This window comes from Gossypium raimondii, chromosome 6, assembly GCF_025698545.1.
Source record: "Gossypium raimondii isolate GPD5lz chromosome 6, ASM2569854v1, whole genome shotgun sequence".
In the NCBI taxonomy this organism is placed as follows: domain Eukaryota; kingdom Viridiplantae; phylum Streptophyta; class Magnoliopsida; order Malvales; family Malvaceae; genus Gossypium; species Gossypium raimondii.
In genome coordinates, this window is record NC_068570.1 from 10,144,077 (window position 1) to 10,216,165 (window position 72,089).

At 32.5% G+C, this 72,089-nt stretch overlaps 5 protein-coding genes and 1 long non-coding RNA gene across 8 annotated transcripts; 4 read left to right on the forward strand and 2 right to left on the reverse strand.

Moving 5' to 3' along the window:
- The first annotated feature begins 19,288 nt into the window (after positions 1 to 19,288).
- Positions 19,289 to 21,134, forward strand: LOC105772690 (60S ribosomal protein L37a). The gene is made up of 2 exons (XM_012594102.2): positions 19,289 to 19,567; positions 20,658 to 21,134. Exons 1-2 carry the CDS (start codon positions 19,342 to 19,344, stop codon positions 20,672 to 20,674), a joined length of 243 nt encoding a protein of 80 aa, XP_012449556.2. The 5' UTR covers positions 19,289 to 19,341; the 3' UTR covers positions 20,675 to 21,134.
- A 327-nt stretch (positions 21,135 to 21,461) lies between these two features.
- LOC105772691 (uncharacterized) lies at positions 21,462 to 22,366 on the forward strand. The gene is made up of 2 exons (XM_012594103.2): positions 21,462 to 21,807; positions 21,949 to 22,366. Exons 1-2 carry the CDS (start codon positions 21,670 to 21,672, stop codon positions 22,090 to 22,092), a joined length of 282 nt encoding a protein of 93 aa, XP_012449557.1. The 5' UTR covers positions 21,462 to 21,669; the 3' UTR covers positions 22,093 to 22,366.
- A 202-nt stretch (positions 22,367 to 22,568) lies between these two features.
- Positions 22,569 to 27,386, reverse strand: LOC105772686 (uncharacterized). 3 transcript variants are annotated; one of them, XM_012594097.2, is made up of 5 exons: positions 27,013 to 27,385; positions 26,462 to 26,528; positions 24,612 to 26,357; positions 24,162 to 24,432; positions 22,569 to 23,550 (listed from the first exon to the last, which is right to left on the reverse strand). In XM_012594097.2, the coding sequence occupies exons 3-5, from the start codon at positions 26,352 to 26,354 to the stop codon at positions 22,919 to 22,921; spliced, it is 2,646 nt and encodes an 881-aa protein (XP_012449551.1). In that variant the 5' UTR covers positions 26,355 to 26,357; positions 26,462 to 26,528; positions 27,013 to 27,385; the 3' UTR covers positions 22,569 to 22,918. The 3 variants fall into 3 exon arrangements, with proteins under 3 accessions (XP_012449551.1, XP_052488747.1, XP_052488746.1); XM_052632787.1 differs by lacking the exon at positions 27,013 to 27,385 and adding an exon at positions 26,660 to 26,929; XM_052632786.1 differs by lacking the exon at positions 26,462 to 26,528 and having other exon boundaries at positions 27,013 to 27,386.
- Positions 23,438 to 24,160, forward strand: LOC105772692 (uncharacterized). The gene is made up of 2 exons (XR_001126855.2): positions 23,438 to 23,583; positions 23,863 to 24,160. It is a non-coding gene; the product is annotated as an uncharacterized LOC105772692 (long non-coding RNA).
- Positions 27,387 to 31,546: 4,160 nt separating the features above from the next.
- LOC105772688 (rop guanine nucleotide exchange factor 9) lies at positions 31,547 to 34,047 on the forward strand. The gene is made up of 6 exons (XM_012594099.2): positions 31,547 to 32,009; positions 32,110 to 32,264; positions 32,361 to 32,435; positions 32,526 to 32,795; positions 32,877 to 33,197; positions 33,278 to 34,047. The coding sequence occupies exons 1-6, from the start codon at positions 31,679 to 31,681 to the stop codon at positions 33,443 to 33,445; spliced, it is 1,320 nt and encodes a 439-aa protein (XP_012449553.1). The 5' UTR covers positions 31,547 to 31,678; the 3' UTR covers positions 33,446 to 34,047.
- Positions 34,048 to 34,137: 90 nt separating this feature from the next.
- Positions 34,138 to 38,190, reverse strand: LOC105772689 (aspartate aminotransferase, cytoplasmic). Its single transcript, XM_012594100.2, has 12 exons — positions 37,974 to 38,190; positions 37,564 to 37,635; positions 37,397 to 37,458; positions 37,238 to 37,321; positions 37,000 to 37,099; positions 36,784 to 36,904; positions 36,297 to 36,460; positions 36,052 to 36,189; positions 35,841 to 35,962; positions 35,406 to 35,500; positions 35,063 to 35,183; positions 34,138 to 34,406 (listed from the first exon to the last, which is right to left on the reverse strand). Exons 1-12 carry the CDS (start codon positions 38,025 to 38,027, stop codon positions 34,322 to 34,324), a joined length of 1,218 nt encoding a protein of 405 aa, XP_012449554.1. The 5' UTR covers positions 38,028 to 38,190; the 3' UTR covers positions 34,138 to 34,321.
- Between the last annotated feature and the right edge of the window lie 33,899 nt (positions 38,191 to 72,089).

The following is a 72,089-nucleotide window of genomic DNA, read 5'->3' on the forward strand; positions in this document are numbered from 1 at the left end:
AAAATATTGGTCATTTGGCTATCATCATCTTTCATCTGAATGTTAAGGGTTCGGCGAACTACAATGCATTGAAAATTAGCAAAGTCCCCTTCTTTTGGTGGTTCGACCAACTCTTTGCCATTATCATTGTCATCCACAAGTTCTGGCATATCTGGATCTGTTTTATCAGAGTTGGAAGTGTATTCACCATTATCTTTCAGAAGAAGTAATCTCGTGTTAGGGCATTCCGTACTATAATGACCTCGCCCTTTGCACTTAAAGCATTCAACCTCACGAGTCCTCTTCACATTCGAATCACCTAAATTGGGCTGCTTAGAAGGTGTATGCGTTTTAACAGAAGCCCCTTTTTTCCAATCTGATTGCTTACTTCCATTACTCAAAGAAGACTTGTTAGTAACAAAAGGGGATTTTGAACTCTTAAAATCAGAATTGGAATTGTTACCTCGGTAATATTGTGAAGTCGAGAAGGAACCAAACCTTTGTTCATTTAGTTGTTGCTCGATCTCAATGGCTTTATGAACTGCTTCTTCCAAATCAATGTAAGTTTGTAGCCTCAATGTATTAGCTATCGGCTTGTTCAAACCATCAATAAATCGAACCATAGTTGTTTCTTTATCCTCCTCAACATTAGCTCTCTGAATGAGCATCTCCATCTCTTTAAAATATTCATCCACCGTCTTACTACCCTGAATAAATCTTCGGAGCTTTGTTTTAATCTCTCTATAGTAGTGAGGTGGAATAAACCTTTTTCGCATAATCTGTTTCAACTCATCCCATGTCGAAATCTCACCTTCATAATTCCGATGACGATTTACCCCAAGTTGAGTCCACCAACTTAATGCATAATCTGAAAATTCCAGCGTTGCTAATGCAACCTTTTCATCATCCGGACATTTATAATACCTAAACATAAGTTCAATCTTAGATTCCCATTCACAATAAGCTTCTGGATCATTCTTACCACAAAATTGGGGAATTGTGAACTTCGATTTTGCCAAAGAAGGTTGTCCACGATCATGAAAATCATCATCCATTCTAGGGACACGTCGAGGGCCGCGCCTATGGGGCTGATTATCCCTATCTTCATTGATTGGATCTCGATATTGAGGTTCTTGATTCACTCTTACCTCATTCAAAGTAGTATTCAATGCTTGAAGTGTAGCATTTATTTGTGAGATTGCAGCAGCGTGTCCGTCTAATTGTTGTTGGACTTTCATAAGTGTATCATTATGGTCATCTTTAGACATTTTCCAAAAAGCTGCAAAAATAAACACTCAACACTCAAAAATAAAAGTTAGCAAACCTCACCGTTAATCACTCAAAAAGAAAAATTCAAACTCTCAATGAGGTAGAATTCAATCTTGTGAGTTCTTTATCAGAGTTTATATCAACCAATTAGAGTGTATGAACCAAACTACCAAAGAATCCTAATTTGTACTAGGATGCCAAAAACTGACGAGACACCAATTGATTCGTGTTGCACCGAGGAAGGATTGCGCACACGTTTAAATCCTACTAACACAAGAAACAAGAAGGTGTTAGATATTGTAAAGGGAGAATAAAAAGCAAACAAATGAAAACCTACAGCTAAGAATCAATAAAAATTGCTGAAAACAGAAAACCTGAAAAACTGCGGAGTAACTTGACAACTTCGTTCGAGGTGTTCCTGATCTCAAAAAATCATGAAAATAAATATGGAATGTCCTTAAATATTGAATTTTTTATCTGGAAAGTTTGGGCACCAAACTCAACCCGCTGAATATTTTTTAAAATTTTTATTGGATTTCGTCTTTTTTCGATTTTTTGACTTTTTTGACTGATTTTTTTGCGGGAATAATTTTTTTATATTCAATCACAGTGCCACAAATATTTATGTAAAATTTCAGATCAATTGGATAACGTTTACCCACTCAAATGAATTTTTTTGAAAGATTTTTCTGGGTAAAACTGCTGTTTTTGCTTAAAAATTTGAGATCGGTTTAGAAATCAACCAAGAACACCCAAAAAACCCAAAATCTGCTACCAAATGATACGGGGGTTGTGCGCGGACCAAGATCGAGTTACCAAGTCACGAGAAACTCCTACAAAAACCCTAAACAATCAAATCTGAAACGAAATAGAAAATTAAAAGATTAGAACTTTGAATTTCCAGATCTGAAATAAAATCCCCAAATCAGCAAAGAATCAAATTGAGAATAGAAATAAGTGTTAATAAGGGTTCTTGAAACCCTAAAGGAGATTGCGATTCTGCCCAATTGAACACCAAAATAGTTTTCCCCAAATTTCGACAATCTAATTTCACCCAAAAAGAGTTTGGAAGAACCCTAGAAATTGGGGATTTTTGGGCTGATTCCTTAAGATAGAAAAATGCTGAAAACACAATAAAAACAGAAAATAAATTAGATAAAGATTCAACAGAAGCAGAAATAAAGAAAGAATTGACAACAAGAAATTAAAAGATAAGTCCTAAGAAGCCTTGAAATCCCGAAAGATCTCACAACTCCCTTCAAACGGCTCTAATCTCCCCTCCAAAGAATATCAATGGCAAGAAGAAGGCTAAAGATGGCTCCCACAGTCAAAAGATTGTTAAAACAACTTCTAAAGAAAACTCAAGAGAGAATTCTTGGAGAAAAACTCAAAGAGAATTCTGCACTTAAACAAATATGATATTTTTGATATAATTGAGAAGTTGTTTACAAGGTGGCCAGCCATGTCTTTAAATAGGCATTATAACTAGTCCTAATCTAATTAGAAAACTAAAATAAAAAAAAACTCCTAATTATTTTAATATGGAAATTCGGTCAAAGGTCTTTATTTGGGACTCTTGGACTGAATATTTACATAAAAAGTTAAACTAAATAAATAAATAAAAATAAAAATAAAACTTTACAACTTGGGCCACTTTAACAATTTGGCCTGATTTTCGACTAAGTATGGGTAGATTTCTTGATTGGGCTTAGAATCTTTTTATTGGGCATTGCCTTCAAGAATTTGGGATTGTGATCCATCTCCTACCGAAATTGAATCGTTGATGCTCGTAACGGAGATCCAATGCCCTTTTGCAAGATTTGGTTTCTTGGACCAAGATTCCCAAGATTTGAAATCTTGATTTTCCCGTTCTTTCGTGTACGCATCTAAGGCCTTGCTAACAAACTCCTGAATGGTCTCATTTAGTTTGGAACGCATTTGTCGGGCCTTTGATCTCATATCAACTAGGGTTGGACTCGACATTCGAAGGTTTTATCTCGGATTTTCACATAATACATTATTTCAAATTTTACTTAATTCATTTTGGTTTATTTTAAGGATTGTAATTTTTATTAAGTATGGACTATGGTAAGGGTGATTTTTATTTGGGATTTTTGCATGCATGAGATATTTGAATGGAAACTGAACAAATTAAATAATTGGCCTAACATGACTTAAAATATGGATTTCATACAAATTCGAATGCAACATTTTTTTCCCGCTGCATAATAGTAAAACAAGGTTTTTAAAAAGTTTGTTGACAAAGCCAACTGAGTTTTTTTTTCAAACGACACGAATTTTTAATAAATTGGACTTAAATTATAGATGACCTAATAAACTGGTGTTGTTAACAAATCTAATGAAATCGCACTAAATTTTCCAAAAAATTGTTCAAGATAGTGATTTTTAAGCCGGACGTTTTTACTTGGCCATTTCGGTGGCTAATGTAACCTTTAGGATTCGACCATAACGTCTAGGCCAGATTTGGGAGGTTACAATTTTGGTTTTTATGTTTTCCTTCTCCTAATTTTGTATGCCCATGCAGCTTCATTCCATAGATTTCCTGGTCAAAGTTATCAGCAGCTTTAACCATTACAGAATAGTAAACTATAAAACACCTTCTATGCTCAAACCTTGATCACCAACCTTCCAAATTTCAGTGAAACAACCTTGACCAAATTAGGATGAAAGTGACTTCCTTATCCTTCATTAGAATGCAACATCAGCCTGGGGGTAGTTTGGGAGTGCGACTGCCTAAGGCCCAGGGCTGAAAAGGGCCCCTTATAAAAAAATTTTCTTTAGCTTTTAACGTGGGGAAAAAATCTTCAACCTTTTAAGTTTTCTAATCGACACTTCATTGTAGGCAGGAAAAAAAAAGAAAATAAAATAAAAAGGGCCTTCAATTCTTTGCCATAAATGCTTCATCTCCAAGGGCTTCTCCAAGCCTCCTCTAGTTCCCAAATTCCAACTCCTACCATTAAAGCTAATGGAGAATTTCAATTTCCCCCTAAAAAAATCAGCAGTTACTAGCATTCAACCTTCTCTATTTTCCTATAACCATGGCAACATGAGAAATTTTCTACAAGTTAAATAGGGTCAAATTTCATTTGAGTAATACACTATTCATCAGTCATCAGAATCAATCAATTGAAGTTATTAATTTTTACTTTATATCTGAGAGATTGAGAGTTTGAGATTTAAAAAAAAAGGGCGATCAACTGCGGCTTTGGCGCGATTGTCCTTTTCTCTCTTGCCATCCTGTATGGCTGTGCCAGATTGCTAATATTCAACTGACCGTTGCACCTGCTTATTGCCCATGGTGCCTCCTATCTACGGTCTGTCGAATCTACCATTGTTGCAGGTATAATTCTCCCTTCCTCTTTTTTCTTGTAATATTTTCATTCTTAATTTGATGACATCTTTGGGTTTTAACTAATAAAGTCATTAAGTAAGCCTTATATTTAGCTTCTCTCCCTAATTTTTTTTATTGAACCATAGTACAATATACTACTGCATACCCTTTCTTAGTGACTTTATGCAATTGAATTTTTAATTGTTTTTGTTACTCATTTAATTTTTTAGTTGTATTTCCTTCACAAATAATTGGATATTTTAATTATTATTTCTATTTGTAATTGATTATTATAATTATATTTACTGTAATTCCAATAATTCGATTTGACTTTTGGAATTAGCAAATGTAAAAGCAAATGTTCAATTTGGAATTCTTCTATCAAGTGCTATTATTTTATTTTCTTATGTTACTTGAGTATCGATTTATCTTTTATATACAATGTTACCTAAAAGCATTTATCTAGAAGTGAAAAAGGAAAAGGAGAAAATTGCTAAAAGTTAAAAAATCACAACAATGTGCTATTGATAAATTTGTTTTTAAAAAAGTAGTTTTTGATTAAAATTTGGATCAATCAAATGAAAGTTTGTATAATAATGTCAACGAGAATGATGAAATTTGTAACAACTCGATCTTGACCCTATCAGACAAAGTAGTTTCGGGACCAAAAATCCAAGTCAAAAAAATATTTTAAAATTATTTTTGATATTTGCAGTATGTGAATTACTATGTGTAAAAATTTTGTATAAAAATTTGATCGTTTGAGTGCACAATTTGATAAAAAAAGGGCTTAATCGCATAAAATAAAAATTTAAGGGTTAAATTTAAAAGCACCCAATTGTTGTTGTCTTTTAAAAATAAGGGTTATTAATGGAAATTAGGCCATTTAATAGTTAGTGGGCTGCAATGGTCTAAATTACCCTTAAGTTATATGTTTTATAATTAATTAAACTAAGGTTAAAGTAGTCATTAAGTAATTAAAATATATATTAGTTAAAATAACTTAAGAAAAAGTGATTTTATCATCTTCTCCAAGCTGAATGTTAAGCAAAAAGAAGCTCAACTATGGCTTTCTAAAGTTCGGCCATATCCTTGCTTAATTAAAGGTTCGTTTTTGTTCGGTTTTTTGAAAATTTTTACGTTTTTGAGATCGTTGCTTTGTGTACTACAAGACCCATGCTTTAATTTTAAAATTTGGTGTTGATTTTGTGATATGCCATTGATGAATGCTTGAGCTTTGTGATAGTTGATGATGAAATATGAAAGATATGTGAAAGATTAACGTGTTTTGTCTTTGAATTTTTGGTGAAATTGAGTAATTAAGGCTAAATTATGAAATTAAAATTTTGAGGGACTAGAATGTGAAATAAATGAAATTTGTGGACTTGTATGAGAACTAGGGACATTCGGCCCTTGTATAGTATGGGCAAATTTTGTGTATTCTGTGTTTTATGTAATAGGGACTAAATTGCAAAAAATGTAAATATTAGGGGTAAAATGGTAATTTTCCCATTTATGTGTTTTTGGACTAAATTGAATGTAATAATATTTAATTTATCTCATTTTGAATATATTTAGATCAAGAACCAAAGAAATCGGAGTTAGATCGATGAAAAGTTAAAGTCGTCGACTAATCGTCGGGTTTCGATTTTACACTGTCCGAGGTAAGTCTATTAGCTATTTAATGTCATAAAAATCGGTATATAGGTATGTATATGTGCTGTATTTTGATGAATTATAATTTAAAATATGTTGGTTGAAATAATTAAAAGTATGAGTGAATTATATGCATTATTGTTACATGTTCGAATCATAGGTATATACTTATATGGTCATTTGAATTTAGTTAAAGTATGAAGGTATATAAGGATATACAATTATTAATGTTATCAAATTTAGTTGGAGTATAAAAGTTTTATATTTTTATATGTACAAGTTTTGAATTTATACATGTATAGACAAGTATAAAGTATTGGTTTAATAAAAGGTATATATATGTGTGTGTGTGTGTACTTAAGATTGAGAAATAAACATAGGTTTATATTGGTATAAAACTTTGTATTGGATCTATAATATGCAAATATACATGTATATGTCCTTGTATTGAATTCAGGTATGCCATTTATACAAGTTTATATGAGGTTCAATTATGCAAATATGCATATATATATATGTTCAGTAATGAGTTTAAGTATGAAATTTATATACGTATAAGGGAGGTTCGATTGTGTATGTATATTCAAGTAAAAATTCTTGAATGGAATTGAAGATATGAAATTATTAGTTTGGAATATCATAAGGTGTTGAATGCATGATATTAGGTAGTAGGCTTTAATGTATTAAGTTATATATATATATATATATATATATATATATATATATACATATGTTCGGATGTATAATTAAGTTATTGAGCTGAATTTGATGTCTGAACTTTATATACCTATGTGGATTAAAGATATAGTTTATAAATTATTGAGTTGAATTTTTATGTGGATAATATATACAAATATGATATATAACTTCTGTGAATTGAGATTTTAGGCTCATTGCCTATCAGGTTTATTGCCAGTGAAACATTTCAGACTTTACGTCTAGCAGGCTTAATGCCGATGAAATAATTTCAGACTTTACGCCTAGCAGGCTTAATGCCGGTGAAATAATATCAGACTTTACGTCTAGCAGGCTTAATGCCGGTGAAACATTTCAGACTATATGTCTAGCAGGCTAAGTGCCGGTGTACTGAATCAGGCTTTAAGTCTAGCAGGCTAAGTGCCAGTGAATCTGTTTAAAGAATGTGATTAAGTGTACAGTTTTATGATTTTGGTTATCTTTAATTGATGAGCATATATACCTTCGGTTAAGTGTGTTTAATGAATATGTACATATTCGGTCTATGCATTTGTAAAAATATACATACATGCTTTCGATTTATGCAGTCGATAAATGTATACGTATAAATATTCGGTATATGTATTTGATAAGTATCTACATATGCATTTGAAATGTATACACCTCTATTTATAATTATTTGATGAAGATGAATGCATTTGGTCACATGTATTAGATTTGTATTTGGTTATAAGTTTATTATGAGTATACATACAGTTGGATATGATATGTGTATAACATACATATATGCTCGGTTATATTCATTTTGTTGTAATGTTGTTTGGTATAAATATATATATTCAATTAAACGCATTTATTGTGTACATATATTTGACTATAAATAAAATGGTGCGAGTACAATAAATGTATAAATATTAATTATATGTGTTAATTGCAATCTCAAGAAATTAAATTAAAAGTTATATTATTTCTATATATATATATATATATTTCATTATGCAATAGACTTACTAAGCTATAAAAGCTTACTTTGTTTGTTTATGTCTTTGCTTTTATATACTTAAAGATCAAGCTTCAAGCTCGGGGATCGTCAACAAGATCATCACTCTATCTCTTGTCTCGGTATTAAACTGTTTAAATTTTAATTATGGCATGTACAAGCTAGATAAATGTTTTGGAAAGTCGTACTTTGATATATTGTATATGAAATTAATAGTCATACGAAAATTACTTATATTCTTATGCTTTAACTGGATTGTAATTTTAAAGAGAAATTTAAAATTTTACATGTTTAATATTAGACTAGCAATTTATATGTAACCGTTAAAATTATTGAACTATGCTGAATGTCTGTTCTAAGTTCTGTTTTGATTAGTAATGCCTCTTAACCCTAATTCGATGACGGATACGGGTTAGGGGTGTTACAAAATTAATTATCCAAATAAGCCTAATGACGTGCCTAATGCATCCAATATTGAAAATCTTTGTCTTAATGAAGAACAAACAATTCCTCTTGATATTAGCATTGGTGAAGAATAAACAATTCCTTCTTTGGATATTTATGATCCTAGAAATTAGACTATCTTAATAACAAAACAATGGGCATTTTAGATGAAAAGGGGCCTATATTAAGAGAAATGAATCTTGGTTTTCCTCTCAATAATAATAATAGGCATTTTTCATACACTTATTTTTCTAAGAAGTTGAGCAATGGTGAGATTAGAGATGGAAAATAGTTGGTTTATTCCAAACATGTTGACAAAGTCTTTTGTTTTTGTTGTAAGTTGTTTAAATCTATTAGTAATAAAAGTTTGTTAGCAAATGAGGGTTTAAGTGATTTGAGACATTTGTGATAGGCTCACACAACATGAAAACAGTGTTGAGCATATGACTAATATGAATACTTGGAATGAAATGAGAGTAAGGTTGGATAAAAATGAAATAATTGATAAAAGTTTGCAAGAATAGATTATGAAAGAGAAAGAGCGGTAGAGGTAAGTTTTATTTAGAATATTTTCAGTTGTGAAATGTCTTGCTGCTCATAATTTCGAGGATCCAATAAAAAACTCTATCAAGATAGCAACGATAATTTCCTGGGATTAATTGAAATGATTGCAAAATTCAATGTGATAATGCAAGATCATGTTAGACGCATTCAAAACCGTGAAATTCATTATCATTATCTTCGGCATAAAATTCAAAATGAGTTGGTTTCCTTTTTGGCCAATAGTGTTAAAAGTTCTATAGTAAGACCAACAAAGAGGCAAAATATTTTTCTATAATTCTTTCTTGTACCCCTGATATTGGTCATTAAGAACAAATGAATCTAATAGTACGATGTGTGAATATGTCAACTAATAAAATAAAAATTGAGAAGTACTTTTTAGAGTTTTTGAAGGTGGATGATACATCTAGATTGAGACTTTTTAATGAATTACAAGATGTTTTGAAGTCTCTTGATCTTAATGTTGATGACATAAGTAGGGTTGAGCATTCGATTGAGTCGAGTCAAATCAAGTCAAACAAATTTTGAGTTAGTCAAGTTGATGAATCATATTTTAGCAACCAAAGTCAATTTGAATTTTTTTTCAAATTGAATAAAAAAATTTCGAGTCAAGTTAATAGATCTTGTTATTTATACTCAATGTTGTGTTTACATTGACTAATTATTTAACTAGTAGACGAAATACAAGATTATTTAACTACAAAAGTAAGGCTGATGGGCAAACATTTATCAAAATGACGTAGTTTTGCCTTTTAACTTAATGATTTTGACTTTTAACTTTAGAAAAGGTAAATATTTATCAAAACGACGTAGTTTTGCCTTTTCTTATTCGGATTTTCAGATAACTTGAATTGTGTAATTCATATTCGAGTTAAATTGAAAATTTTGATTTTTTTTATTTGAGTTTATCTGAATAACTCGATTAACTCAAATAACTCAAACTATTTAATTCAAAATTTAAATTTTTTATCGAGTTTTTTAAATCAAATTGGATTTTGCTCACCCTTAGATGTAAGGGGTCAGGGTTATGATAATGGTTCCAATATGAAAACGAAGCACCAAGGTGTTCAAAAGCGATTTCTTGAAATAAACTCAAGAACATTATATATTCCTTGTAACACCCCAAACCCAGCCTAGACGTTATGGTCGAGCCTGGGAATGTTACGAAGTAGGGTTTTGAAATCAATCTTAAGTTGAAATTTCTCGTGTTAATTGTTACTAAGGGAGTCCACGTTTTAGGAAAACATATTATTTAACTCCTTTATAAAACTGTCAATTGTTTGTCTTTTTAAGTAAAACGTAGCATTTGCAGCGGAAGTTTGAAACTCATCGTTTTTGAAATCCAAACTTGTATTTTCAAAAACATTTGTTGCGTAAAACCGTTGTTTGCCAAACGTAGCAATTTAAAAGTCAAAACGCATCCAAAACCAAAATTATAAACAAACAGTCCAGAGAGCCCCAAAATTACAAAACTCTTAGAAAATCCCAATAATTAAATAATTTACTAGTTAAAAATAATTTTCGGACTAGTGGTCACCTTTGAGCCTCCGTTGCACCAACCCCCCATGCCTGAAGATTACCTGAACAAAACAGACAAACAGATGTAAGTTTTCAAAAACTCAGTGTGTAACTTAACAGAGACATGCATGTACATAAACTTAGATTTCTCAATATATCAGAATAGAAGCAGACATAAGTCCTTAACAGAATTAGATCATATCAGACTTGGGTTATCAGAACATACAGATATGCAAAATCCTACCCCATTTTCTACACACCATCTTCGACCATCCCAACACACCATGTGGGGTTTAAAATATCCACCTATCTCAACACACCACATAGTGTCTTTACGACACTTATCAGAATAGTTGCAGTCAAGCTGCCAGTATATCAGCGGAATGTTGCCTCACAGATCACTTCCTCCACATATACTAATCCCACCCCATACATAGATATGAATAACAGATAACAAATATAATAGAACTAACATATCCCGCATGCTTATATACAAATAACATACATGATATTACGAATCAGTCAAATCATACATATCAATTTCTAAATGCTCAAATCAGTCTATCAGAATTACAGATATCTTGGATTAGGGTTTGTTTTGCCCTTACCGAACCTATGGAAGGCCCACAATCGATCAAAACAACATATGTGACCCTAGGGAAAATTTTAGAATTTTGGGTCCACACGCCCAAATTGGCATTGCCCGTGTGGCCCACACGGCCTGGCCCACAACCCACACGCCCAAATCGACCTAGCCTGTGTGACCCATATAGCCACACACTTGTCTAATACACAGTCGTCTGTCGCACAAGGCTAGGCACACGCCCATGTGGAGTCAACATACCACTTTTTCAACTTTTGCCAAATCTCGTTTCCTCGTGTTTTCGTTACACACTTGGTTCGTTTTCGATACTACAGCAATCCCGAAACCACCAGAACCTAGAAACAGCAACCCAAACGCTATATTAGCAATAAATTTACGAACTCAACCAAGAATTTAATTTTGATTAAAGCCTCTCAAAACCCTATTATGTGCAACACTTACCACCAACGAGCAAAACACTCAACACTCAAAGCGATGGAGGAGCACCAGCCACTTCTTGTCTTTCCCCTAAACGAGAAATAACGAACACCATCAATGGATTCCATAAAACAAAATTGAAATCCCCCACAACGTAATACTGAAAAGAACTACTAAAAAACTTACCTAATCAGCACGAATCGAGGAACCCCTAAAAGCATGATGACGACAATTAGAATCGAAGAAGGGAGCAACAATAAAAATTTGTAAAAGAAGCAAAGGAAAGAGAGAACGTTAGAAAAGGATTGGGAAACAGAAAAAAAATAAACGTGAAAAGAAAAATGGAGAGGGAAATTTTGAGGAAAGGAAAAATAAAAAAAATAAAAAAAAATTTAAGATAACCAGAATCCCAACTCCCCACTAACCCACTGAAACCGATATCAGATTCTCATCCAACAACTTCAGAGTTTCAGTTCCATCAAATCTCTGTCACACCATCGAAACAAAAATTATCATCCACGCTCATACAAAAATTTGAACACGAAACCTCAAAGCAAGCTAACAATAGGATATAAGTCAAATCGTCAAGGGATATGCTAGGATCAAAATAGCAAAAATTTTCAACAATGGGGCTTAAACCCAATACCTCAAACACAAACCCATAACATTTAACCACTAAAACAAATACTCAATTATGATATATTTCACAGAAACAAAGTTAAATAACCAGGGTGTTACATTCATTGTGCTTATCATGGTTTGAATCTTACTCTTAGTGATATGTCACATTCTTGCATTAGAGCTATTTCTTTTCTTTTTTTTTGGAATTTTTTCAAAGCATATATTCATTATTTTCAGGTTCTACAAAAAGATGGAAAATTTTGCTCAACAATGTCATTGAATTAACTGTGAAATTTTTATCTAATACTCGTTGGGCTAGTCAAATTAAAAGTGTTAAAGCTATTAGATTTCAAATTCCCCAAAGAAGATTGGTTTTGTTGAAATTATATGAATCTTATGATGATGCAAAGTCAAAGAGTGAAGGATGGTCAATGCACTTGAGAGTCTTGAGTTTTTACTTGGTATGGTAATTTGGTATGAAATTTTATTTGCTATAAATATGGTGAGCAAGAAATTACAATCTAAGTCTATGTGCGTTGACACCACCATAAAACAATTAGAAGGTGTATTGTCGTATTTTGAAAAGTATAGAAATGAATATTTTACTTCTAGTATAAATATTGCTAAAAGTATTGCACTTGATATGTATGTAGAGCCTACCCTTCCAACAAAGCGTCATGTTATTAGAAAAAAAACAATTCGATGAGAATAACCAAGAGGATGAAGAAATTTAGTCGGTTGATGAATTATTTAAAGTTGATTATTTTTTAGTTATTGTAGACATGGAAATTACTTCTTTGAAGAGCATATTTGAGCAACTAAAAACATTTGAAAGCATTTTTGGGTTTTTCTTTGATTCAAACAAGTTAAGGTCATTGGATCAAAAGGAATTGAGAGAATGTTGTGCTACTTTTCACTCTACCTTTTCTCATGGTGATTCATCAGATGTTGATTCAAATGATCTTTTCTCTTAATTGAAAGTTTGTAATTTATTTTACCAAATGAATTAATGTTAGCCATTGAAATTCTTGAGTTTGTTGAATATGCATATTGCTATCTGAATGCTTCAATCACTTATAGAATTTTTTTTAACGGTACCTATGATTATGGCATCATCTGAAAGAAGTTTTTCAAAGCTAAAGTTAATTAAAACTTACTTAAGGTCGTCAATGTCACAAGAAAGATTGAATCGTTTGACAATTTTATTAGTCGAGAAGGATTTTCTGGAAAACATTGATGTTGATGTTATCATTAATGATTTTGCATCTCGGAATGCTCGTAAAGTCATCCAACTTCCCGTACCATTTTTTATGATCAAGCTAGTGTGATGGTGGAAGCACTTTCCCCAGTCTAACTGGCAACGTTGAGCTGGATTAAATTCTACCACCAGTTGAAATTGTGCGAACTATGCACGCCAACAATGACCTTTCATCAAGCAGAATGATCCCTGAAGTTTTGGCCGATATCAAGATATTAGTCTGCCTAGTGGAAACTGACTTTTCAGGTGAAGTAACATTAACACCATTGTTGATTGTTGTTCCACTGAAATTAATAGAGTGCTCATGATTGCTCATGTTCAGAATAGTTAGCTTTACATTTAAGGTAGCTATTACAGCAGCTACATGTTGTTTTGCAATGCCAAGTTCTCTACTTGCCTCAGTCATGATCCGCCTAAATATGTTTGGAGTTTCTAGGCCATATATAGTCTTAAAAGTTGTCTCAGAAAAAAAAAAAACAAACTAGACCAAGAGGTTCAAACAAATAATTGTTGTTCAGATGCCAAGGAAAACAATCATGTGAAATTATCAACAAAAAATCTTTGTTTATACTTCTTTCACCAAGACTCTCTCCTAATGTAGCAACGCCTATTTCACCTGAGATTATTGGAACCAAATTTTCAGTAACATCTTTCACAAACTTACTTTTCAAATCAAGTGCAAGTAATTTTCCTCTAAAAGGCTGCATCACCTTTACGATGTTACTTGCCTTCAAGCTGTCTTGCTTTTTCTTGAGTTCAACATTGAATTCTCTCTCGGAAGAATCTGTTTAATTGTAGAAATTGAATCAGCCCTTTTTATTCAGAATTAACACCCGGCATGGTTTCCCTTAAGATGTCCAAGAGACTTTCAACTTGCCTCCAATCCTTCCCTTCTTCTAAAGATGTGTTTATGATTGTATGAACAACCAAAGACTCTCCATGAACCGTATGAACATCAATTGCTCCACTTTCTTTAGGATATTCATTATAAATAGATTCTAACATATCATAATCTTCCTATTCTACATGCATCTTGCAAAGAGAATCAACAACTTCCACGTTGATTCCTCCCTTGTTTGATTGAAGGGCATGCATCGACCGCTCCTTCAATTCACCTCCTACCACATGATCTACGAGTCCAACATCATGAAAGGGGTTTTCTTACTCGCCAAAATCAAATTTATCAGTGACATGGCCTTCCGGAATGTCAAACTGGTTGTGGGCACCTTTTGGAATTTCCATCAAGGTTCCCTTTTGTTCTTGTCACAACCAAGCATAAACTACACGCAACAATTCTTCAGTCGTACGTCGTAGCGCAGCTAATTCTGTTTCTTGACATTGATTTCATCTTCCTTGACCACTAATGCGTCCAACCATAGGTTAATAACAAATCCTAATATAACCCTTAGGATCTAATTAGGCTCTGATTACTAAAGTTGATGTAGATTGGGGAAGAAAACAACAGTAAATTAACGAATTAGGGCTAAGCAAATGAACTATAGAAAACGTTAGGTTATAGAAAAACTTTAGGTTTCTTTATTAAATTCAAAGAAATACTAATAAAAGTCTGCTGTTGAAAAAGCTGTTACAATATATATAGGAGACTTCCTTGCAAGCAAAGTTTCTAGTCTTCCTTGCAAATAAAATAAACTGAAATAATAAAATATATTTATTTTTTAATTTTAAGCTCCTGCATAACAGTTACACCCAAATTTGAATATTATGTGGCTTTTCAAATGCATCCTTAAAACAAAATAAAGCTAGAGATAATCTATTCATGATTTAGATAAAATGAGTTGAATCTAAAACATCTAACTCTTAGAGCTTTGATCTTGACCAGCACCATCAAGATCTGATTGAATTTTTTTATCAAGTATTTAAACCCTATTAATAGTTAATATTCACATTTGAGAAAAAAAAAGGATGTAATTGTGAATCAATAAGACTTAGCAATCTTTTTAAAAGAAATACTCAACAAATAATGGTAGTCATTTGCATATTCCTGGCAAGGTGTGTGCATGGACTATTGTTCCTGACATCCATGAAAACTGGATGGTTGATTTTATCAGTTTTATATCTAATGTGATTAGTATTGGAATTGAAACGTGGGCATTTGGAGATGGGTTAAATTTTGCTTTATAATTTAATTTCAAAAAGTTTCTAATGGAAATCAATGTTCAAATTGTTATAAATTATGTTATATCTTGATCCGGTCAGAACATGTGGCAATGTGAGAAGTGACTTGAGAAGTACTCATAGATGACCTTTCGTCTTACACCACCTGGGTTTGACTAGCCACTTGGGTGCTTCACACCTCCATCAGGCCATCCGTTAATAGCAGACTCCTTTTTAGGCCACCCGTTATTAGTAGGTATACACTTATCCCCAAGAGGGGACTATTAAAGGACTACTGAGGTATAATAATCTCGTATTACCTCAACAAAGGAATGTCAAAGCAGTACCATGCTTGACAGCAACCAATGTGTAACGGACAATCACCATCTATATTTTTGGTGACATGGTACCTGTAGAGGCCCAATTTAGCCCAGGCCCGAAACAAAACCAAAATAATAAAGTTAAATGACCTATGTACAACAGGCCCAAACGGCCCGAATTCTAAACGGCCCAAAGGGGCCCAAAGACTAGGCAAGCACAAGGAACCCTAGGGTTCCCTCTCCTTTGCGCCGCTCCTCCTCGGGCGCAACGCCCACGCCTCGTCCCGAGGCCTGCTCAGCCTCCATTGGCACCAAAATGGCAATCCTCTTCGTTGACCCCCGACACCTGCAAAAAAGACCAAAAGAAGCAGAACAGAAACAGCAAAGAGAAGACAGAAACAAAAGCAAAACATAGAAAAAATAGCAAACAGTAACATGGACTAACAGTGTAATCGTGGCTATAAAAGCCACTAAAATAACCTTGTAAAAAAAAGACAACAGAGAACAAAAATCAATCTAGAAAAATCCAAGGTTGATATTTTTATTTCTAACTTTTGCTTCTTTTTTGATTTTATCTTTTTTCTTTTTTGTGCGTACTATTACAGGAATAAAACGAAAAAGGGTTTTGAAACGTACCTGAGGTTTGACCATGAACCACCGTCAGAGATCTTCTCCGTTCGTCAAGGTCACGGAAGCCTTTAGGGCTTCGATCGGATCGCGACCGGAAAGACGGTGAGGCCGAAGGGTTGCCTTTTGTTTAGGTTCCAAAAACACCCGAATAGGGTTTATTTACATTTTTTTTAAAAAAGGGAAAAGAAAAGGGGACCCCCCCTAAAAAATGATTTTGGGCCTTCTGGCACGGTGGAGCTACGGCAGTGAGTGGCGGAGCCATCGTGCGAGCTCGCCGGCGGCATAGGCCGGGTTTGAGGGCCTAGAGAGAAGGGGGAGAGAAAAAGGGGAGAGTTTGATTCTTTTTTTTTTTAGAAATGAGGCTGAAATGGGAGTAAAAAAAAATTTTAGTTTAAATAATAAAAATGAAACGGCGCCGTTTTAGCCTTTAAGATCCGCGCGCGACCCGACCCGCTCCAGGGGGGATCCGCACGTTTCTGTAAAATGGGATATTTGCGCCCTTGGTCCTTCCTTTTTCGCGAACTGCTGCAATTTGGTTCTTTTCTGTTTTTTTTCTTTTAATTTGACCCCATATTTTGCGCTTGTCTCAATCTGGACCTGTACAAAGTGATCCGTATAAGGAATGGGGATATTGCGCGATAAGTCCCTTCTCCTTGACGCGCGTTTCACCTTAGTCCTTTGCCATAATTTTTATTTCATTTTAAAATCTGTCATTTAATTTAGTTTTAATTTCAGTTTGGTTCTGGGTCTGTTATTTTATTATTATTATTATTATTATTATTATTATTCTTAAACTGTTTATCTATTTAATTCCATATGTCTTATTAGAATTATTCTATTATTAAATTAATTATTTTAATCACTATTATATCATTATTGTCATGACCTACTTATTTGTGCCATTTTTAGTTTCAATATTTTGTTGTATATCTACATGCTTACATTTTGTCAGATATACACACGTACATTTTAATTTGTTTTATATATACATTCATACTTATATATTATTTTTATGCCTCATATGTACATATATGTACACACTTCTATACATACATTTTTATAATACATGTATATACATGCATACACTTTACAACACATACATTCCCACTTTTTGTTATTTTAAATATACATATATACATTATATTTTAGACATATTTTACCATACATCAAAAGAAAATTTTTCTAAATAAGGCAATATTTTGCGTTTAGAAATTCGAGAAAACGTGCCCTAACGTGCTCGGTTTCGATTACTCGTTTGGCCAAATAGCCAAATATCCTTTTTAAACTTTTAAAATAAGGTAATATTTCGCGTTTGGAAAATCGAGGAAACGTGCCCTAACGTGTTGGGTTTCGATTCCTCGTTCGACCAAATAGCCAAATATCATTTTTAAACTTTCAAAATGAGGCAATGTTTTGCGTTTGGAAATTCGAGAGAATTTGCCCTAACGTGCTGGGTTTCGATTTCTCGTTCGACCAAATAGCTAAATATCTTCTTAATTTTCAATCAATATTATTCGACTTTTCTTTAAGGATCGTATTTTTAAAATCTCTTTAAAATTTTCAATCCTCGACATTAAGACATTAATTAATCAACTTAGGTACCAATTTTTGGGCGTTACGAGGGTGCTAACCCTTCCTCGTACGTAACCAACTCCCGAACCTATTTTTCTGAATTTCGTAGACCAAAATCGTTGTTTTAATAAAATTAAATTGCTTATTAAAAACAACCCATTTTACGAGGTGCCCCGATCACACCTCATCAAAAAAAGATTGGTGGCGACTCCCGTTTTGTTTTCATTTTTCAAAACCCAAATTGACTCCGTTTTCATCCGAAAAATGGTGTCAACAGTACCGTTAAGCATAGGGACCTTCACCGTATACATACCTCAAGACACATGATGATAAGATTATTTTTTTCTCCCTTTCACCAACCTTAAGCATTTTATCCTAGCACAGTCTCCCCAACCTCTCCTTTCTTCTTTCTCCTTTGATACTTCAACTCTTCCTATGTCACAGGTGAATCTACTTTTTTATCTTCACCACCATCTCCTCCATTGTTGAACAATAGTATCAACAAAATACGTTTGGAATTCTGATTTGGATATTTGCTCTCTTGGGGGCTACTCCCGTTTAAGCTGGACTAGTTTCGATTGCAGTATACCTACAAGGAAGGAAATCATGTAGGCGATATGTTGGAGTAGTGATTTAAATAGTGAATATTGTAACATCAATGAACTTTTGTGTGTTTTGGACTCCTGATTGTTGTATACCCAACAATGCTCTCAAGTTTAATGAAATGTTCTGTTTTTAGATTAAAGACAATTCAAGTTGAAGACCAGTACAAACACTTCTTGTCAATAGCTAGTCATGCCTGCGCAATTTTAAACTAATAAGGGTCCATTTTTTATACAAAATTCTTTTAATATAGTGTATTTTGAAGAAAAAAATGTTAAATTTAATCTGAACTAATTCAAAGTTTGTATCATTATTTAAAAATTATTTTATACTGATATTTTATATACTTTAGAATTAAATTTAAATAAAATGTTTTTATATATAATTAATTTTATTAAATTAAAAATTTGTTCAAATTAGATTTAATATGGACCGAACAAATAACTTAAAGTTTGGAGAGATCTTATTATTATTCATGGAGTAAATAACACATTTTTGAATTTTAGAAACTTTTATATTTTCATATTTTTAAATTATATACATTTTAGTTTTAAAGAGTTTTTAATTTTCACATTTTATGATTTTTATATTTTTATTAGAAATAAAAAACTTTTAATTTTTAAAACATTTTTTGAACTATTTATATGTTTTTAAAAAGTAAGGACCAAAGATGGAGGAAAATATGGTAGCCGTTATGGTGCCAGTTTGAGGAAGCAAATTAAGAAGATGGAGGTGAGTCAACACAGCAAGTACTTCTGCGAGTTGGGTGGAAAGTATGCAGTGAAGAGAAAGGCTGTAGGAATGTGGGGCTGCAAGGATTGCGGGAAAGATAAAGCTGGTGGTGCTTATACTTTGAACATTGCCAGCGCTGTGACGGTGAAGAGTACTATGAGGAGGTTGAGGGAGCAAACCGAGAGCCGAGCTGCTGCTGACTACGTTATGTTCAACTTTGGTATGATGTTTTTGTATGTGTCGACTACAAACCAGTTGAGTCATTTTGTTCACAATTATGATGCTTAGTTCTTAATTTTATATCTTAACTCTGGTGTTGAAATATTTGAGTATTGTTATTTCAAAAAAAAAAAACCGGAGAGTAGAGATTAAATTGATAAAAAATTGTAAGTAATGAAAGCTAAAAAGTTATTACATGTCTCTATAATTTAACTTAAATATCAAAGAATAATGAAAGTGTCAACTCCGACACCTCCTTAACTTATTTTCTTTTACTAGTTACATTCCTCTATACCTCATCTTCCATCTAAAGCTTTACCAATTCAAACCTGTATTAACATCTATTTTAAGGTAATTAAAAACAATAAGAGTTTTGAAAAAATACATACCATATTTTTTTATTTGATTTTAATTAGTTTCTAGTATTTTTTTTCCTTTCCTTTTCCTTACATCCAAACAATTAAAGTTTACATTAAAAAAAAATCCTTTTATATCCAAACAAAGAAAAATGATATCCTTATATTTCTTTCCTACCTTTCACTTTCCGTCCATCCAATTTAAGGAAATGAATAACACTGTAATAAGATACAATGGAAATGTCACTTCCACTACAATCCAACAGGATAAAGGAAATGACGTTATTTATATATTTATTTATTTATATTTTAGAACAAAATAAACTTTGTTCAATGATTTTTAATATTGTTTGACAAAGTTTCAAAATTCTTCATAAATATTTTTAAAAACAATAAATTTTAAGTAAATAATCAATAACTTTTATATGGTATTTTAAAAAATATATTTTTACATAGAAAATTTAAAGTTATTTTTACTATTTTAAATATAAAATATTGATTTTATCATTAAAATAAAAATAATTATAAAATAAATAAAAATAAAATTTGACGTTCTTCATAAATCATTTAAACACTTTGATTTTTGATATTTTAATCTCAATCCTATTAGATGTTAATTAAAAGTTTATATTTTACTACAACGATAACTTAATTGATTATTTTATATCTACCAATGGAAAAGTTGAAATAATTTCATTTCCAATAATAGCCATGGTAATGTTGATGTTGTTGTAGGTACATGTTTTGTCTAGGTTGGGAGCTTTCTAAACTCAAAATCAAGTGAGCTCCATCGCCTTCAGAAGGTGCTGGGAGTTCATTGGAGGTCGCCGAAAAAAGGATGGGTAAAGTTGAACACAAATGGTGCATTGTCGGAAAACAGTAATAATGCTACTATTGAATGAGCATTTAGAGACCATGATGTCAATTGAATGTGCAGTTCTACTATGTGGATTGGAAAGGTCTCAATTTATAATGGGAGTTTAGTTTTAGACAATTGGAATTGGAGTGTGACAATATTTTTGTTGTGGAAACTATCTTAGCTGGTGGTGCGGGTAATTGTATGATATCAGAGTTACGTTTGATTAGTCAACTTCTATGCCGAAATTAAAAAGTTTATTTTCAACATATCCCTAAGGAACACAACAGAGTAACTGAATGGATGGCTAAGTTTGTAAACGGGAATTATGATGAGATGCAGGTAAATGAAGATACTTCAACCTTATTATGGGAACTTCTCAAGGTTAATCTTAATTCAATAGTTGTTATTTTTAACTAATTTGTTGTCATTACATTTCGCTTCCTAATGGTTTTTAAAAAAAAATGAAAAACTTTTATGTTTATATTAAACAATAAATTATAAATCTAGCAAAAAGATATTTATATTACTTTTTTTATTATTTTTTTAAAGAAAAAGAGTGAATAAGAGAGAAAAGGAAAGGATGAAAGGAAATTCCCCACAGCCAGTAGAGTCCAACAGTAATTATCATATCTGCGTCATCTTGGGTTTTTTGGATTAGAATCTTAGATATCCAAACAAAACCCCAATGAAAAGTGGTGAAGATGCTGACAAATTAAAAAGGTTGGAGTACGTGCCCCCATCTCTAAAGTTGTATACTTCCTACGCAATAATGTTCCTTCCCCCCTTCTTCTATATAATTCTGCCAACACTACAGCCTTCTGGTTGTTTGAACGCCGAATGATACTTTAATTTCATCCAAAAGAATCCTTTTCTGCAGAAGCTGAAGCGATGTTGGAAGGCAAAGCTATGATAAAAGAAACTGATATGCCTGAGAAGATGCAAACCCAAGCCATGGATTCTGCTTCTCAGGCACTTGATCTTTATGATGTTTCTGACTGCATCTCTATTGCTGCTCACATCAAGAAGGTTCAAACTTGCAACACCCTTTTCTCCTCGTTTGTTTTTTATGTCTAAGAATTTAGTATTACAAGGTTCAAACTTGGTTCTGGGGCATCTTCATGTTTGTGTGTGTATTTGTTTGGGTTTGGATTTTTTTTTTTTTTGCAGGAATTTGACAAGGAATATGGAGGTGGATGGCAATGTGTGGTGGGTTCAAACTTTGGGTGTTTCTTCACTCATACAAAAGGGACTTTTGTTTATTTTGCTTTGGGGACCCTCAATTTCCTTATATTCAAGGGGGCAGCTTCTTAATTTTCTTGTACTTACGAAGACAAGCAGAGTGTGAGAGAAGGCCAAAAGGGCACTTCACCCCACATCTAAAACAGCTTTATTGGTCAGCAGAGATATGTAAAGAATAATATGCTTGCTGTTGCCAAGATTTCTGTTTAAATGATATCCTTCTTGTTAAAAAGTCTCCTATGCTTGTTTGCAATATTCTTGATTTCAACTGCATTTGATACTGTGGTGGGGATAGAATAGTGTAAATTATTTTTTTATTGAGAAATCCTTTGTTTGCATTTTGTTATATGGTGGTTGTCTTTTTCAGTAGGCAAGCTGCTGCTTATAGATTAATGGCAGTTGGCAAACTCCAACGCCAGAAATGATGAATGATTGAGCCTCGATTATTTTTCAAAGGGAATGAGTCAGTCAAGCTGCCGTGCCCTTTTTGAAATCTAAGCTTGACACATGGTGGTGTAATGGTTGATTGAGTATTGATTGGGTCCGAATGAGCAAATGGGCAACTATTCTTTGTTGACCTGAAAGACTTAATACAGCTCACATGATGTTATTTCAAGTGTTCACTACATATATGATGATATATTTTGATTCACACTGTAAAAATAAAACTTGGGTTATTTACATATTTTAAGTGGCTGAAGCCTAAATATACATTTTGTCAATTACAGCAATGAAAATATGATTTTTCAATGGGAGAAATGGGCAAGCACTTTCAACTCTGCCCCCTTTATTCAACCAAAGTAAAGCTTATTTACCATTGCTGCATCACCGACCTCTTGAAGCTATGAATGTGCAGATCTGCAGAACCAATATTCAAGAAGTTGGTAAAACCACACACTTATGCACAAATCTCAGCGATTAATCCACTTAATAGTTGCTTTTCAATGTCCTCCACTACTTGTATTGTGTCATCCACTGAAAATCCTTTCCTCCAACCCAAGTCCCATATTCCACTCAAAACTTCACTGTAGTTTATATCTCTTTCCAGCATTGAATAAAGACTATCAGCAGGGTAGTTTTTACCAGCAACTTCACTGTAGCTTCTCAGAGCTTCGACCCTGTCACAAGTTTCCTTTAACAAATGATCTAGAGAGATATGCCTTTTGGCATTTCCAACCAGGCTAAACCAAGGAGGGTGAATCATTTGAGAATCAGGATTGCTTCTTCGTCGGACAATTTCGTTAGCACAGTCCAAGGAAAGTCGTGTGTCAGCATCTGAGAAACCACTGATGCCAATTTTTTGCAAAGTTGTAGGAACATTTTCACGAAGATCGAAAAGTTCCTCCACATTATTGATAAAAGCTGGACTGCTCAATAGCAATGCCTTTAGACTGGTCCCAGTCATGAAGCTTTCACAGTCAGTTCCGATGGAAGTGATGAGGTCATCATCAACTTCAATAGATTTTCTGCTATTCTGATCCCCAAAGGTAACCAGGGTAACATCAAAAACAGAACTCTCACTGCAGTGCTCTACAAGAAAAACAAGGCAAAAGTAAAGAAATGGTAAGAATCTTCATTTTGCACATAAGGTACAGGAGTTCACTTTTCTAAACTGAAATTTTAGAATTTATTTTTCCAATTCCATTATATGGTTACCTAAAAGGCAGTTATACTTATGTGAATAAATGGTGACAAACTCCACCCATTATTTGGAGGTCCTAGAATGTTTTCTCAATCATTTCTCCTTAAATTTCTCTTTAACTTACTACAATATGAAAGCATATCTGTTTATATATCAAATTAAGTTCCTTCTCAAGCTACATGCTTTTCTTTCAAGGTTAGATGGTCTGACTATCCGAGTTAAAAGTCAAGAATCTCAGCATGATGAACACAGTGGCTTCCGAATAGTATGTTATTGACTCCAGAAGCTCGGGTTGGGAGAGGAAGGTGTCAGCACTAGAAGAGAGAATCAGCAAAATATAACATGAAATTATTTTTAAACATAAGACATTGTACATGCAATTACATCAGAAATGCTGGTCTATATGTATCTACATCTGTAATGTGAGAAAATGGCATCTGGGTAATAATCTCACACCTAGAACACTGATATAATAAATTTTCAGTTTAAAGGGTGTTACCTCCAATCTGAATATCAATGTGTTCTGCTCCCTCCTCTCTAGGAAGTTGATCTGAAGTTGCAGAGCTATACTCTTCAAGATCAATCCTCTTTTCTTCCAAAAGAGTATCATTATTTGATGTAAGATCAATTCTCCTTTCTTCCAAAAGAGTATTGTCAATGGATGCAAGATCAATCCTCTTTTCTTCCAAAATAGTATCAGTTTCAGATGTAAGATTAATATTGTTTCCTTCCAAAACAACTTGATCTGCTTTGCATTCTATCTTCTCAGTCTGCAAAGAAGATGAACTGCATTTAAGAACTCTCAATCTTATTTTCATAGCTTAATACATGTTGCACAGGCATTTCAAATCGTAGATGTCAACATTGCTATTTAATGAAATTAGATTTATAACAGCAGAATGTAAACTTAAAAGAACTCAGTTATTTTAACTACGGTAGACTTGCTCACCGCCTTTTTTGTTGAACTCTTTTTCAGACCAACAGGGCCACGAACTATAGTTTGTGGTTTGCGAGCAGAGTTGGAGTTTGCAGTTGCACTTGGTTGATGGGAAACTTTACTTTTCATAACATTTGAAGCATTTTCAGGCTTACTGGACTTTTGAGGGGCAACCTTGGCTTGAACTTTAGACCTCAATAAATTCTTTGGTTTAGGAACCTCCTTCTCAAATGGTTTCCTGCTGCTTATCATAGGCTTTGGTATCATGTCAATGTTCTTCTCAGTTGCCACTTTCTTCAGCGATGACTGAGTTATAGAACCTGAACTTTTCACCCTAGTAGAAAGGCTTTGCTTAGTCTTTACTTCCTTTCTTGCTGGTCTGGTCTTGTTTTCTCGGCTGTCTTTTGCACCTTCCTGCTGGATATGTCTCTTCACCGGAGTTTCTTTTGTTTCCAATCTTCTGCTTGTTTTACTGAAGTTCAAACCTCTATTATTGGAGTCAATTATTTTTGAAGGCGAATCCTCTTTTGCTTTTGGTTTTTTGAGCATAGTTTCTCTGTTTGAGCTTCCCTCCTCCTGAAGCACCTGTGCAAACTTCTCTTCTGGTTGCAAGTACGGATCATGTCGAGGTTTTATGAGTACAATAGGTGGACTATTGTTAATTAACCTGCTTCCTGAAAAGAAATCACTTGATTGATAGGAATCAGGCTTAATCTCTTTGATGGAGTTGCTTTTGAGAAGCACTTTAAAATGCATGGTTTCCAGGACGTCCTTTAGCGGCTTCTCTGGATCTTCTGTCCGGAGAGCATATTGAGGCTTTCTCACTTTCGGTGTATCAATTTCAAAAGCAGGTCGCTGTTGACTGAAAATCTTCTTATTCTCTGTATCTTTCTGGGAATTTGTCTTCCATGACTTTGAAGGCATTTCTTCTAGGCCCATAAGCTTTGCGATCAAACTCGGGCCTCTTGCCTTCTTCTCTTCAGCTGCTGACCAGATAGATGACTCCATGGAAGTAAAGTTGTCGGTTTGAACAGATGAAGATCGGCTTGAGCTAGTGGATGGGATATCTGAAGCTGAGTCCAGCGGATATCTTGAACTGAAGCATCTTTTTTCCTCAGCATTTATGTTTGGCAATAGATTTTGCCTAGCTAAGCTATCTCTAATCACTTCCCTAAGCTCCTCAATGCAATCTCTGGAAGAAACACCAGCTGAAAGGTGTGGATTCTGGATTGCCTTTCGGTAATTTCGCTCTTCAACTGAACTCAAATGCATTCCCTGAATCACTTGATCATTTCGCACCTTATCAGATTTTTCCTTTTCTTTCTTCTTCAACCTAGCCAAATGAGATGCTTCTTGTAACTTCCCCAGCATGTGTAAAGAATCCTGTAATTCCAGAGCTCCTTTCAACAGATCCTTTGCTAGATCTTTTGAATGCCGGTCACACCAAATCCCCCCGGACCATGAGTTGGTCACCTGATTCAGCTTGTGAGCTCCTCTTGAAACCTCCAAGAGCTGACAGGAAGATGAGCTATGAAGTTCTTCCATGGGACCCTTAGACACTGTCTCTTCTCTTCCTGCCTTACTTGCAACACAAACATCCAATCTGTTCTGTGCTTTTCGGCCTTCATTCTTATGCTCCATCTTCCTTGAATCACTTTCAGACCTTCTAATCATTCCGGACTCTACGACTCCCTTCGGATCATCACACACAACAAATGATCTGTAAACAATTGATCTTAGGCTGTCTTGAGGCATATTCTGTTTATATCCAAAGCATTTTATAATGTGAGTCAGAAGCTTACAAATACTAAAATATCAAATCTACCAGTACCAAAATATTTCTCATGAGATGATATTCTTACAGGCTTTTGATATTTTAATCAGATTCAAAGATTGGCCGAAACAGACAACAGCAACACTTGTTCAGCTCTGGTTCATTGAAAACAACATAAGCAAAAATCCTTAAATCAGTTGCTGCCGCCCCATTAAACAAAACCAAATGCCATTAAAAAATGGGGAAAAAACAATGAAATTACATTTCCCTTTGGAATGTTTCAAACCTTAGCTACTATCTTCCAGAGATTTGTTAATCCAGATAGATCCTTAAATCTAGATTCGACCATAAATAAAGATGAAAGACATAACTTATATGATACAATTACATAATTGAAAAAAGTATATAAATTTAACAAAGTAAAAGCAAAAGTGTCATCTTTATATAAAGAGTAAAGAATCAGTTTTCCCCCCCAAAACTTAATGGACAAAAACCTGAATTTAACAATTTCCTCTCATTTTCACCATTTTAAACCATCCCAGAAGAAGGCAAAAGGAAGATGACCCAGATAAGAAAAATGCATGCAAAAAGGGGAAAAAAAAAAAACAGGAGGCAAGAATTTAAGAAGGGAATGCTGACCTTGTAGAAAGCTGAAAGTGAAAGTGCAGAGACTCAGATCCAAAGAGAAAACCAAAGCAGTGAGGAGCATTGACTTTGTTGTTAAAGCAATGAAGAAGGGAGTGTGTGTGAAACAAGAAGCGCCTTCAGTTTTTCTTACAAAACAAAGAAAAAAAAACAGCTTAATAGATTAGTTTAATCGGGGGAAATGAGATGGTTAAGGAGGAAGCTTAGCAAGCGGCGTGATTTCATGGCGGTGGGACTTATAGTTATAATTTGTCGTACGCGTGTTGCAGGAATAAAGGCAAAAAAAAAAAAAAAAAAGAGTAAAAAGGAAGGGAAAATCTGTTGGAAAGCACGACGAGGGAAAGCACGGTAAACGCAAGTTTTGGCAACTACCCCTCTGCTCTTCTTTAACATCATCTTTGTGTAACTGCTCTTCCCTTTTTTTTAATTTCCTTTTGGTTAAATGATGCTATTAATCCTTATACTTTGTAAAAGTTATGAATTTAATCATTATATTTTTCGAATTGATCAATTTTAGTCTTAACCCAAAAGGTAGTAATTAAATTTGTTTGGTTAAATTCAATTACTAGTCTTGTACTATGTGTACAATTGTAGATTTAGTTTATATTTTTCAAGTTTTAGAATTTCAGTCTTGGTGCAAATGATATGGGTTAATTCATTAATTACAGCTTTTATGGGGTAATATGTGAAAATAACAAATTAATATTGTATTACACATGATAATATGTTGCATTCAATTTTAGAAATACCAGAGCTTAACTGAATAAATTGAACAAGTCTTGTTTCGTAAGAACTAATATTTTAAAATTTAAAAAGTAAATAGATTAAATACACAAAATGTTCAAAGTAGAAGGAGTAATAGAAGGATTTAACCTTTCTTTTTATATTGCGATATGGGTGAAAATAAAATATTTGTACATGTGAAAAAGTTAATTCGTGATATATGAATCGCTTTATAAAAATATGGATTATTTCAGTTTTTAGTAATTTTTAATTAGGGTTTTTGTTTAATGGATGCATTTAGAAGATTATTTAATATATAATTAGTTAAAATAGGGAAAAATAGAAATGCATCGGCTAAGTAAATTATGGTAAGATTATTTAAGAGAAATGAAAGAATTGAATATGGGTAATAGGTTAGTGTAACAGAAGTTCAATTTAAAGAGACAAGGTTTGAAAAAACAAAACGTATGATGCTCGTGATGGATAGAAAAGACAACCACCTGACTGTATTTGATTGTTTATAATTCAAATTCTAATCAATTAAAATGAAGAGTTTATTGGTATCAAAAATATGAACAATAAGCCAAAAAAGAAGTTAAAAAGTAATATTTAGAGCTGAGAAGTTGAAATCCTAGTCCCACCAATCAACTATGGTTTACTTGTAGCTAAGAGCTAACATTATATTATATTCTATACCAAACGCCACCTTTTTTATTTCTCTTAGTTGAGTTGTGAGAAAAAACAAAACCAAAGCAAATGGACCGTATTTCAACATTTTGAAAGCACCCTCTTTTCTTTTGAAAATGAATATTTCAAACTTAAAATGTTTTCTTTAAAACGCCCAATTGACCCAAGCCTCTATTGAAATGTTTGGGAGCAGCGGAATCCATTTACCTCATTTTACTCCTCCAGGATTACAATCAAGTTTAATGCATTCACAAGAGTCATGCTATGACTATACATATATGAAGGTATGGTGTTAATACTACTTTTGGTGGTGCCTATCATTAATGCAATTCAATCCTCACCATCGTTTTTGCTGCTGCTAACTGTATGTATGGTTATTCACCATGCTTGGCTAAGCTTACAAAGTTTCCTTCAACCCTCTTTTGCCCATTTGCAGACATAAAGTTAGCAAAATATAATTTTATCATTTTTAGGAGAACTAAAGTGCAATTTTACTATTACGAATTTAAATTTTTATAAATTATGGGGGGGCGGGGTCATTGGATCTTGTTGGTTCCAAAAGGCAAACCTAAAATTGAATTAGCAGAAAAAGTCTTCATTGGAGTGATATGGGTAGAAAGAAAGATTGGAAGCAAGCAGGGGGTTTACCTGTGAGAGTCAAAGTTGGTATTAAAAATAGTAAAATGATAGTAGGTCTCTTAGAAAATGAAATTGAATGTTGATAGTGTAAAGTAAATGAATGGGTTTATATATTATATGAGAGCAGCTTTGAAGTAGAAAAAATAAAAAATGGAAATGCTGCTATACATTCCCCCCCAATAATTCAAAAGCAGTTTAATTAAGGACAAAAATAGAGTAGTGTTGGGAATCACATCACATGCACGTGCCATTTATTTTCACATTTTTGGTCATGTAATTGTTCTCCCAAAATTAGTACCAAAAACAATCACTAACATTCAACATGTATTTGTACTTAGTATGGCTCAGTTTAACTTCACATTATCTCAATATTTTTTTAAAGTCAAAAGTGTCTCTTTATTTTATAAAAATTTAAAAGGACTAAATTTCAAAATCTTGCAAAGTAGAGGAATTTATGGAAATTTTAACCTATTTGTAAATATCTATAATAAAGATGCGGACATTAATAAAAGGTGATTGGGCGAAAGTCTTATCACAAAAACATAAGAGAGAGGGGGAGGGAATGTCTCACTATTGAAATATACGTTGTTTTATTCGCTTTTCTTTCTAAATTTTAAATTTAAATTTACTATGCCCCACCTAATCACAATATACTCCTTCTGCTTCCAATTTATATTAATTACATATTATTAATATCTTTTCAATTTTATTTTTATTTTTATTAAATTTGGTCTTTAATTTTAAACAAATTTGAATTTTGAAAAAAAGTCAAATTGTTGTTTTTCTTTAACGAAAATACTAACTAAAATGTCGAAGATTTAAACATAGCACTCGCTTAACAATCCACGTGTACTTCATATTATTTTTTATTTTTATTTTAAATATTTTTATAAATTTTAAATTATTTGTTGATGTGATATATAAGACAAATTGTACTATGTCAAGATGAAGTTCATATACATTGCCACACAGGTTGTCATGCTAATATTACTAAAAAGTTAATGTTTTTGTCAACATTTTTATAAAAAAAGCGATTACACTTGTTTTAAAAAGCTAATAATCAAATTTAGGTAAAAAAGGATCAAATTGAAAAATATGTAAACATTAAGAGTTAAATGTAATAAATTTAGTCTATTATCGTGGCATGCCATATATTAATTATTTGGTACAAGTTAGAGTCAAAATCAAATTAGTGTGATAAATTATAAAAAATGAATGAATGAAGACATGATGCAAATACAACATAGTAAAATAATTAATATATAACATGCGGGCAAAAAATCAAAATCTATACATAATAAATATGAATTTGTCATACATCTATTTCGTAGGAGTTTAAAATGTGTCACTTCCATCTTAATATTGTATTGAACACAAACAGCTGAGATAAATTATTTAAATATATGATATAAATACATATTTTCTTAAATTAAATTATAGAAAATATAAACAAACAATACTAACCCAACATAAAAAGAGCTGTAATGATAATCTAATAATCAAATTTTAATTAATTGAATACTTTAAAACCACTCACTAAGACAATTGGATATAAAAAATAATTTGAAGAAACAAATGACTTAATAACCGATACCCATAAATCAAAACTGAGCAATTAGGGTAAATAAATGAGATATTGGTTGTTGAATGGTATTATAATTTATTGGAATGATTTATGAAGGGTCATCTTCATAGGCAAATGTTCGAGAGTCATTGGTTAAGTTATGAAAAGTCTTATTTGAATGTGATAATGCTGACGTGACTTGATGATGGTTCACGTATTATGTTTTAAATCTTCTTATAGGTGACACATCCTAAATGATTCACTTAATGAAGTATATTAAAGTTAAATGTATATAGATTTTGAGATGGATGTAATATTACGGAATATAAAGAATAAACAAAATATGAGTTAGAAAAGAAGGAAAATATTGAAATTTGTTTGAATGATTAATTGCTTTCTCTTGAGCCATTTTTGGGGGCATTTTAAATTTGTGGTAATTAATTCACAATCTTGTTAGGTTGAAACATTAATTTTGAGCAGATTTGTTCATTTGACACACATAAAAGTGGGTCGTCCATATCTTCACCGAAAGTCCCTCGTCAAATAATGCATTCAAACTGTACCTTTGAAAGCTAATATGTATAAAATACTTTAATCAACGGAAATGCCTATGGAATGAAAAAGTTGGTCGTGGTGCCTCCATTTTCATGCAAATTTTAGCTTATGAAAAGGGAGTTAAGTTAGTTAAATCAGTTAAAAAAGTTGTATGTTTTCCCGAACATTTTGCACCATTCATCCATCTTAACATTTTTATTTATTGTTTTTAGACAAAAACCGTTGTTTAGAATTTAAGTTTAATTTGTTAGAACCGACCCTCAAATTTATGTTTTCTGAAAATATGCACCGTACATTCTCTTGTTGTAAATACAGTAAACGCCATTAAACCACTTCAGCCTCTATTTATTCAACCCTCACATAAACCCTCTTTTTTTAGTTCATCTTTTTTTTCTTTTCTTTTTTTTTGGCTTTTGTTTTCTTCTTCTTTTGTTTTTTTTGTTGTTTAAACAACACAAAGAGAAGAAGAAGAAGAAGCTTTGGATTGACAATATGATTCGAACATTAACACGTAGGTACACCCTTCGAACCTCCTCATCTTGCAACCGTACGAGAATGTCGTCTGATAATTCAGGAAAGTACCACCAGAATCTGATCCCAGATGCCAATGATGATGATGATGATGGTATGGACATAAGAAATGAAGAACAATCAATGGTGCATCAAAATGTAGGAGCAGGAACTCCCCATCACGATCTGCAATCTGATATGGAAATGATGAAGGAAAGGTTTGCAAAGTTGCTCTTGGGTGAAGATATGTCTGGAGGGGGGAAAGGTGTTTATTCAGCTTTGGCTTTGTCAAATGCTGTCACTAATCTAGCAGGTAATATTCCTGTATGAATGAATGAATGAGTGAATGTATGTATGTATGCATGCATGTGTATGTATGTATGTATGTATAATGGTGGCCAATTATATTGCAGCATCGATATTTGGAGAGAAAGGGAAATTAGAACCCTTGGCTCCGGAAAGGAAAGCAAGGTGGAGAAAAGAAATGGATTGGCTTTTATCTGTAACTGATCACATTGTTGAATTTGTTCCTTCACAACAGATATCTAAGGATGGTACCAATATGGAGGTATATACCATCATCATCTCTCAAAGAAATTGGGATCTTTGATTACAATTTCACCATTGCTTATTAACTCCCAACCATTTTGTTTCAACTCAACAGGTTATGGTCACGAGACAACGGAGCGATCTGCTGGCGAATATACCCGGCCTGCTCAAACTCGACGCGATTCTTATCGTGGGTATCTCTAATCCTTGCTAACCTGATGATGATAAAGAATAACAGTATATGATATGCTGCTGATCAAAAAGTATGTAATGAAAACAGGAGACTCTTGACAACTTTGGACAAGAACAAGAGTTTTGGTACGTGTCCAAAAATGAAAATCAAGACATGGACAACAGCAGCCAAAGGGATGACAAATGGTGGCATCCTATCGTTAAGGTTCCCGAAAATGGACTGTCGGAAACATCACGAAAACGGCTGCAATATCAAAAGGAGTCTGTAAACCAAGTGCTAAAAGCTGCAATGAACATCAATGCTCAAGTCTTATCTGAAATACAAATCCCAGAAAGTTACATTGATTCCCTCCCCAAGGTAAATAAATCAATGGAACTCTACATAATAGACTAGAATGTTAATCTGTACTAAAGCAACAAATATTCACTTTTGACTTAGAATGGAAGAGAAAGCCTTGGAGATTCAATCTATAAAAGCATCACAGTGGATAGCTTTGATCCCTTACAATTTCTGTCAGCTATGGATTTCTCGACCGAACACAAAGTACTCGACTTCAAGAACAGGATTGAAGCCTCCATTTTGATTTGGAAAAGGAAGATGAACCAGAAAGATGGATGGAATCCATGGGGTTCGGGTATCAGTTCTGGGAAAAGGGAGCTGTTTGAAGTGAGGGCTGAGACTATCTTACTCTTACTCAAACAGCAATTCCCTGGAGTTGCACAATCTTCACTTGATATTTCAAAGATCCAAGAAAATAGGGTACAATAGCTTAACCTTCTCCTCAATTGTATTCCAGGTTTGATAAACTTAGTTTTAACTAGTGTGTGAACTTTCAATAGGATGTAGGACTGGCTATCCAGGAGAGCTATTCTAGGGTACTGGAGAGCTTGGCTTTCTCAGTGATGTCAAGAATTGAGGATGTTCTTCATGCTGACTCCCTTACTCGAACACTAAGGTGCAGCGAGATTGATTGCTCCGGAGATACTGATACTCTCGGGATCAAGTGATCCAGACATCTGCATTAAGGTTGATAATGAGGAGAGTAACACGTCCAAACCATCATCACATGGTTCCACCCCCAACAAAGGTTCCTACCTAAAGAGGATTAAAAACTTAAACGGGCTAAGAAGTTGTGGAATGATCCAGATTGATTGATAAAAATGGTAAATTTGGAAGGAAGGTAACAAGAGGAATTACAAGGATAACGAAGAAGAGGGAGAGAAATATGTAGAGTTAAACCAATGTATATATGAGTCAGCCCCATGTTGCAGGATTCCTTTGGGGCACTCACCTTTCTACACCTTACATCGTTCTTGCTTCACAACTTGGACAGGGAAGCCTTAAGATTGATGCTTTTTGAGATTGCATTCCGGCTCTAGGATTATAACTTTTTTTTTTTTTTATAATCCGGACTGCAGCCATTAGTTCAACTTCATTTTCTTATTTCTTTACATTTTTAACTACAAATATATCAACATTGATATCAAATGGAAAAATTGTTCAATCCATTGTCATCGGGCCTATAGATACAATATTTTAAAAAATTAAAAATAAATAAAAACAGTCACGTCACATTCCTTTTTCTCAAAGACCAGGAAATGAACAGTAACCCCTTCAGAAAAATAACCCTGCCCAACCAAAATCAAATTAAACTTCTTCACAAAAATATTGATACCAATTGCAAGCATGCCATTTACGATGAAGTTTAAAAGGACGTGTAAAGTATAACATTGAAATCGAAATATCAAAAATCTGGTTCCAATCCAGACCCAACAATTATTATGGAAAATAATATGTGCTTGAAAAGTTAAGAAGACAACAGTCATGACATGGATGGGGCTAAAACCCAAAAGTACTTGCTACATAACTTTGAAATTTGCTTTCTAACAGCAACGGGTCACTGCAGCATGTATAGCATCAGCAAGATGAGGCACAGTCTTGGAGCTAAGACCTGCCATACTAATCCTCCTACATGCAATATAAAGAAGAAATTCTCATTTAATTTAGCATCTCAATTAAAGTAGGCATTTACAGATGGATACCAGTAGGTAAGACAGTCTTCAGAAATATCATCAACTATGCAAATGCAAATGAAGTTCAGGTTTAAGGGATACAGTAAATGAAACAGAAGAAGAGACTGCTACAACTCTAACTGTAAGCCATTAACACGGTGCCTGGGGTATGTGTGGGAGTAGGGGAGATGGAGAGTCGCTAAATTTGGAGGAAGAGATTACCAATCGATAACTAGAATAAGTGCTAAACTCGTTTTAGTAAGGTGCGTAAATCTATTCCTTTGCAATGCAGAAACAACTTCATTATAGCAGTAAAGAAACTCTCTTAATGTTGAATGAAAACTTTTAATCATACAAAACATTCATTGCATCCACGTCAGATGATCTTATTATGACTCATGTAAGAGTACTGAGAGCTGGAGGGGAAACCTCAAGGTGTGCTTTTCTAGCCTGGCACTGATTTTTCAGGGCAAAATGCGGATTTTTGGTTAGACAAAACAAAAGCCTTTCTTACAAAACCATCTAGAAACCCCCAACCTTCCTCTCTCATCCCCAAAGTGTTGGGGGGGGGGGGGGAGTCAATACAAAAGGTTAAAAGAAAGATCTTTTTACCCATCAGATGTCATGTAGATGTGGTACTCCTTAGTCATGAAAGCAACTTGATCACTGTTCAATCCTGTGAAAGTAAACATTCCAATCTGCTTTATAATGTGACTCCAGTTACCTGGAGTACCTGTAAGAAAGAAGATAGAAACATGTTTAGTTTCTGCTTGATGGAGTACACCAAAGATCCATACAATAGTATAGAAAATTCAAGAAAAGAATATGCAAATTTCTTTTATACAACATATTTTGACTGACTCTTACCTATCAAACTTACAGCTCAAACCTACCGGTTAACAAAAAAAGGGGCACATATATGCAAATACCATTAGAAGAAAGGATTAAGCAAAACCTTTAGCACTTAAAGCATCAAATAGTTGTTTCCGCATACTAATAATTCGGTCTGCCATGGCTTTCAGTTCAATCTTCCACTCGTTATACATATCACTGTAAAAATAAAGAACAAGATTATAAATATATATATAAAAGAACAATTTTAAAAGAGAAACTATATGCAATCCACAAGTGAATTTACTTGATTTGAGTAATGATCTTATTCAAAGTCCAACAAAACATTCATAGATGAAAAATTAAATTGAAACAGAAGAATACATGTTTTCCTCCTCTAATTAATATCACATGACATGGGCAAGGATTACCAGTAATGAGATAAATTTAACACCAAGATAAATTTGTTGCAATCGTTTCATTTCTAAAAATTTACCAATCCTACTCGTTTCTCTGTCATCTAACAAGTTCAGGTAGTTTGGTCTGACAAAGAACCCACCTATTTTTGAGGATAGTCATTGCAATTGAGGCACCATGAATTGGTGGATTGGAATACATAGGCCTAATCACAAGCTTCAACTGGCTCTCAACCCTGCTTGCAACATCAGCCGCCTTACAGACCTGTAAAATTATTATCATTATTATATGAAAGAGGCCTTAGGCATATAACGAAAGAAATCTACTCAGAATTTATAAGTCCAGCATCTTACAATGCTGAGAGCACCAACACGCTCCCCATAAAGTCCCATGTTTTTTGCATAACTTTGAGCTATAAAGCATTCCCCGCCATCTGCAACAAACGTGCGAACAGGTTGTGCATCTACATCTAAGCTACCACTTGCAAATCCCTGGATGTCAAAATTCAAGTGTTTGTAAAATAACATATCAAAACTATAACAAAACATAAATGGAGGTCGTTGAACAGCACTAAGTTTATTCAACAACAGTCGATTACCTGGTAAGCACTGTCAAAGAAAGGCAATAACCCTTTAGATCTCATCGACTGTCTGATCTGTTCCCATTGCTCAACAGTTGGATCAACACCAGTTGGATTATGAGCACAGGCATGAAGAAGCACTATAGCTCCAGCTGGTGCTGCGCCAAGATCTTCTAGCAAACCTGTTTCCCAAAAATTTTGCCGTTACTTTTATTAGCTTACCACAACCAAGATATTGGTTCCATAAACCATACAGAACTTGTTTAAAGGAACTTGAAACCAAAAGCAGGCAATAAAAAGGCAATGACATTTTTGCAGGAAGATTTATGGACGGTAGCCAAGATCTTATATTGAATATGCTTTTTTTTTTTTTTTTTTAAAAACTCTCCCTGAAATAAATGAATGCATCAATTGTTTCTCCAAAAATTTCTTAAACTAATCAACTTATTAACAGCAGCAACGCATTCACTGCATGGCCTATTTACAGAAAACCATTATCTCAGACCTTGGAAATTAAGCCCACGAGTTGTTGGATCATAGTAGCGGTAATTCTTCACCGACAACCCTGCCATCGTGAAAACTTTCACATGGTTTCCCCATGATGGCTGTGGAATGTATATAGTACGCTGGAAAACAAAAAGATGGGCAAAATAAATATCACTTGCTCTTCAAAATGATAACAGCTTACTAAAGCAAAAATTAAAAAACCAGTCAAATTTACTTGGTGGTAATGCTTTGCTAAAAACTCAGCTCCAACCCTCAAGGAACCAGTACCAGACAAGCACTGAGCAGTAGCCACTCTGTTCTCTTGAATAGCAGGACTACCCAAAAGCAACAAACAAAAAGCATCCATTAAGAAATCAATAAAATACAACAGAAATGGGCAAGTAGACAAAAAGAATGGTTTCAACTAAACTAAAAGAAGGCACTTTCATTTTTTCTTCAATTTCTTCCTTTACCTGTCATCACCAAGAATGAGCTTAGCACTCAATTTATTGAACTCTGCGAGACCAAGAATAGGAAGATACTCCTTGACTCTCGACCTGAAAGTACATAAAATATGATCAATGAAACAACGCTAGCAAGGCATGAAGAATAGAACGGTTTGAACAACTTACTGGTCATTAACAAGAAGCTGTTCTGCTTTTCGAACAACATTTAGAACCAGAGGTTTTCCTTCCTGTTGTTGTCACAAACAGATCAACTGAATCAACATTAAGTAGTAGAAGAAGAAGACTGATCAACTTTATTATTAAGATGATTCTTAAAGAAAACTTAAAAATACCTCAGTTCTGTAAGCACCAACACCTAAATTCAACTTGTTCGGGCTTGGATCCTTGTTATAAGCAGCTGTCACCTGTTTGTTCAAATAAAATATTAAGAATAAAAAAATAAAAGAATGAACGAATGAAACACCTATCAATCAATCAATCAATCAACCAAACGAAGCTTCCTCTATTTATTTTCTAAAGAAAAAAAAAACGGGAAAGCGAATCTAAAATGAAACTTCAAATATTCAATATTACAGCAAGAGGCAAATAAGAAAATAAAAAGAAATTCCTCGGTTACATTTGATCATAAAGCTCATGGTTAGCCGCGATCGAACACGTAATGATCCGATCAACGAAGATGATTGAATCAAACTTAAAATAAAGTATGAGTTACTGATTCAAAGAAAGGAGGATGATGAGTTACCCCAAGAATGGGATCTTCAGGAGCTTGAACAATGGAGGCAAACACAGAATCCATTGGGTTTGGAAAGACTCGTTTGGCTGGGGTTTTAGAGAGTGATCAAATAATCAGGGGGGGTTTCAGATTCTGTTTTATAAGGCGAGAAAGGGGTAGGCTGATTTGTTGAAGCAGCGGGCGTCTTAAACACCGTGAACTATGGGCGCTTCTGCTTTTCCAAGTGCCTTTCACTACTTTCCACGGTTTTTTAATTTTGGACTACTCTTTTCTACCGTTACTTTTTTATGGTTTTTTTTTTATAAAAATACTAATTACGAAAATGTAACATATTTACGAAAATAATATATTTTCTATTACAAAATTAGGTGTCATCAATATGATTTCATACCGGGGCCATTTCCCAATAAAAGCTTAATTTTTTATAAATTTACCGAAATGGGTCCGGTATTTTATTATTTACCGGAATGAACCATTTTCAGGCAAATTGCGTCCACGTCAGTGCGATGTCAGGGGACGTGCCAGGAAATCGCCGCCACGTCAGCGCGCTTTGCTAACGTGGCAACAAATCGCGTCCTTGAGGGGGAGATTTGTTGCCACGTTAGCAAAGCGCGCTGACGTGGCCGCGATTTCTTGACTTGTAGGTTTTTGGATTTTAGGGTTTAGGATTTTAGAATTTTTAGGGTTTTGGAGAAAAAAGTAAATAGATAAGTCGCGCCCACGTGTAGCGCTTCTTTATGGAAACATCTACCCTTGAATCTACAAATGTTGAGCATGCATTCACTGAAATACTAACTCAAATACATCATGTGATCAGTCGAAAAGCACTCGAAGGAGGGAATGATCAAACAACATTGCCCAAGGGACAAACCATCAATGTCGGCTCTCGGGATGATGTTTCAGCTATGAAGAAAGACGGCTGTTGTTCTGCATAATTGTTAGATGATTCCGAGTGGCCAAATTTGCTTCCTCATTAAGCACAAGCTTTCCTCACCGTGATCTTTCTCGAGATCTTTCGTTGAAGACGAAGAAATCACAGCATTCCAGGGATTTTCTTATAGTTTGTTCAGACAGATCTAGTTTTAGCATTTTAAATGATTTTCATTAGTTGTCGAGAATAAATTTTAAATTAGCTATCATAATGTTTTGTATTTTCAAAGGAGTATTTTATGTAATATAACAAATAAATAGGGATAATTTAGGTATTATAAATAATTTAAATAATTTAGTGCAACTATATACATGAAATTTCATTAGATAGGCAAGTCGCTGCCACATCAGCGCGCTTTGCTGACGTGGCAACAAATTGCCCCCTCGAGGACGCGATTTATTGCCACGTCAGCAAAGCACGCTAACGTGGCCGTGATTTCCTGGCACGTCTCCTGACATCGCGCTGACGTGGACGCGATTTACCGGAAAAGACCCATTCTGATAAATAATAAAATACTAGGCCCATTTCGGTAATTTAAAAAAAAAGCTTTTTTTGGTAAATTGCCCTTCATACCGCACCTTTTTTTTCATCCTGATTTTTATTTTTACTTATTTTTTTAATTGGGTGGTTGTGGTATAATTTTTAAACTTTATCTCTATTTTATGAAGATTAGAAGTTGTCCATTTATTTTAATTTATCATAATTTAATCTTTATATGTTTCAATTTAAAAGTTAGTCAAATTATTTAATACTATTAAATTCGATCATCAAATTACTTACCTCAAGATCAAACGTAATTAATAAAATCATCAATTCAACAATTTATATGTGGCAAATTAGATAAGAATTAATAGTTCAAGTTTATATGACAAATTAATTGTTGAATTGATGATTTAATTAACTTTTTCACATGAATTTGATGAGCAGTTGATCTTAAAGTAAGTAATTAGATGATCGAGTTTAATAGTATTAAATAATTTAATTAACTTTTAAATCCAAACATACAAAGATTAAATTATGATAAATTAAAATAAATGGACTAACTTCTAATTTTCATAAAATAGAAGTATGAAATTTAAAATTATACCATAATTACCCCAATTTTAAAAATAAGAGTGAGGATGAAAAAGGGTGCCAACATTTTAATATCCCTTTTAAAATTAAAATATTTCTAATTTTTTATTATTTTATTCATTTTATTAAATTATTTTTTATAAGTGGTTTCACTTGATGCATTAGCGATACTTAATTTTACTATAAAAATATTATTCTTGTAAATAATTTACAACATGCCTCATTTTCGTAATTAACATTTTATATTATCTAGATAAAAATCCATTTTATTTTTAATTTATTTTTATCTATGTATTTATACTATTATAATAATTTTATAAAGCAATGAATTTTTAATTTGTAAAATAATTAAAGACTCACCTATTTTGTGAAGTAAGAAAATCATGGATTTGATTTTAAAAGATAATAATTTTTATCATTTTAAATTTATCATTTCAATTAAAATCGTATTTAATTTTACATAAATTTTTAAAATTATTTTTTATCGTATTTATTTACTTTCTTTTAAAATGTTTTAGTCACCTTCAAAAAAAAATGTTTCAATTGGTCTACGAAATGCTGATGCGGCGACAGGCGTGCGGTTTTACGTGGATACATAACTGAAAACTGAATATTTAAATACTAAGGTTAATTTCTGCTATTAGGTCCTGTACTTTACAAACATTGTGAATTTAGTCTATATACTTTAATTTGACCAATTTTAGTTTTTATACTTTTTGAATTGGTCAATTTCAGTCCTTATCATTTTTTAAAAAAATTTGAAATTTTAATCCTAACCCAAACAGTAGTAGTTAAATTTGTTCAGTTAAATTCAATTACCAACCCTGTACTACGCTTACAGTTATAGATTTAGTTCCTATTCTCTAATTGAATCAACTAAATTTTTAGTGAGTATTGTGGAAATAACAACTAATGTAGCATCACACATATGTTTGCTACATCGATTTTAGAAATAATAAAACTTAACTTGGTGATTTAATTGTTATTGTCGGTGAGGATTAAAATTTTAAAAGTACTGGGATGAAAATTGATCAACTTAAGATATAAAACTAAATTCACAACTTTTGCAAAGTATAAATATTAATAACAGAATTTAACGAAATGATAATAAAATAATAAATGTCATAGTAACTAATAATAATAGTAGTAGTAGTAGGTATTAGTCATTTTAAATTGAGTGTTTTCTCCCCGAAGAAGGGTATTGTAAAAACAATATTTTAAAATTGGGTATTTTATGCCATGTCATGCTTTACATTGCACACGTAGTTATAGTGTCTACGTGGCACCCGGTATATCTTGATTTTCCTTTACAAATTTTCAATTTTCACCCAAACAACTTTTATTGGCATTTTATCAAACATCAAATCAAAATGCTATTTCCAAAAAAAAAAAGAAAAAAGAATTCGGTCAAATTAATTCAATCTATTACAAGTTTATTATAAAAACCCATGCATATTTGTTTAGTAAAATAAAAGCCATGCACCTTCTGATAGCAAAAGAAAAGCTACAATAATTCTTTTCGTGTTTATTTATTTATTGAGAAGCCATAAATGCTATTAGATCAAGAATTAGAGATGATAATAATCGGGTTGAGTTGAAAAATAGACTTAAAATTTTGTCTAAATCTGACATTAATAAAAATTTTAAAATTCGAGTTCGGTCCAAATTTACTGTATTAAATTTTTTATATTATTATTTTTATATAAAAATAAATTTGAAAGATATAATACATTAAATACACAAATTGAAAATAAATTAAAAAATTTATATATACTTAAATAACTCTAAGATGGTGCAACTTAGTAAACAAATACCTCTAAAATAGTAGCAAAATTAACAATAAAACAAATGTTATATAATATCCAAACAAAAATAACAAAATAATAGCAATATAATAGCAAACGACATCAAAACAACAACAACAAAAAACATGTTTTTTCTTTTGCAAATTCGAGCTGAGTCAAGCTGGGTTCAAGCCAAAAAAGTTTATCTTTTTTTTGTCCAAATCTATTTTTCGGGCCTATATTTTTACCCAAATCTTTTTACTTTTTGAATGAACCTTCGGGTCGGACCAAGTAACCCGATCCATGATCAGATCTATCAAGAACACATGAAGTTATTAATAAATTAAATTAAAAAAATAAACAAAATATTTATATCTAATAGGAAAGGTTTTAAATCCGTTATTGTACACACGAGTAGGTAGATACAATTGGTAAACAAAATGTTGATAGAAAATAAAATTTTTAATTAAAATAAATTCAACTGCCAATTTGATGAGAAAGAGGAAAAAACTTAAGTGTTGTTTGGAGTGTTATATTTAGGGGATTGGAGTAAACAAAATTGAAAAAGATAAAAAGTAATACTGAATGCATGAATGGCAACTTGCCACTTAGGCAATGATATAATGTCCACATAGATACAACACTTTTTTTTTTTTTTATTAAGACCCAATTTAAGGCAAAAAGATTAAAACTACTCTCATTTGAGAATAAAAATTAAATGTGTATCCTGTTCTTTTACACATTTTTAAGTATACTTAATATATATATATATACTAATCTTAATTTATTATCGATACTAATAATTTTATCACGCATACGTAGGAATTATATATTTAAAACATAAATGTGACTATTAATATATCTAAATTTGTTATAAAATTATCTAACAATATATATATATATTAAAATTTCACATAAAACTAAAAATTACTTTAGTTGAAGTTGTAAATAAAAAATTTATATGCATGATGTTATTTGTTTAAATCGGACAAGTTTCAATTTTTTTATAAAAATATAAAAAGTTAAAAACATTCATATAATCATATAATTTATTTTACAAATTTTTTTGAAAATTCTCTAACTCAATAAAAGACTTTATAAATAATATAAATATAAAAAATTTAAAATAAAGGGCAGTATACTTGTCATGTATCTCTTTTATATTAATATTATACTATGCTTCTATGGGATACTTGTCAACCTCTTAACCCTACTTGTGAAGCATAAAACTCTACGATAATATACCAAATATTATTCCAATAATAAAATGTATGACTTGAAACTAATTAATAATAACGCATGAAATAAATACGATATTAAAATGAAAAAATAGATTAAATTATGAGTAAAATTAAATTTAAACACATAAATAGTATTAAGAATACTAAATCCACTACAATTATTTATCTTGATATTGTCATCAATCTTGAATTAATGTTGAGTTGACCTGTGACATCAAGCCAATTAACAATATTATCAATATATACAATTGACGGAAGTAATAAAGTATGCATAATACAATTAAAATGAAACATAATTTCAAAATGTTGAAAAAGATAACATTATTATTTGCCACGGAAAAGATTAGATGGGATGTGTCAATTTTATCCCAAGATTCTCAAGCTTCTGATTTTTTATCCCAAGATTCTCGAATGTAGGGTTAGGAATTAGGTTTTTTAAGGTTAGTTTTAAAATATGCGCCGTGAGGAACGTGCTTAACTGGGACGAAAACACCTCCTATATGTAGGATGTGTCCAAATATTTTACATTTTCAATACATTTTAAAATAAAATAAAAGTTATATTTTTAAACAATTTTTGAAACAAAATATTGTTTAATAGTGGCCCAGATATTTTACTAATAATAGAAAGAGGATGTGTTCGATCAAATAAGTTATCTAGTTATCAAAATTTTATGCTTACACATAATATTGTTTCATAATTTGCTAGTATATCTTATTTATACTATTATTTAAACTCTTAATTAAGTTAGTGTCATGAGTCAATCGGTATTAACTCGGTTAAAGGAATTACGAAAATATCTTTCGGTAATAAAAAGATTCGAACCTACATCAAGTACATTAATAAAAATTTTAATTTACAATTCAACTAAAATTTTAATTTTATATTTATAAAATTTATATTTTAATATATAAATTTATTACTTCCATCAATTATACATATCTATACTATTTATAATAAAAAATTTAAATTTATATAATTGGTTTCGTCAAAGACATCTAATATAAGTAGCAGAAAAATATGAATTATTTATTCAAATCAATGCTAAAAGATGATTTTGACATTTTGATGGAGTGATATTATTTCTCTTGTTTTGTGTGGGCATGAATCTATTGGATGCATTTATTATTTGTCTAAATGATTTCATCAATTGTTTTAATTAATATTAGGCCTATATGACCGTCAAAAGAAAGTTAGGCCTACACCCAAAATTTACCTTCAAGCTCTATTACTTTTATTATTATTATTAAAAGTGGTATTTAAATTTTAGTTGGAATAACTTTTTCTATTTTAAAAAATTTGAAAGCCAATTAAAATGTAATAAGTGGAAATAAATAAAATAAAATTTTCTTTTTTCTTCCTTCACCCTCCCCACGTTTCATCTTCTTCCTCGCCAAAAAGAAAATTTTTTAATTAATGCCTTTTGTTTTATAAAACTTAATCCCCAAAAAAAGATGACTGGTTTTATAAAACCTCGAACGCAACCTCCATCACTATCATCGCTATTGCTTTATGATATGAATGAAGATAAATAATGGTCATATTTTTCAATCTCTGTTACATTTTTGTTTACTTTTGGTTTAATTGTTATTAGAACGATGTGTTTTGGTAGCCACGATGTTTAGTTTAAACGGTGCGAATTGGACAGCTGTTATTAACAACAACATCCTGTCATTTCTAAATCGTTTTCTGCATGAGGAGTAGATGGTTACGAAAATACGTATATTGTTTTTCTTCTTCATCCTTCTTCTCTGAACTCTCTCTTTCTTTGCACTTTTTTTGCTTGAATATTCGATCGTATCAAAGGTATCAGAGACAACCAATCCTCATGGCCACCGATGGAGTTACCACATGTCAACAAAAGGAAATAGGGTTGCTACAGCAAGACCTGTCTTAGCTCAGGAAAGAGTTCACTCAGTTGGATGCCAAACTCGACTCTCGCTTTAAAGATTTTCGTGATGAGTTCAAAGGTGAGCTTCGATCGGAGCTTCACTCTTTTTTTGCTCAATATTTGAATCAAGTGCCAGACCCAAATGGTAGTGGATCGTCAGCACGTGGTAAGGGAATTTTGGAGACACCACCTTCTGGTTTTCCGCCTAAAGAGAGTTTGGTTATGTCCCCTGTTACTGATTTAGCGCATTTGGGTCTTCATTCTCAGACCACTTCAATAGAGCTTGCGAGTCGTCATATTCAGTGGGGTTGTCCTCGATTCGATGGGGAAAATTTACGGGGGTGGTGTTTTAAACTCAAACAATTCTTCGAGGCTAAGGATGTGGGGGACCATGCCAAAGTTAAGATAGTCATGTTGAACTTAGAAGGTAAAGCACTTGATTGGCATTACTTCTTCGCTCAAAGGCACGGGGGCTTCCACCAACTTACTTGGGATCTGTACTCGCGGGGCTTGAAAGACTGTTTCGGTGTTACCAAGTGTTTGGATCTTATGACAGAATTGGTGGCTCTTAAATAGGTTAGTACAGTGGGGCTTTATCATGATACTTTTGTGAGTCTCCTTAATTGACCGCGTTTACCTAAGAGTTACGCCTTAAGCATCTTCATTTATAATCTTAAGCTTGAGATTGGGCAGTACTTACGATTATTTAAGCCTACTACTATAGTACAAGGGTACATACTTTCTCTTAAAATGGAAGATATTGTTGGTAGCAATCTTAAAAAATTAACTCTTGCGGGAGGCACTTCTGGATATGCAAGGTCACTATTTTCTGCTCACAAATGACAAGATTCTAGTACTGTTGGTAGTTTTTCGCCCTCAGGAGCTCGTCCTGCTACGTCCCAGGGTCATAAGCTTCCTACCAAAGCCCTCTCCGAAGCTGAGATGGACGAGAAGAGAAGAACATGACTGTGTTTTTTGTGTGCTGCCAAACATACACCAGGGTACAAATGCAATCGGTCTCAGTTGTACCAACTTGTGATAGTTGCTCACTAGGAACACAAGAATGATAACCAGAGTCCAACCTTTGAGGAATTTCAAGATTGTCTTGATAAACTAGACACAGTGGAAGTTGAAGGTGATATCGTCGCACCAATTTTATCCTTACACACTTTGCATGGATCTCAGGGTCACAATACCATGTGTTTGTCTGCCACGATTGGTTTCGCTACAATCATCATTTTAGTGGATTCCGGTAGCACCTATAAATTCGTGGATTCTAGCTTAGTCAAAAAGTTAAACTTTCCAATTGACCAATTCTGTCATTTGAGGGTGAAGGTAGCTAATGGGGCTCAACTATCAACACAAGGGCTATGTCGAGCTGTAACATGATAGGCACAAGGGTGTACCTTCTCTACTGACTTCTTGATCCTTTTAGTCAGAAGGTGTAACTTGGTTCTTGGCGTTCAGTGTTTGTTATCTCTCAGCTCAATTATTTGGAATTTTTCATCTTTGCACATGCAGTTTGATTATTTAGGCAAATCTTTCACTCTTCAAGGCATACTCCCTGACAGTTTTAATATCTTGACTACACCACATATATTGAAGTGTGTTACAATGATAGAATATGGACCTTGGCCTATGTTATTCACAACCAGTCATCAAACAACTTTAGCAATGCCTTCATCATCCCTTCATCAGGATATAGAGTTGCTCTTTGCAAAATTTGATGATGTCTTTCAACTCCCAAAAAGGTTGCCCCATTCCAGAATGCAAGATAATTGTATTCCGTTGTAGGACGAGGCTCAAGTAATTAAAGTTAGGCTTTACTAGTACCTTGTTGTCCAAAAATCTAATATTGAAAAGTTGGTCATCGAAATGTTACAAACCGGGATCATTCGCAACAGTAACAGTCCTTTCTCATCTGCCATTGTCATGGTCAAGAAGAAAGACGGTAGTTAGCGACTATGTGTGGACTATCGACAACTTAATCAATTAACCATAAAAGATAAGTTTCTAATTTCAGTTATTAAGGAGCTTTTGAACGAGTTGGGGCAAGCTACTTACTTCTCAAAACTGGATCTGCATTTTAGGTATCATCAAATTAGAATGTTAGAAATAGATGTCCACAAAATAACTTTTAGGACTCATGAGGGCCACTATGAATTCCTTGTCATGCCCTTTGGGCTGACAGACGCTCCCTCCAACTTTCAATCGTTGATAAACCGAGTCTTTAAACATATTTTGAGGAATCTGTACTTGTCTTCTTTGACAATATACTCGTATAATCCACTACTTGGTCTCAACACATAGTTCATCTAAAAGAAGTCTTGGAACTCTTACAGCAACATCAACTTTTTTTCCAAAAAAGGGAAATGCAGCTTTGGCACCACCCAAGTCGAATACCTGGGACATATCATTTCAGCTGGTTCAATTTATATGGATCCTACCAAGGTTGATGGGGTGCGTAGTTGGCTAACTCCTCATTTGGTTAAAGGCTTGAGAGGATTTTTGGGACTCTCAGGTTATTATTGAATATTCATTCGATAGTGTGGTGTGATAACCAAGCCTTTCACTGCTCTTCTAAAGAAAGAAGTTCCCTGGAATTGGTCTCATGATGCTCAGGTTGCATTTAAGCAACTCAAACAGGCTGTTTACCAAGGTCCTTTCCTTATACTTCCAGATTTTTAGGAGGAATTTACTATTGAGACTGATGTATGTGGCCAAGGATTGGGAGTTGTCCTACAGCAAAAAGGGATACCTATTACCTCTTTCAGTAAAGGTCTAGGAATTCGCCATCAAGCCTTGTCGATCTATGACAAGGAAATGTTTGTGGTTTTATTGGTCGTAAAAAAAATGGCATTCTTATCTCGTTGGTCGCCATTTTCATATTAAGATAGACCACCAAAGCCTTCATTTTTTAGTTGACAGACAAGCTATCACTCCCTACCAACAGAAGTGGTTGGCAAAGATGTTGGGGTATGATTACTTCATCACCTACAGGAAGGGGCACTTAAATACAATTGTCGATACATTATCGAGAATAGATCACTCACAAGAAGGACAATTATTGCAATGCGTGGGAAGTATTTCATGGTTTGAGGTTTGGGGGCAAATTTTAGATTCCTATTTCACCGATCCAGCTCTAAAGAAGATAAGTTTGAACTACAACAGCAACCTCAACTTCATCCAAAATATTCGTGGGATGGAAAAGTCTTACATCGAAAGGGGAAGGCAATGGTGGGACAAATATTGAGCTAAGGAAAAAACTCTTTGAATTATTTTATGGGGGTGCCTTGGGTGGCCATTTGGAGATACATGCTACTTGACGCAAACTCTCCAGTTTGCTATATTGGAGGGGACTGTCGACTGATGTAAAAAAATGGGTCACCGAATGTGAGACTTACCAAAGATGTAAACACGATACCACTGTAAATCCGCGGCTGCTGCAACTTTTACCTATCCTTACTCGAGCATGGGCAACTGTCAGTATGGATTTGATTGAGAGATTGCCTTTATCCAAGAGAAAATAAACAATTTTTGTGGTCATTGACAGACTTACTACGTACGGTCATTTTTTAACCTTATCACATCCCTTTACTGCCTTTACAGTAAAAAAATTTTTACTATAAAAAACTTTTTGAATTATTTCATAGGCATGCCTTGGGTGGCCATTCGGGGATACATGCTACTTGACACAGACTCTCCAGTTTGCTATATTGGAGGGAACTCTTGACTGATGCAAAAAAAATAGGTCGCCGAATGTGAGACTTGCCAAATATGTAAACACAATACCACTATAAATCCGTGGCTGCTGCAACTTTTACCTATCCCTACTCGAGCAAGGGCAGCTGTCAGTATGGATTTTATTGAGGGATTGCCTTTATCCAAGGGAAAAGACATGATTTTTGTGGTCATTGACAAACTAAGTACGATCATTTTTTAACCTTATCCCATCCCTTTATTGCCCTTACAGTGGCTCAACAGTACTTGAACAATGTGTACAAGCTCCATGGAGTTCTTGAGAGTATCGTGTCGGATAGAGATAAGATTTTTATCAGTGTATTTTGGCAGTCATTGTTCAAATAAATGGGAAAACTGAGGTCTTAAACTATAGTTTGGAAAGTTATTTACAATGCATGTCAATGGAACAACCTCGTGAGTAGGTTCGGTGGCTACCTTTTGCCGAGTGGTGGTAGAATACCACCTTTCATACTGCCATACAAACAACTCCTTATGAAGCCTTTTATGGCCAGGCACCCTGCACCTTATGCCTTATCTTGTCGAATCTTCTCAAGTGAAGAGTGTTGATAGTGAACTGCAAAACATAGAGGCAGCTAGAAATATGTTACACTTTCATTTGAAACGAGCCCAAGAACATATGAAACAGATAGCTGACAAACACAGATCAGACAGAGAGTTCTAGATCGGTGACATGGTTTATCTTAAACTTCACCTATATCGGCAACATTCTCACAGGAAGAAAACCAATCAGAAATTGGTCCAAGATTTTTTGGTCCATATCTAGTGGAGGCTCGAAGGGGTAAGGTCGCGTACAAGTTTACTCTACCAGTGGGTGTTCGTATTCACCCTATCTTTCACGTTTCACAACTCAAAAAGCACATTGGTTTAGTTGTGAGTACTACAACACTTCCTCCTACAAGTGTTCATAGTGCTCTGAGTAAGACACCAATACGAATCCTTGAGAGAAGAATGGCGAAACAGGGGAATCATGCAGCAATCGAAGTTTTGGTGGAATGTACCAATACTTTCCCTGAAGACTTTACTTGGGAGAAACTGACTGAGCTACAAGAACAATATCCAGAGTTTGATCCTTAAGGACAAGGATCGTATTCCTAGGGAGGAATAGTTGATATAGAATGAAGATAAATAATGGTCATATTTTTCAATCTCTGTTACATTTCTGTTTACCTTTTGTTTAATTGTCATTAAAACGATATGTTTTGGTAGTCATGACGTTTAGTTTAAACGGTGCGAATTGGGCAGCTGTTACTGACAACGACAACCTGTCATTTCTAAACCATTTTCTACTTTTAATTACACCCATCAACAGGAGGAGTAGATGGTTATGAAAATATGTATATTTTTTTTCTTCTTCATCCTTCTTCTCTGAACTCTCTCTTTCTCTGCACTTTTTCTGCTTAAATATTCGATCGTATCACTTTATTGTTTCTTCGAAACCTCCAAACACAATGAGACAACGATGACTTTTTTTCCCCTTTTTTTGGCTATTAAAGTTGAAGACTTTTGAAGAAACAAAAGCAAATATTTAAATACCAAAGTAGTGAAGAACAACACCTATGAATGCACTCATAGCTATATAATAGAACAACCCGAGTTTCAAAGAGAAATAAAAGAAGGTTTGTATCAAACCCTCAACTTGCCCTTACCACCACTACATACACCTTATTCAATTGAAGGATATTTGGTGCAAGAAAATATGACTTTATTGTTATTATTTTAATTCTATTGACATTTGCATATTTTTAAAAATTGTTATCATAAATTATTAGGGTGACGGTTGTCTTTGAAGGTTGCAATGAAGGTGAAGCAATGGTTAAAGGATGAAGATAGCAAGGAAGAAATTAAATGAAAAAAAGGGGAAAGTAAATATTAATTATTAAATGATAAATATTTTACTTTATTTTTATTTAATTTAATAAAAAATTCCATGTGTTATATTTTAATTGCCTTTATTTTGATAAAAATTAATACCTAAATAGAAAAATAATATAGTTTAAGGATAATTATTCATTTAAGCTTTAATATTATTATTAATTAGTGGAGTATTCATCTTTCCCAAAATTTTCATTACAATAAAATTCTATCTAGTTGGTTTGGCATTTGAAGGTTTTACTTTTATTTTCTTTCCTTAATTCTTTTTATGGTTTTGGACCGCAAATAACTTCCATTTAATAAGTCAACTGTTAATTAATAATATTTATTAAGTTTGATGGACAAAGGCTATAATCTCGCTTGTATTCATTTTATTTATGGATTAATACTCATTTTGTTTATGCTATACTCATTTTGTATGCATGTCTTGAATCATAATGTCATTTGCATACTTTTTATATAATTTTAAAGTATTATCACTTAAACATATTCAAATCCACATTTCTTAATATGCTACTGCAACAATAATGCTAACCGCGTTAAAATTTACTTGGTATAGCCACAATATCTTTTTTTTTATGAAAAGAAAATATTAACTAATTAATTATATAGAAGTACTCGAAAAAGAAAAAAAAAACACCCTTTGACTTGTCTAGTCCTAGAGAGGTTAGAACCGTCTTAGGAGGGGTATAAAAAATATGCAAATCCTCTTTCTTGACTAAAGCTAGTTTGGCTAAACAGTCCGTAACTTAATTTTGCTCTCTAGGAATTTAAAGCAAGAGCCACCATTTTTCTTGTACTAAAATATTTTGTATATGTCTAATCAAAGCCGAATTCGACGTGCTAGAAATGCTTCCTTGAATGGCTTTAACAACCTCCAAGCTATCAGATTTGATTATTACCTTGGCATGACTTTCACGTTGGGTTAGCTTAAGACCCTTCAAAATGCCCCAAAGTTTGACGTCAAAGATCGAACACTTCCGTCTTCCGTAGGTAACGGTTATACCCAGAGACCCAATCCCAATTCTCATCACGAGCATGCAGAGAGGGTATACCCTTAATGTGCTAAATCACATCTTTTAATAACCAAACCCGAAACAACTCAAGATTTCACGACCCTTCCTCTGTGGCCATCTCATTAAGGGAACAATGAGAATCAAAATAGTACTAGCAGGGGTATGTTTAAGCAAATACCCTACACTTGGAATCCAAATATCTCCCCAACAATAACATCAAAGTTTAAACTATAATATGTATAAATACATGAGTTTAGAAAAACTTTTAAACTGATAAGAATACCTTTTATTATTAAATATATTATTAAATTAACATTAGAATAATAATTTATTAATATTATTATGTGATAATAATAAATATAATATTAATTAATATAATATCATATCAATACAAAATTAATTAATTTGGTGATATCTTTTAAAGTTCTACTTAAAAATAACATAATATATTATTAATTAATAACATTATAAGTATACAAAATTATTGAATATAATTGGATATTTAAAATAATAAATAAAAGTTTTAGTTAAATAAATATAATTTTATATATAAATATGATTATAATTAATAATGTTGAAATCATTTTTTATAATTATTAAAATTAAATTTGCCAGATTAACATTTTATATATAAGAGAAATTAAATATATTTTTAATTAAATTAAATATCATTTTATATAAAATGGTAATCTAACCTATAATGTATAAATTTTTATTTATTCTTAATTTATATATCAAAATTCAAAAGGAAATAAATATATTTTATAATAAAATTAAATATTGTTTTTATAAATACTAATTACATCTAAGTAAATCAATTTGATTCAACGAAAATTCTGACTCGAAAAATAGTATGATTCATATATATAAAAGAAATTAATATGAAGAAAATAGACCACTTAATAATTAGTATTTGTATTATCTATGTTTCTTTTTCTTTTTTTTTTTGTGAACAAGGAAAAGCATTTAAGCTAAGATTACATAGACTCCCTCAAACAAATGATATGAAGCGCAATGGTTATCATTGTTTAATAAACTCCTCACACTCGCCGGTGGTTCCTCATGAATAATCAACTGCTCCATTTCGCCTCTCTCTTCTAATGCGAGACAATCTGCCACCCTATTCTCTCTCTCAGTATTTGTCGAAACTTCACTTCCCAATTCTTATTAAGGCACCAATCTTGAATGAGTTTAACTTCATTGTAGTTATTATTTGTTGCTACACCATTCTGAATAATGGTTACCAACACTGAATTATCACTCTCAATCTCCACTCTACGACACCACTTTGCCCAAGCAAACTTTAAGTCTTCAAGTAGTGCTCGAGCTTCAATCTGAAAGATACCCGATAAACCCACCACCATTTCAAAACCCGCTATCCAACTACCATCCAACCTTCTCACCACTCCACCTATGGCTGCTCTTCGTTTAAAAGTTTACACCAAACCATCAACGTTTACTTTCACCCATCCCTGAGACGGGAATTGCCAATGATCCTTTGTCATGGAGATACATGCCCAATTTCCAGCCACTTTTTTAATAAAAATAGACCTTGTCCAATCTCCAAAGAAGATACGATCGAATGGTTGTTATGACTCATTTGATTGAAAATAGGATCATTTTGACTCTTCCATAGAAACCAAGTTGTGATACAGAAAAAAGTGGGTCATTCACCATATTGCGAACTAATACTATCTTCATTAACAATATTCTAATTAATCTAAAAAAATGAAAAAAGTGGATTGGATGTTAAGTTAAGTTTACATGCTGTTAGGTATCTCATTTTTTTAAATCTATAAAATCAATAATATAATATAATGTAATGTAATATAAAAACAATTATTTTATTAATGTTTTCATTATCTATGTAATAGTTATTATCACTTAATTAGACTTTGAATTCATATTAAATTACACTTATTATTTTAGATTAATTATCACATAATTAGTGTTATAGCTAATATTTAGGACTATAAATATATATCTTAGAAAGACATTCATTCAAAACATCATTTAAAGAATTATTGAAAAAATAATATGTTAGCACTATTTGATAGATTATGTTTTCATCACCAAAATGTATAATTTTCATTATTATTTGAGGTGTTTATTTATTATTATTTGATATTTGATGGTTTTACTACTATTTGATTATAATAATATTTATATAGTTGTTATTTTTATTTATCATTATGTTGTGAAAGATTATGTTGTTCACCAAACTAGATTTTTATCTTATTTTAGGATTTTTATTATTTAAAGGAGTTTTATATTTAATTATTAGAAAAATATTGTAAATAAAACTACTTAATTATGGTTAGTTATGATAGTTTAGTTAAAATTTTATCTTACTTAGTTAGGAGGTTAAATATTTATTTTAGATTTAATTATATAAGATTTGTACAAAAATTTAAATTTGTTTTAGGAGTTTAATTTCTTTTAAAATTTAGAATTTAAAGACCTATAAATACTTGACTAGCCAAGCATTGTAAAGGATAAAGATATTAATTTAATAAATTTAGTCATGAGTTTTTATTTTCAAGATTGAGAGATTCACCTTATTTAATTCCTTGTTGTCCATGTTTTTAGGTACAAATTATTTAAGGGTGTGTTAGGAAGCCATCCAATTATCGTTGTTGCTAGTCACAAGTTGATTAGATGTGTTGTAAGATAAAGTATCTTCTTGTTTTTACATCAACAACATGTTCTCTTGTCGATTTTCAAAACTTGGAGATTTTTGGTTTTCTCGAATCTTGAAAAGATAAGTGATTTTTTGCACCACTAGTGCATTGAAGATGTTGATATGCACGAGCCCTTCGATGAAATAGCAACTCAATTGATTAATGGCATTTAAGCAACATGCCCAGAAGGCCAACACTTAAAAGCTTCTGAATTGCCTCCTACCTATGCAGCTCTTTATGTGATTAAACAAGGAACTGGTGACCCAATAACCAATAGAATGTTGTGACAAAAAAGATAGTTATCTTTCTTTGCAAGGTTTCAACAAATTTAACTTAGGGCAAATGATTTTTAATATAATAGTCAAGCCTGTCAAATCAAAGATTCCTAGACTATCACTACCATTCCTATCCTTGATTTTTTATATAAGATTATTGATGAAGATGAAGTCTATGTTCCTAATCCTTTAGAGTTGAATTATTCTTTTGAATGGAGGTAAGGAAAACATGTTGTTGCTGATATGAAGGAAGTTATTGATGAAGAATAAGAAGTTGATATCGGAGTAGATACAAAGTCAATTGTAACTTCCCCCACAATTGCAAACCTATCCTGGTTGCATAAACCATTTTTCTACAAAACTTAGATTAGGAAATTATTGGGTTGAATAAAAGCATCCAATATCTATAGAATCAATTGAGGGTGCTTCATTATTTGAGGACATGAGCTCAACGTTACAAATTGGACGTTCTTGCCCCAAGATAGTGTCCTTTAACAATTTTTGGAACAAAAAAAAAGGAGATGTTAGAGTAACATGCTTTGAATTACTTTGAATTCATATTTTAGTTTATCTTTGATGTTTTCTCAAAATTTTGAGTTGTCTGATTCCTTTTTTCATATTTATCATGTTTGTCAATGAACTACAAAGGGTGAAACTTTCTACGTTATTATTAATGTTATTTTCATTATTAATGTGTTTCATATTTATGCATTAATGGTTCAATACTTGGTTATAATCGTATTCAATTCACTAATTAAGGGGAGAAGTTTTGTAACAGCCCGTTTTGGTTTCGAGACCACAACTCTGAGGTCAGAAGAAAATTTATTTTAATACTATTTTATGGTCTACAGTATGATAGGAATATCGTATAAAAATTTCGTTAAGAAATTTTACTGATTTCATGTCTAATCTGATAAAAAGGACCAAATTGCATAAAGTGCAAAAGTTGATTTCTAGTAGCTAAAGACACCAAATAACTATAAAATTTGAAATTGGAGGTCCTTCTATGGCAAATAGGCCATTTAGAGGAGTTATTCGATAAAGATGATTATTCATCATTGGAAAATTTAATTAAGTAAAGGGTTAAATTGGAAAGATGATAAAATAACGATGATAAAAGAAATAAATAATAAAATATCATCATTTTTCATTATCTTTCCTAAAATAAAATATGGAAACCCTAGCCATGGAAACCTAAGTTCAAGCAAGCTTATTTTGCTTAATTAGGTATGTATTCTTGTCCCGTTTTTAATTAGGTATGTATTCTTGTCCCGTTTTTATGTATTCTCGGGGATTAATTTGTAAAACTATTAAAGTATTAGGGTTTTCCATGGATTATTATAGTTGAATTATGAAGTTTTATAGTAGAAAATGAAAGGTTTTGATAGATAAACAACTTTTGTAAAGATAATTTTGATGCAATTATGATTTAGGGACTAAATTGAAAAGATGGAAAATTCATGGAAAAATTCTAAATTTTATGAAATACATGGGATGCTATTGTTACATATAAAATTTGACTAGGCTTGGATAAGGATTAAATTGTATGAATTTCATTTTCCGAGCCTAGGGACGAAATTGTAATTAATTGAAAGTATAGGGTAAAATAGTAATTTTACCAAAGATGTGTATTGGATTGAATTGAATATGAATTTTATTAAATTGAGTTAAATTCATTTGTATAGATCCGGATAGACACAATACAGAGTTAGATCGAGGAAAAGAGAGTATCGGATTAGTAGCTCTTATGAGCGTCCCGATATATGTCTTTTCGTGAGCTTCCCGATTAAAGGGTCTTTTTAAGCTTCTTGATTAATGGCTCTCCGAAGCTTCCTGATATGGCTCACTTGAACTTCCCGATATATGGCTATCCGGAGCTTCCCGTTAATGGCTCTTCGGAGCTACCCGTTATTGGCTCGCATGAGCTTCCTAAATATGGTTATTATGAGCTTCCCATTACATGGCTCACATGAGCTTCCTGTTATATAACTCGAGAGAAAGCTTCCCATTTATGTACTCATATGAGCATTCTTGAATATGAATTGACGGATTACAGTTTTGTACACTTCGAGTGTACTACCTGTGTAGCCATCAATATTTCAAATAAATTCAACGGGCAAAATTCTGACATGGGATAATCTGAACTTGAAATGAATTATTATAGAAATGTACATATTATATGGAAATATGTATATGAACATTGTTACATGATGAGATCATCCTTGTTTCTTGATATTTACATGAAGTACATGACTAACATGTTTGATGCGGTTATATGTGATTAGGCTAATTGCCAAATTTCTTTGGATGAATTTTGCATGCTTACCTTAAATGTAAATGAATGATAAGTTAATTTCCTATTATACGAACTTATTAAGCATTAAATCCTTACTCTGTTTTATTTCTTCTGTTTTATAGTACTTGGAGGCTTATAAAGGTTGGAAGCTGGTCAGAGCTACATCACATTATCCCTCAGACTTTTCGGTATATATATAGTAAACTAATTTTGGTTATAATGGCATGTATAGGCTAAATATGACCAATGATGGCAATGTAAATGTTTGGTTGTAACTAGCCATTGGAATGACTTGTGAATGACATATTTTGATGTGTTTATATATGGTCTTAATGTGTTTGATGAGTCTTTGAATTGGTTAAATGATGGAAATTATATAGGCTCATTATTAATTGGTTTGAGTTAGTATAATTGGTAAGATATACTTGTATGTGAATTGGTTCAATTAGGGGAAATTGAATACTTGGATACATGGGATGTTATAACATTTACTAAACTTGGTTTTAGCTTAATTTGAATGATTTGTATTGCCTTGTGAATGTGTTAAACTGTTGATTTAGGTGGAAGACAATTTGGGTGAGAAAAGTGGCCTTGGAAATGACCTATTTTCGTCCACACAAGTAGAGACACGAGCGTGTGTCTCAGCCGTGTATGACACACGACCTAGCACATGGACGTGTGATCTGGCCGTGTGTCCCCTACATCATTAAAATTCAAAATTGAATGCTCAATATTTTTCACACGGCCTGGCACACGGGCGTGTGGCTTGGCCGTGTGACCCCTGCACCTACACACAGCCTAGTACACGGGCGTGTGACTTGGCTGTGTGACCCAAGTTAGAGAGTTACACAGGTGTAGACACGGGCGTGTGTCCCCTACACCTAGGAATGCCCACATGGCCTGGCCATATTTTGAATGCCCACATGGCCTGGCCACACGGGCGTGTGTCCCCTACACCTAGGAAAAATTTTGACATTTTGCGAAAAATTCTCTAAGTACCTGGTTTAGTCCCGACTTGTTTCCAATGCATATTTTGGGCCTCAAAGGCTCATGTAAGGGACAAAAATGATTGAACATCTTTGATTTCTGACAAGGATGTTAAATGATATGAAATAATTGTATTTGATCTGTAAATTTAGGTAATGCTCTATAACCCTGTTTCGGTGACGGATATGGGTTAGGTGTGTTATAGAAAATTTCTTAAAGGGGAGAGTTGTAACAGCCCGTTTTCAATGAAATCGGAACAGTGGTTTCGGGACCATAAATTTGAGGCAGAAGGAAAATTATTTTAATATTATTTTATGGTCTATAGTATGATAGGAATATCGTATAAAAATTTCGTTAAGAAATTTTACTAATTTCATGTCTAATCTGATAAAAAGGACCAAATTGTATAAACTGTAAAAATTGAATTCTAGTAGCTAAAGATACCAAATAGCTACGGAATTTTAAATTGGAGGTCCTTATATGGAAAATAGACCATTTAGAGGAGTTAGTAGATAAAGATAATTATTCATCATTGAAAACTTTAATTAAGTAAAAGGTTAAATTAGAAAGATGATAAAATAATGATGATAAAAGAAATAAATAATAAAATATCATCATTTTTCATCATTTTTCCTAAAATAAAACATGGAAACCCTAGCCATGGAAACCTAAGTTCAAGCAAGCTTGTTTTGCTTAATTAGGTATGTATTCTTGTCTCGTTTTTAATGATTTTTATGTTTCTGAGATCGTAATAGTTTAATCTAGCTATCTCGAGGATTAATTTGTAAAACCATTAAAGTATTAGGGTTTTTCCATGGATGAGTATAGTTGAATTATGAAGTTTTATGGGACAAAATGAAAGGCTGTTGATAGACAAACATCTTTTGTAAAGAGAATTTTGATGAAGTTATAATTTAGGGACTAAATTGGAAAGATGGAAAATTCATGGAAAAATTCTAAATTTTATGAAATACATGGGCTACTATTGTTACATATGAAATCCAGCTACGCTTGGAATAATGATTAAATTGTATGAATTTCATTTTTCAAGCCTAGGGACGAAATCAAAATTAATCAAAAGTATATGTGCAAAATAGTAATTTTGCCAAAGATGTGTATTGGAATGAATTGAATATGAATTGTATTAAATTGAGTTAAATTGATTCGTATAGATTCGGATAGACACAATACGGAGTTAGATCGAGGAAAAGGGAAAGTATCAAATTAGTAGCTTTTGTGTATACGAACACTTGTCGAGGTAAGTTTGTGTAACTAAATTGTATATTTGTATGTTTTGAATTGAATATTGTTGTGTGTGTGAAATGTGTAATTTCCATGTAAAATACTGATCACATATCTGACAAGTACCGAGTCCCATTTGAACCTTAAAAATTCGATGGATACAAAAGACATTAGTCATTAAGGGTTCCCGATTGGTTGTGGTCTTGCATGTGTTGCGAACACACCACAGCTCGTAAGAGCGTCCCGTTATATGGCTCTTATGAGCATCCCAATATATGGCTCTCTTGAGCTTCTCGTTATTTGGCTCTCACGAGCTTCTCGATAACTGGCTCTTTTGAGCTTCTCGATTAATAGCTCTCTAGAGCTTCCCGATATTAGCTCGAATGAGCTTCCTGATTATGGCTCTTATGAGTTTTTCATTATACAACTCACATGAGTTTCTCGTTATATGGCTCAAAAGAGCTTCTCGTTTACATGTCTATATAAACATACATGTACATGAATTGACGGATTGCAATTTTGTACACTTCGTGTGTACTTCCTGTGTATCCAGTGATATTTTAAATGGTTCAACAGGCAAAGTTCTGATATGAGAAAATATAAGTTCGAGATGAACTATTACCGGTATATATTTGAAATACATGGAAATGATATCACTTTGTATATTGAAGCATGATATGCTTGATACATATCTAGAACTTGCTTGATGACTATGTTTATCCATGTTTATGGGTTATTATATGTGTTTACATGGCTAACATGATGAGAATATATGTTTAGGCTTTTGGCCAAGTTGATTTGGATATTTCTTGTATGCTTACCTTACATATGAAATAATGGTAAGTTAGATTGCATGTTATACGAACTTACTAAGCATTAAATGCTTACTCTATTTTATTTCCCCTGCTTTATAGTAACTTGGAAGCTCGTTAAGGTTGGAAGCTGGTCGGAGCCACATCACACTATCCATCGATCTTTTCGGTATAAATAGCAAACTAATTTTGGTTATAATTGCATGTATAGGTCAATTTGGCCAATTATGACATATAAATGTTTTGTTCGAACTAGCCATTTGAATGGCTTGTGTTGGTATATTTTGATGTGTACATATATGGCCTTAACATGTTTGATGTGTGTTTGAAATAGTTTAATGATGAAAATCATATAAGCATATTGATGATTGGTTGGAGATAGTATATTTGGTAAAATATGCATATATGTGTATTTTATTAATTTGGTAAGTTTGGATCCTTGAATATATGTGATGATATCTTATGTATAAAAGTTGATTTTTGGCTTAAATTGAAGGACTTGTTGTGGTTTGTGAATGTACAAATTGTTGAGTTTAGGTTGGTACTAAATTAAGGTGAGAAATGTGGCTTATAAATGGCCTATTTTCCTCCACACGGGTAGAGACATGAGCGTGTGTCTCATCCGTGTGTGACACACGGCCAGGTGACACAGCCGTGTGTCCCCTGCATCTTTTAAATTTGCAAAATAGAATGCTCACACGGCCTGGAACACGGGTGTGTAGCTTGGCCGTGTGACCCCTACACCTTATTAATGCAAGTCAATATACTCACATGGCCTAGCACGCGAGCGTGTGGATTGGCCGTGTGATCCAAGTCAAAGAGCTCCCAAATTTGGACACAGGCTGGGACACGACCATGTGTCCTTATTTCGAATGTCCACACTGCCTGAGACACGGGCGTGTCTCTTGACTGTGTAAGACACACAGCCTGGCCACACGGGCGTGTGTCCCTTGCACCTTTGAAAAATTTTAATGTTTTTCGAAAAATTCTCTGAGTACCTGATTTTGTCCCGACTTGTTTCTAATGTGTATTTTGGGCCTAGAGGGCTCGTATAAGGGACATCATGATTGATTTATGATATAAATGAGATATGATATGAATTATTTGTTTATTTGATCTGTAAATTTTGGTAATGCTCCGTACCCCTATTCTAACGATAGATACGGGTTACGTGTGTTACAAGTTTGCTAATCAATCCTTATTTCATAAAGACTATTGGTTTTGTTCAAAAATCATCAAAAGAGGAGATTGTTAGAAGCATTTTTTGTTTCCAACTACAATGGTAGTTGCAGCGTGAGGCATAGTTGGAATTAACCAAAACTTGCCTTATTTGTGTTGGCTTATTTTTATCCAAAACATGTTGGGCTTTTCATTTGTGATTTTTGGAAATTATCTATTATCCATATATGATGATTAATCTTGCAGAACCAAATCATCAAAGATTGAATTAGAGTCTTTTAATGCAATCTAAATTCCCTTAGATTAAGGAGATTGAATCATTTTGAATTTGGGATATCTTGAAGACCTCGGTCTTTATCTTACCTTTTATGAGGATGATTGAAGAAATTTTTATGTGACTATTTGTAGAGGAATTCAATTGTAATAGATTTATATCTTAGCAAACCTGAATACTTATATATGATTTGACTTGTACTAGGTAGAATATAACTGAGAAAACAATTATCTTTGGTCATATAAGAACTAGCATTTTGAGTGAAAAATTGTAAGTAAACTCAAGTGAGTCACTTGGTTTAGAACTAAGCTTTTTGGGGGAAGTATTAGTAAAGAGTGATCCAAATTAAAGTATAGGGGTAAGGTTGCTATACGATGAGTGTGTAAGACTTAAATCATAGCTTATACTTGTTGAAGTATAGTGAACCAACTCTCTAGGCAAGGCCCTATAGACATAGGAGGAATCTGAACTACATAATCAAGTTTCATGTGTGCATCTTTGTTTTCTCCTGCACTTGCCATTTGGTCTAATTGCAACTAACCTTATATTTAGACTTATAACTTCCAAAAAAAAATCAATGATCCTTTCAAATACCATTTCATACATAACTCATATCTTAATTCCATTATCTTACCTTCTTACATTACCATTTTACCAATTCCATTACAATAATATGTTCATGCACTTTCACCCATTAATCATTCTCATTTCAATGATTTTTATTAGTCTTAAACACAACTTCATTTTACATTGCCTAGCATGGCACTTCATCACATCATTCATTTACCAACTTAGTTACAAAGTTACCATACTTTTGTTTAAATCTCATATCATCAAGCATATTTAGATAATGCAAAACATTATGGTTTACTCTTACATATATATGGTTCTTCTATCAATATTTTACCAATTACTTAATCATTATATTATTACCTTAAGCTATTATCACTATGCATACGATCATTCAATGTCATTTAATATATACATCATGTTTTAAGTTCAATAAGAAAAAACTATGCTAATATATAACATTATTGCATTGATTAGCACATCCAATACAACAATATAGCTATACAAGTATAAATCCAATTTACACCTTTTCATTTATAAGCACTTACGATTATGTAGTGTTTCAATGTCCTTTTCCCCAGCTTACTGATGTTCATTATCAATCTTATATAGTTAGCCAATGCCCTATACACTTTCAAGTCTAATTTAAAACTAAGCAATGCTTAAGAAATTTACCAAACTATTCTAGTGTTCATTTCCATTACTAATTAACTCATTCATTACTAATCACTTTTTCACTTCTAGTGATTATCCATAGTGCTTATCACTTGCCAATTTCATTTATTTCCATATTAATAGCTTAACTTATTTACTAATCTCATAATTAATATATCAATTAATATACCATTAACACAATTGCATTTCAATGCATATAACAACCATTAATCCTATTTTGGTCATTTATGACTCCCAAGTACGATCTTTTTTTATGGTTTCCATTACGATCTCATTTGCAGCAATGGGGTGTCAATAACTTGATATGTCACAACGGGGCATCAATAATTATTAGCTTTCATTTTTAAATATTTTGATACAACAAAATAAATTCTAAAATCCATCAATCAAATTTGCAAAATTTTCTTTAATTATTCAAAAATGATTTTCAAGTGTTATAATCTTAAAATCAAAGTTTCTAAATGAATTACACAATTTTCAAAAGTTTTTGAGTACCCCCAAGTCTTTTAAAATTATTTCTAAGCCAAAATACTATAGTTTTCCAATAGTGTCTCAAGACATTAGACTATTTGTCTCTTCATAGTTTACTAAAGGCTTCGTGAAATAAAATGTAATGTAGAAAGTTATTAATTAAATGTTTAATATTTCATTAGTGAATTGAATATGTTAAATCATAATATGAACAATTAAGCTTAAAATGTAGTACTGTAATAAAATGAAATATAGATTAATTACTTAAATAAGAATTGAATCCATATGAGTACATATGTAATGACCCAATTTCTAATAGTGTCTATTAAAAGTTGTGTGACCTAAATTCTTGTTAAAATAAATACAAGTGGCAAGATAGGGGGATCAAGGAGGGCGAAGGTCGCAACCTATCATAGATCCCCAATAAGCAAAATATTGGACTGGGGTCACAATTGGGGGTGTATAGGCCAAAGGCCCCCTGTGGTACGGTATAGGATGCACAAGTAAAATCCATATAGAAGTTTACTTCTTCTATTTGATGTTGATTAGAATAAGGTGTTTTAATATTACTATATTACTTCTATTTGACATTGATTAGAATAAGGTTTTTAAACCTATAAATAGATGTAATCGTCTCTCCACTTATATCATTTGAATTCGACATAGTGAATTTTTTTTCTCCTCTGCCTGTGGTTTTTTCCTAAAAGGGTTTCCACGTAAAATTCTATGTGTTCTGCTTTTTCTCTCTTTCATTGCGATTCATTGTCATTATCGATGTTCTATTTTCATGGTGTCAAGAAAACTTGGTTTTGGAGTTTAATTACTAAATGAGAGGGATTAATTTTGGAAGTGAAAATTTATGTGTCACCTATGATAGTGATAGATTAAATTATTTAGTAAAATTAGAATGAATTGATTAGTAATTATAGTATAAAGACTTAATTGCAAAAGACTAATTGTTATTGAATTTTTAATTTAGGAAAATAGAATAAGACCTAGTTGGAAATCAAACTAAGGACCTAAAGGTAATTAAACCAACAATTAGCTACAATTAGTGGAAAGACATGATTAAATTCTCTTATCTTTATTATTATTAACATTAGTTAATAGTTTAGTATTAGTTATTTGATATAAGTTTATTAAATTACATGTCTTGTTAATGACACTTATAAATACATGAAAATAGTGGAAATAAAGAGAAATATATTTCTCATCTTCATCTACTCTTTTACATTAGAACAAAGAAGAAAGAAAAGAAGTTTTCCATTTTTCTTCCATTGCTATGATATCTTCTAGCTAATTGGTAAACTTTATTTCAATTTTTAGTTAGATTTTTAGATTTTGATAGTTGATAAACATAGTCCAATTATTAGATTAAGTAGTTGATGAAGTTTAGTTGAGAAATTAGGTTGAATACTAAGTTTGAAAGAGATCAAAGAGGAAAACTTTAGAGAAAATTATGTTAAAATGTTAATAAAGTAATGGGTATTACATAATGTTAATAAAGTAATGGGTATTGTATGAATATGTTGGATTTAAGTTTAAAAGCTTTGAAATCATTGTTGAATATTAGGGACTAAATTGAAAGTTGTTAGAAAATTATGTTACGAATTGAAAGCTAGTGGTCCTTATACTATATTTATTAACTCAGATCTAAATTTGATTGGGTAGATTGGGAAATACGAACAGTTTGAATATTAGAGTTAAAAAGGACTAAATCTAATTGAATGCATTCATGTTAGATTTCGTTGAATTGTATTGAATTGTATGATTAATGATATTTTCATAATTTTATTATCGAACTTAGCCAAAGACGGTGTTGGAACGTTAAAGGCAAAAGGAAAAGAAAAGTCAAACATCGTTTAGCTTTCGCGGTTTTTGCTTCTATAATTCAATTTTGATGTTTGTGCTTCTATAATACAATTTTGATTTACTTTCTTAGATTATTATTCATTATATTCAATATGACTATGAATTGAGGTAATGATATCTTTTCCTTATAAACTTCAAAAAATGACTTCGCTTGTTGATATTCAAAATATGTGATAAATATTCGAGATTGCGATTGATGTACAAAAGTGTTGAATCGATGATATTATGATGATATGCATTGTAGAGATGATTATGATGTTAATGCCTCGTTAAACGATATTAGACGTAGTTCGGGTATAGTTGGCATGCGATAAGGTCATTAATATAGCAGTCATCGTTGTCGAGAAATCTAGGATGGTAGATTGAGTAGTAATAATAGATATAAAAAACCATCGTTGTTGGGCAACCCGAAATGGTAGAATATAATAATTATAAAATTCTTCCAGAATGAATAAGTGTTGAAATTGATATTGGTTTATGAAATGGTATTGAAAGTTGGAAAATGTTATGATAAGTTAAAGTAGTACTCATTTTAGTAGTTGATACTTGTTATAAATACTTATTTTGGTTAATTCTTAATGTAATATATTTGAATTTGAATTATATTAGCATCATTGAGTATTCAATTCTCAGTGTACGGTTTTTTTATTTCCGTGTGCAGGTCTCGAACGAAGATTTTCGTAGTTGAAAGTGTCAAGGCATCCAATCTCAACAACTCAGCTCGGGAATCATTTTACTACATCTTTTGTATGTATACATGTAATGGTGTTAATATGGAATGTACCTAGATAGTTTTGGTCATGTGGTTTAAGTGTACATTTTGGAATATTTGGTATTTAAATTTTAAGGTTTTATAAGATGAGTTTTAATCTTTAAAGGGTAGATAGCAATGCTAGTTTATATAAGTTTAATTTTGTGAATTAGTTGGTTAAATTATGTTGCATTAATGGTTATGGTTTAATGAAGTTTATTTGTGTTTGTATATGATAAATTGATGATCTTACAGTGAGGTAATATTTAGGTATGTTTAAGGTACATTTTGATAGGTTTTGGGTGCTTAAAAATGTGCATTTAGGGAGACTTTACAATTGAGTCTTGTAACAGGTTGAACATGTCCTAAAACCATATGAAAATAAATTACCATATTTTTTTTTATCTATAAGCTTAATGCCTCAAGACTTTGGCAACCTAGTCTTGAGATAATCCTATTTAAGTCTCAAGGCATGTGACTTTTGTCTCGAGATAAGTAAACTTCGAAGCTAAATTAGTTTTTGCCCTGTTCAAGGTCTTGAAATAAGAACCCCTTGTCTCGAAACATCTAAACATCAAAGTTAAAATAGGAGAATAGCGGAGGTTGGAGACACAATTCTCAATGTCTCGAAACAATCTAACTTCGAAGTAAAAATACCTAAAATAAATTGAAGTCTATCTTGAGACAAGAAGCCCTCTGTCTTTAGACATGTCATTGAAAATTGATAATAGAGCTTAGATATTATTTCTAATTCTTAAAATGACTTAGTATCATCTCATAACTCGATGAGTTAAATTATTTCTCTAAAAAAATGTAAGGTTATGATTGAACTAAATGCTTGTTTTTTTATATGATTGATAATCATGCTTAAAATGATATGATAATAATAGTGGGTTAGCTTGAATTGCTTCGTCAACGTAATGTGGCGTCACACATTCGGATTTGACGACTAGGTCGGGTGTGGGGTGTTGCAACTTACTAAGCTTCTGTGAAGTGTAACACATTGTTTTCAAATGCTTATTGTGCAAAAAGTAATCAAGTGTGAGGAGTTTGAACGGGGCAATTCTAATCACATCTCATCAAAGCAAGGTTTGTGAAATAAGTATTTGAATTATCGATATTAGAGTAACATGTATTTAAGTGTTCAATTGGTATGAAAGTGCTTTGGTTCATAGAAGAGTTGAGTATAAAAGGGAATGTTTTGAGAACATTGTGGTCATAAGTTAGTAAATGAATATGTGATATTTTGCATGATATTTTGGGGCATTTTAAGGTTTGAAAATGATTGAAAATGTTTGGGATCAATGGAGTATGTTTAGGTAAGTTCTTGGGTATTTTTTGATCTGTCATAATTTATCATGCTTATTTGATGTCCTTTTACACTTATTTTAGCATGTTTTTAAGTAAAATCGAGTCATTTTAGTAATAATTTATGTTTTTAGAGTTTAATTAGTAAAAGTATGATTTTTAGTAGTTTTTATAGTAATTTATATTTATTAAAGATTATATGGTTATGTAGGATGGATTGGGAGTTGAAGGTGCAACTGTTGGGACGAAACTGTATTTGATGTCGAGATAATAGACCATTGAAGTCGCAATACCAAAGGCAGACGCGATGAAGAGCCAAAACAGATTCCATATTGCCACAAGGAAACACTCGACATTACGAAGATTTCCTACGTGTGTCACTTCGATTTTAAGTGTAATTTAGGGTCATTTTTCCACATTAAACCCTAAATATTGTATTAAACAGAAGGGAATTTTAGCCTTTAGCTTCCTCACTATATAACAAGCATTCTATTCAGAATTAAAGAGGAGACATTCAGATTTTTCGGTAGGGTAGTTAGTCAATAGATTAGTTTTAGGTTAGGTTTTCTTTTAGAATAATTTTGTGTTAGTTTCTTTTTCTTTATGTTGATTTAGTCTTTGTATTGAATTTCTATTTTCCAATCAAACTTTGCATTCGGAGACAATGCAAGATTTCGTGATCAGCTAGATTCCATCAATAAGAATTTTCTCCATTCAATCTCGTTTTCATATATTCTTTTGACATTTATTTTATCAAATGTTTGTATGTTGATAAGAATGAGTTTATGTGCTTGCATGAATATCTTGTATGAATTAATTGATTAATTAATCGATTATTTTATTGGGTTTATTCTGATTCAATTGGGGTGTTATTTGATTTCGCCAAATTATTAGAATACTAGAATTGATTCCTTTGGTAAAATATTTAGGAAAATGAGACCGAAAGGGTATTTTGTCGTGTATCAAATTGGTAAATGTGCCTCTAAGTGAGACCCAAAAGGTATCTTAGTGGTAATCTTTGAGGAGGATGAGATCAAAAGGATATTTCTAAGTAAGGGTAGTAACAATTCAATAGGGTTAGGATTTTAGCTTAATTAGTAATTAATTAATTGATCTATGCATTGTTTAATTAGGAAATAAGAATTCATTTAGTAGTTAGTAAATTAGAATTAGTTTTATTTCAATTTGATTTTGAATTCGCACTAATAATTCATAACTCGATTAGATTAGTACTTGTTTTTGAATAATTAATTTAGTAACAATGTTTCCCAATTTTGACAATCCCTTAGGTATGATCCTTGGAATACTTTCGTATTTCATTGTATATTCAAGAATATATTACAATTTGACTTGTATACTTGCAGTATAGCACAATTCCATATATGTTATTTGAATTGTTTATATAGCTTTGGTGCATGCACACTGAAGTACGATCATGTTTAAAGCTTGATTTTGGCCCCCCTGCACCCAAGTACCGATACTTGAAGGACTTATATCAATATAACATCGACAAAATGCAAAAATGAACAATATTAAGTAGAGGTATCGGTACCTTGGGGAGTTGTACCAATACAACTACCCTATTTTACCCTAATTTGGTTGTTTTATCACTGAAAAGGGCCCAAATGACCTCTGATTGAATCTGAATCATAGAGTAAGCTTAGAAATGATTGAAGAAGTCTTAAAAGGCCTTAAATAAGATTAAAAGATGAGTTTGGCATTTGAGTGAAGTGTTTGGCTTGAAAGGTAACCTTTTTTGCTCGAATTTAGGTCTGGACTCGAGTAAGGAGTGTTATAATAAGTTTGTTATGGAGTAGAAAAATAAAAAGGGATAGGACCTTAGAGCCCATTTTTGGCCCATAATGCACTAAACATAATTTAACTCACTTTCAATTTCATCATATGAACTTTACATTGGACAAATTATCTAACATAGTGATTGTAGTGGAGGAAAATGTGAATCCCAATGTCATTATCACGAGTGATTTTTAAGCCATTAGGGAGAGGAGGCTAGAGGGGTTACTTCCCAATGTCCTAGTTCCATTGGTATCGCCTAATTTATCCTCATACAAGTGGATGAAAGCCAAGAAGAAATTCAAAGGGAGATATACCAAGGCCAAAGTTAGTGGACTATAAAAGATGCCAATACATGAAGTGATGGTTGTTATTGCATCATCTCCTGAAGTTGAGAAGAAGTAGTTTGATCCTAAATGGTATGGGGTGGAGTCTTGAAGTCCTAGAAAGCTTTTTTTTTCAACCGATATTGATGATGAAGCTAGACATTTTTATTTTATATTGCTAGGGGTGTGGCAACCCTAGAATCTATAGAATTATAAAGGAATATGTTCACGAGTTCTTTTATAATATTTTTGCTTTATTAGAAACTGTTGGAAAATAATTATTGAGTAATGAATGATAATTGTATCTCTTGATTTAATATTGCATTTTTCCATACAATTGTATCTTTTGAAAAAATGTATCTCTTGGTTTAATATTGAATTTTTTCATTCATTGTCTCTATTCACTCATGTCTATTAATTTTTCAACAAATTTCTTCATTCATTTCCTCACCTCTATATAAAGCCAAGTTAGGAGATCTCAAAAACATATCATCAAAACAATCAATATAAAAATTTCCTTCTAAATTTCATTTCTCTTGGTAATAGAGAAAGGCAAGATTATGTTCGATTAATCACTGTTGTTGTGCTACTACTGTGATCGTTTGTTGTTGTATCCTGGGAGACAAACATCCAATGTTACTCAAAGCACCAAGGAGAAGACAAATCTGTCTTAAGGAAACTGTTTATACAAGCCTTGAAAAAATTCTTCTTCTAATTTTTAACTTTGTCCGATTACAATTATTTTGTTGTGTTATTGCTCCTGCATTGTATTGTATTATCATTGTTACTGTCATATTAATACTACATACGATATTAGATTTTCTTAGATTCTTAAGACAGATTAATTGTTGTAGTTTTAATCTAAGGCGTACAGATTACCATCATAACTTATTTAAGATTGGTTTATACTTCTATTTCAGATTTTAATTTATTTATAGATTCTGGTTCTTTATTCCGATTATATAAATGTCTCATACGTCAAAAAACTCATCCAATTCAAAGGCTGAGGTGATTGTAGCTACTCAGGCTCATGCTACAAGCCAAACATTACCTGTAACTATGAGTCACAATGAAAAGCCTGTAAAATTCACTGGAAAGAATTTTAAAACATGGCAACAAAAAATGTTGTTCTATTTGACCATGTTGAATATGACAAAATTTCTGAAGGATAATCCTCCTATTTTTAGAAAGGATGAGGAAGATGCTATTACGACCTTCAACATTTTTGAAGCGTGGAACAACTCTGATTTCTCATGTTGTAACTACGTTTTAAGCAGTTTATCTTATGAACTTTATGAAGTATACAGTATCAAGAAAAACGGCTAAGGAATTCTGAGAATCACTAGACCATAAATACAAAACTGAAGATGCTGGTGTTAAGAAATTCTTAGTTTCCAAGTTCTTAAACTTTGTAACGGTTAATTCTAAAGTTGTTGTAAGTTAGGTACAGGAATTCCAACTGATCATTCATGGTATTCTCACAGAAGGGATGGAGATAAGTGAATCATTTCAGGTGACAACCATTATTGTAAAACTTCCCACTGCTTGGAATGACTTTAAAAACTATCTTAAGCATAAGAAAAAGGAAATGATTGTGGAAGATCTGATTGTCAAACTTCGAATTGAAGAAGACAATCGAGGTCCGGCTAAAAGGCTAAACAAAACAACCAATCCTAACTTTACTTAGGCAAACATGGTGGAAGTAAAAAAGGACTCCAAGAAAAGAAAATATTCTTAGACTAGGTCTAAAGTAGGACCACAAGGCGATGTTTTCAAGAAGCCAAAATTCTAAGGAAAATGCTTTAATTGCAATAAGATGGGACACAAGTCATCCGATTGTAGGCTTCCAAAGAGGGCCAGAACAAACAAGGCCAATGTTGTGGAAAATATTTCTAAGGAAGTATTTGATCTTGACCTCTACGTTGTGATTTCTAAAGTCAACTTGGTTGATTCAAATCCAAGAGAATGGTGGCTTGATATTGGTGCCACCCGTCATATTTTCTGTAACAATGACTCATTTTTTGAGTTGGTTCCTTGTGAGAAAGGGGAGAAACTCTATATAAGAAACGTTGCAACTTCCAAGATTAAGGGGAAAGGCACTATGATTTTGAAGTTGACTTCTAGCAAAGAGTTGAAACTTCAAAATGTATTGTATGTGCCTGACATATGCAAGAATCTTGTCTTTGAGACCCTCCTAAGTATGCATGGCTTTAGGATGGTATTTGAATCCCAAAAGTTAGTTTTATCAAAAGGGGGAACATTTATGGGAAGGGGATATGTATTAAATGATATGTGGAAACTCAATACTATCTCTGTAAAAGCTAATACTATGAATAAGAATAATGCTTCTTCTTCTGTTTATATGCTTGAGTCATTTGATTTATGGCATAGTCGGCTCGAACATGTTAATTCTAATACTTTACCGTAGATTAATTAACTTAGAGTACATCCCTTCATTTCACATTAATTATAATCATAAATGTGAAATGTGTGTTGAGGCAAAACTAACAAGGTCTTCATTTTAATCTATTCAAAGAAATACTAAATCACTTAACTTAATACATAGTTATATTTGTGACTTAAAGTTTATTCAAGCTAGATGAGGGAATAAATATTTTATTACCTTCATTGATGATAACACAAAATATTGCTATGTATATTTGCTTAAAAGCAAAGATTAAGCTATAGAGGAATTTGTTCTCTATAAGCAGAAAGTTGAAACTTAACTTAATAAAAGACTTAAGAGGGTGAGAAGTGACCTTGGTGGTGAATATGTTGAACCATTCGGTAAATTTTATGCACAACATGGTATTATTCATGAAGTGACACCACCATACTCTCCTCAAACTAATGGAGTAGCAGAGCGTAAAAATCGAACCCTAAAGGAAATGATGAACGCAATGCTAGAAAGTTCTGGGTTGTCACAAAGCTTGTGGGGGGAAGCTGCTATATCAACGAATTACCTTTTAAATAAGGTGCCCCGTAAGAAAATGAACAAAACACCATATGATTTATGGAAAGGCAGGAAACCTTCCTACAAC

What these genes read in the sequence shown, in the direction of transcription:
- LOC105772690 (XM_012594102.2), top strand. Translation starts at nt 19,342, where the DNA reads ATGGAGGTGAGTCAACACAGCAAGTACTTCTGCGAGTTGGGTGGAAAG.
- LOC105772691 (XM_012594103.2), top strand. Translation starts at nt 21,670, where the DNA reads ATGTTGGAAGGCAAAGCTATGATAAAAGAAACTGATATGCCTGAGAAG. An exon ending in TTGCTGCTCACATCAAGAAG is followed by an intron (nt 21,808 to 21,948) that starts GTTCAAACTTGC and finishes TTTTTTTTGCAG; the next exon opens with GAATTTGACAAGGAATATGG.
- LOC105772686 (XM_052632786.1), bottom strand. Translation starts at nt 26,354, where the DNA reads ATGCCTCAAGACAGCCTAAGATCAATTGTTTACAGATCATTTGTTGTG. An exon ending in AGAGTTCAACAAAAAAGGCG is followed by an intron (nt 24,433 to 24,611) that starts GTGAGCAAGTCT and finishes TCTTCTTTGCAG; the next exon opens with ACTGAGAAGATAGAATGCAA. An exon ending in CATTGATATTCAGATTGGAG is followed by an intron (nt 23,551 to 24,161) that starts GTAACACCCTTT and finishes TTTTTCTTGTAG; the next exon opens with AGCACTGCAGTGAGAGTTCT.
- LOC105772688 (XM_012594099.2), top strand. Translation starts at nt 31,679, where the DNA reads ATGATTCGAACATTAACACGTAGGTACACCCTTCGAACCTCCTCATCT. An exon ending in AACTCGACGCGATTCTTATC is followed by an intron (nt 32,436 to 32,525) that starts GTGGGTATCTCT and finishes TAATGAAAACAG; the next exon opens with GAGACTCTTGACAACTTTGG. An exon ending in CAAAGATCCAAGAAAATAGG is followed by an intron (nt 33,198 to 33,277) that starts GTACAATAGCTT and finishes AACTTTCAATAG; the next exon opens with GATGTAGGACTGGCTATCCA.
- LOC105772689 (XM_012594100.2), bottom strand. Translation starts at nt 38,027, where the DNA reads ATGGATTCTGTGTTTGCCTCCATTGTTCAAGCTCCTGAAGATCCCATT. An exon ending in TCTTTGACAGTGCTTACCAG is followed by an intron (nt 36,190 to 36,296) that starts GTAATCGACTGT and finishes TTTGACATCCAG; the next exon opens with GGATTTGCAAGTGGTAGCTT. An exon ending in TGATGCTTTAAGTGCTAAAG is followed by an intron (nt 35,184 to 35,405) that starts GTTTTGCTTAAT and finishes TCTTTCTTACAG; the next exon opens with GTACTCCAGGTAACTGGAGT.